This window comes from Eleutherodactylus coqui, chromosome 7, assembly GCF_035609145.1.
Source record: "Eleutherodactylus coqui strain aEleCoq1 chromosome 7, aEleCoq1.hap1, whole genome shotgun sequence".
NCBI lineage: Eukaryota > Metazoa > Chordata > Amphibia > Anura > Eleutherodactylidae > Eleutherodactylus > Eleutherodactylus coqui.
In genome coordinates, this window is record NC_089843.1 from 43,778,681 (window position 1) to 43,850,769 (window position 72,089).

A 72,089-nucleotide genomic window follows, 5' to 3' on the forward strand; every position below is an offset into this window, starting at 1 on the left:
TTCCTCTCTCACAGCTGTGACAGCTGTGGCAGGGAATTCTTTACTCCCCATGGGGATTCGCATTGTCACTGAACACTGTGACAGTGCTGTCAAAGTGCACAGTGATGAGGCAACTCATCGTGGGGAATATTTACACGGAGCATGGACCCATGATGCACGCATGTCCTATCTTTTACAGGTGCACACATTTGTACGCCTGTAAAAAATGGACATGTGAACACACCATAGGGAACCAATGGTTCTAATAGACATGCAGTTTTGTGTGCACATAGATGCACACAAAAAAAAAGCTTGTGTGAACTAGGCTTTACTGACATTCTGTCAGTATTACTACTTATTTCTATATCCAGATCTGTCATTTCAGCATTAGGGCGCCCACCCACTGGTGATTTTTTTCCGTGCAAAATTCGCAGCATTTTTTTCTCTGCAGGGGTCTATGGGACTTGTAATGTTAAAATCGCGATCGCGCAAAATCGCAATTTACCGCAAAATCGCGATTTTAACATTACAAGTCCCATAGACCCCAGCAGAGAAAAAAATGCTGCGAATTTCGCAGGGAAAAAAAATCGCCAGTGGGTGGGCGCCCTTAATGTGTCTTTTTAAAAAGTGCAAAAAAACCAAACACCGACACTGCAAGCTTTAAAAGCACACGTGAGAGGTGCTTTGTTTGAGATTTATTTTTTCAACACAGCTAAATTTTGTAATTTTCACCCTATATTCTCAACCTACTGCCAGAGTTCAGGTCAATGTTCAAAACCGTTCTTGATTACAGATGGAACATAGAGATGTTATGTATGAATTGGGGTAATGCCAACTTTCTTCAGGGCTTTCTGTAGTTCGACCAGAAATCTCATGATAATTTGGTGACCATCTTTTGATGTTGTGAGGTCAAAGGCAAAAAGCATCTCAAAGGAAGCTTTTTAGAGCGTAGAGCATCCACAAAGGATTTTAAAATGTGTCTTTTGGACAGTGTACTTCCAGTTATTTCCTGGAATAACATTTTGTTACCTTCAAAGACAATATCTTGGGTTTCTCTTGCTTTCTGCAAAATGGCTGTAGTGTCTACATAATTGAAGAGCCCACAAATAATGACACGTGAAGGAACAGAAGTTGTTGGCTTGGTTGTAGAGCTTTGTGAATGCACTCAATAATGATTGTTTCAGCTCTTGCATTGCCTAGAAGGAATTGAAAAATCTGTAAAACGGTGATGGCGCCATTGGCTATTGATTCTAAAAATTCCTGGAATCTGTTGTTTTCCTCCTACTTGTGTTCCTCCAGTCCTCTATGATGAGAAGGACTTGATTAATGTAGTCTTGTTGAGACAGCAAATTGCTCTGCACAGCTTCACTGTTTCATAGGATTTAGCAATGTTGTACTCTTTAATGCTTCTCTCCTATGGCCAATTTGTTTTATGTTGAATTTTATGTTAAAAATTCTTTCATCAGTCGGGAGAGTGACTGTATTAAAATCTCTTTAATAAAGGATCAAGAGATTGGGTTGTTATCCTGGTCTTTAGTATAATCAGAAGTATTAGACACATAGTCTGCGTCTAAGTCATCAAATTCTTGTCCAGAAAGGGTGGTACTTCACATGCTTGTGTTAAGGACCGCTACACATGACCGGTCACATTAACCCTTCAGGCCTTGGGTTCCAAATTAGTTCGTACCTGGATGCATCAAGGAGGCCAAAAACTATATAATTTATAGTTATCAGTTCCCACAGATACGTAGAGATGAGCCACGGCAAGTATACAGCCCACTCTCCTTAAGGCGCGTACACTGAAAGTTTATTCACTTTGGTATAGTTCTAATACAGGAAAGGAATACGTCATTAGTCACGGGGTTAATCTCATTGTGTTAGAAAAACATTAAGAATCATGCATTGTTCAGCAATCAGTGTAGTGAGAATATATCTGTTATGTTCTCAAGTGTCTGTTTCTCCCAGCGTTATCTTGGTCCTCCCTGGTCCTCCCTTGTATTCACTTTGTTATTCAGGTGGCTGTAGCACAGTCAGTTCCTTTGTCCAAGTCTCCGAATGCAGGTGTGGGAGGGCTTCTTCTGATAACAACTGTGTCCAGACTTGGTTCTCATGAAAAAGAACAGAGACACATCATTAGTCATTGCACCGAATCTCATGCTCTAAAGCTATTTCTGCTTGAATTATTGTTTCACTACACACAAGCTTATTTACATCTTATAATGCTCCATTTTGTATCTAGCGGCCATTTTGAGACAGATTCTTTATTTTTTATGGACCTGTACTTTCTCAACCCCCCCTAGAAACTATCTCAAAATAAATGATACTTTATAACTTCTACAGGACGGGGTAAGGTTTGCTTTCCCTATTTCTAGCTTATGATCTATGCCCTACCTATCATTGTTGGTCAGCTGTTCAAGGGCTAATCCCTTCCCCGACAACTAATCCTAACTAACTAAACGCGAAGACCTGATGGACACAGAAGGGATCTACAACACACATGCTATTCTATTCTAATGGCTGGGAAACTAGAGTGGTCACCCCTGCTTCTGCTGAGACAGATCCATAAGGGGACAAATTGCTCTGTTGTATCATAGGCATATAGCCTGGGGTCTCTACATTTACGTATACGGGGGCGACAGGTACCATCTGATCTGTAAGCTTAGCACAGGAGCGTTTTATGCAGGGTACAATACAGACAGAAAGTAGCAGGAGTATGATAAGAGTAACCAGAATCCCTATTCCTATCTGCATTAAGAATTGTTTCCATTGTCCGGTCCATGCAAACCACTCATCCCAGGGGTTAGTTATCCCAGAATTACGCTTCAGTTCTTCTGACAATGTGGCCAATTTCTTTATTGCGATAGTCACTTTACCTGTGGGCCCTGTGTTATCTGGAATATATGTACAGCAAGTTTCACCAATCATTTTACAAACACCACCTTTCTCGGCTAGTATCATATCCAGAGCCATTTTGTTCTGGAAAGTCATGGTGGCTGTGGGGCCTAATTGTTCAGCAAGCCCTTGAAGTGCATCTCTTGTATAGTTCACGAACCTTTGTTGGTTGTTATATGTATCAACATTCTTATTGATGGTTACTATTCCAAACAGGGACTCAAATCCGGCCTTAACTTGATCCCTGGCTTTAAACTCATCTGGCACCCCCCCTTGGCACTCCTGTTGCATCTATATATACAAGTGGATCAAACCTGCCACCTGGATCATCAATTTCTCTCTTAGCACGATGCGGTGTTGGATTCTCACCCTCAGTGTAGTCTTATTGATTGTATTAATTTGTTCTGGTCCCTGAAACAGGGGGCTAGTGTACAGTAGTTAAAGGTGTGTGTGGCTACTTGTGTGTGTTAGAGGAATTGTACCACAATGTCACTGTGACAGCCACTTCCGCCCAGGTCCCCAACCCTGCCCATAGCCTGTAAAGGATATGCAGGATCATGAGTTCTGTGCTCCGGGACCCAGGGCCTTTATGCAGTGCGAGGTGTGGATCCAAGTGGACTTTCTTTCGAGCTTGACTGCAGTTGGGGTGGTGAACAACATCTGGTAGGGACCTTCAAACCGGGCTTTTCTCTCAAACTTTTTCACATAGACCCCGTCACCTGATTTTTAGATTGTGACACTCGTCTGTATGACCTGAGAGAGAAGCAGAGACTACAGAATGTGTTATTGACAATTCCTTGGAGAGACCTATGACAAAATTAACAAGAGAATCATTTCCCAAACTCGGCTACTGTGGCATGTACCCTCCGGAGAAAAAGAAAAACTAATGGAAGACACTCAATTCAAAATTTGCCCGTCTCTTCCATTGCCTTTTGGATCTGCTTTCCCACTACTCTGTGGATGGTAGAGTGTGTGAAAAGCCTGGGATATACCCAAAGCAGACATGATGTGTTGCATTATTTCACCTGTGAAGTGTGTACCTTTGTTTGACTCAATCACTTCCGGTACCCTGTATCTGCGGATTACCTCATTCATGAGCTTCTGTGCGGTTACCTGCTTATTTACTTTGGTAACAGGGTAGGTCTCCAACCTGAAAAGAAATCAACAACAACAAGCACATATTCATACTTCCCAACAAGTGGGAGCTGAGTGTAGCCAATTTGCAATCCCTGAAATGGGTAGAGTGGTCTAGGCAAGTGTTATGTGGCAAATTTACTTCTGCCCTGCTGCTTACGGCAAAGATCATGCAAAATTGGACAAATGATGCAGCAGCTACAGAAAACCCAGGAGCCACCCGTCCTTGTTCAAGCGCCGACATCATTGCTGCTTTGAGAGGTGCGTCTTTCCGTGCATCAGCTGGGCCATCATGGGGCACAGGGACCGTGGTAGGCAAGTTCTGTTGACTGTTCGCCATACACCGTCTTGTTTCTGTTGCTCCCATATTTAGTCCATTTGTCTTTTTCTTCTTTGCTGGCTTGTAACTGTAAAGTCTTTAGCATATCAAAGTCCAAGTTTTTATCAATGTCCAAAGTTTAGTCAATGTACAAAGTTTTTGTCAAATTCTTCTTTTCTTCTTTTCTTCCACGGCTTAAGGGCCGCTGCCTTTGCTGTGTGGTCTGTGATGGCGCTGCTTCTTGCTTCTCCAGTGTAGGAATTGGTGTGAGCTTTCCACTTTGTTAGGTAGAAGTAGGGCCTCCGTGAGACTCTGCACCGCTGCACCATTCTTAATTGGCTGTCCTGCTGAGGTAAAAAACTGTCTGGCTTTCCATATTGGGCCGTAATCATGAGCTATGCCAAATGCATACCGGGAGTCAGTGTAAATGTTTGCTGTCTTACCTTCTGCCACTCTACACGCCTCAGTAAGGGCCTTCAGTTCCGCTTCTTGTGCTGAGACATGCGGAGGCATTCTGCTTTTAGGACATCTTGTTGTGTGACCACTGCATATCCAGTGTGGAGTCGTCCATCCTCACCCTGGGACCATCTATAAAAAAACAACTCAAAATATGCATTGTTAACAGGGTCTTCAGTAACCTCTTAAAACTTACATTTTCTTGTTGCATCACTGCTAGACAATCATGCTGATATTCTATTTCAAATAGATCAGAATCTTTGCTGGGGAAAAAATAAAATAAAAATAGCTGATCTGCAATACCTAGATCACCTATGCCTTCTCCTACCCCCTGTGAACCAGGATACTCAATTGAAAGAAGAGTAGCCAGGTTCAAAGTAGTAGCAACATTGGAAAGAATGAAAAGAGCACATTGTAGCCGGATCTGACAGGCCAGAGATAAGTGCTTGGGTTGCACTTGCGTGAGTATGCTCCGAATGACATGAGGGGTGAGGACCACTAAGGAATGGGGGGGTGTAGTCTAATACCACCTCAGAAGGTTTGTCAACCATTGCCTGTACTGTTGCCACCGCACAAACACATGAGGGAGCTCCTCGAGCCACTGGATCCAGTCTCATGGAGTAGTATCCAAGTGGCCGTGGTTGTCCTCCGTGCTTTTGTGTCAACACTGCCGTTACATGGCTAGAAAGTTCAGTACAGAAAAGGCTAGAAAGTTCAGTACAGAAAAGAGTAAAGGGTAAAGTGTAGTTGGGAATACCCAAGACTAGAGAGCTGCTTCAGAGGTGAGAGAGAAAAGAATAATTGAAAGACAGTCATAGAGTGATTGCATGAGAGAGGAAACCGAGTGGATCCATGGGCGGCAGTATGAAACAAGGCCCAGAAAGGTGCGGACTTTGGCAACGGATGTAGGTACAGGTATGGCCTGGACAGCAGCCTTTTGTTCCTCTGTCAGATGTCCAGTTCCTTGGGCTAAGCAATGACCCAGGAGAACAACCTTTGTTTTGCAGAACTGGAGTTTGTCTTTAGAGACTTTACAGACATTTTCTGCAAGAAAAATTAACAGTGAAATTGTGGCCTGTTGGCAGGCTTCCAGATCATCAGCACACAGCACCTACATGCGGTAGGTGGCTGACTGACACCTCATCAGCACACAGCACCTACATCACACAGCACCGACAGCACACAGCACCTACATGGGATAGGTGCCTGGCTGACCCTTTAGTGTCTTTTCTGGACTGGAAAAAAGAGGGGTGTTTGTTGGAGCAGTTAGTTTACAAAACTCTTCTGAACCGGCACCTGAGGTCTCAACCCGTACCGATCCATCTGGTGAGAATTTGATGGATGCAGATAAGGCCTGTAAGATATCAGTGCCAATAACAGATACATGAATTACAATAGGGCAGAATAATCTACAAACACCTATTAATATTTGGAATGTGACATTCTTCAAGCAAATTCATTATTAATCTGATCCTGCCTGCAATGTCTCATCAAATTTGAGGAAACAAAAAACTTTTACTAGCTGCTCAAGATTCTCAACCCCTCCCATTACGTACTTTTACATCATCTAGCTCCACCCCTTTGATACTGGCCGATTGCGTCTTTCTTCACACTTTCGTTCAAACTCCACAGTATGCCCATCCACATCACAAACAAGCAAAGTCTCATGCAGAAGGAGAAAAAACACTTTTATCCCCAGTCAATATCTGCATCACACATCTTACATTCATCAGAGTCCAAACACGGGGCATTAACTCTCATCCGTTCATGCGGTCAAATCTGGCTCTCTCAGTCAAATGCCTATGAATTACCACACACACAATGTTTGCGCTGTTACAGAGTTCAGGAAATTGTGGATACATTGCACTAGGATGCACACCGTTCACACCAGGAGATAACGCGTATGATGCAACTGTCCTCATCTTGCAAACAAATGCATTCAATCACTACCACCTCTCCCTGGAATCAGACAAACTTTAACTGTCTGTAATACTAGAGATATACAACAGATTCCACAGCAACCACTTCATCACTAATATTTCCCATAAAAGGAACACACATTTAGCAATTATGCACACGTCCAACCAGTCACAGAACTGACATTTACACAACAGCAAAAATATACCTTAGAATTACCTTTCCTATTTTTAAGACAGTAAGATTCACTGGATTCATTACGGGTTCTATTCTATTCAAGCAAACATAATTACTGTCCAGGGTTCTCTGCTCTAATCTTTGGCCTTGAGAAGCACACATTCCTTCTCTGCAAATCTCACTAAACTCTGTTCCTCCTCACTATACCCCCCCCCCACCCTTTTGGAGACAAGGGGGTGACTTGCAGCTGCGGCTTTTCACAAATCAAGCGTTAACCCTTTATCTATTCCTGTATGTATGTATATATATATATATATATATATATATATATATATATATAATCACGTATTGACCCTTTCCTTCCTTCTGTAAACTTTTCTACTGCCGTCCGCGATCCTAGCACCCATAGTGACCTTTCTTCTCAGCAGTATCTGACTTATGAGATATGGACAACACGTACAGCAATGACACAGTGTTAGAACATTAAGACATACAGGACAAACAGCACGGTGGTTAATTGCAAATAATTGTCTGCAGATTCTGCATGAACTTGCTTCATGTCATAGGGAGACACAGACTAGAGGATTCCCTTTCTCCTCCATTTTCCCCCTTGCAAAGTGGAAAAGATTTTTTTCAGCAACAACTACATTTGTGGGCAATTTTAAGCACAAACCTACTTGGGATGGGGGTACTAAACACAGACTGCAGACCGGGAGGAGGCTATTTGCAGGCGCGATGAGGGGACTTGAATGTTTCTATGCAAAATTCAGAAAAGGCACTCGTCATTGCAGTGCGTAGAATTGGTATGCCAGGTAAAAACATACATAGATGGGAGGTCAGAGGCCAGCTCATTTCTGCTGCGGAGCTTAGATGACACCTGAGCGGCAGCTGAAGGTATTGTTATAGCAGATGCTAAAATGGCCACTGGGCCATGGCTGGCACTGAAATGGCCACCGAAGGTGTGGCCTGACTGGGCGATGGTGACAGGAGGGTCCAGGAATACTACATACTAGACACGTATCAAGATTTACCGACTGGTATTGGCCCCAATAACAACACGGCCATCTAGGGGCAGGGCAAAGGGAGAAAAACATCATCCATTACACGGCCGGGGCGGTGCCCTCAGATGGTGAAGAAGGGCTGCCTTCCTTTGTCTTCAACTCAAAGCATATGAATAATCGCCATCTTGAAACTGCAACTTTCTTACTTCAACTTTGCGTCACTTACTGAAACATTTTTCTCTGCAAACTTGAGCAATCGTCTATCAACCAAAATTCCTTCATTATTAGCTAACACACTTTTCAAGCCTTCTCCGACAGCCCCCACCTTTGCAAAACAACTGTCAGCTCTCTGTGAATATGAACTATTCCCTGCATTTAGACTCATAAATAACACATATGCTGGGACCTTCTGATGACGCCACATGTTCTGCATTTTCAACTGCTCTCTACATACTACCAACTGGACAGGATCCAAAAGACCATCATCTACAGTCTTTTTCTTAACAATTTAAACATCGTATATTACGACGGCCTAATTATGAGTATCTATAACTGCCTGAGACCCTGGTATGTCTGTAGCCTTATGCTCAATCACGTAATGTAAGAACTCTAACGTCTGACGCCCTTTCACATAACTTCTTAACTTTCTTAACATACTCTTTGCCTGCTCTACATGACACCAAGTGGACAGGATCCAGGAGACCCTGATCAGTATCTTCTTCTTAAAGAACTTCAACATGTTATTACGTATGATACAACAAGACAAAGTGTTCAAAGACTTCCGCGCCAAATAACTTATACAACAAGACGTAGTGTTCAAAGACTTCCACGTCTAAATGCCCTGTCCTCGATGACGTAGTGTTCCCAGACTTCTACGTTCGATATAGTTAAACAGCCAAAATGCCCTGTACCGTTAAACAGCCAGTCCTAATGGACCCAAAAATGCCTGGTACAGTTAAACAGCCAAAATGCCCTGTACATTTAAACAGCCAGTCCTAATGGACCCACAATGAAAACACATATATATGTATATAGTCAAATTACAGATTCTGTCCCTCGGTGTCACTTAAGAGTACCCAAGACCTGAGGTAACAACATCTATTGATGACAGCTTAACAATTGAAATAACGACTGACCGCAGGACAGACTACAATCAAACGTGCCAAAACAGACCACGGTAGACATCATATATATGTATATATGCGACTTACCGCGCTGTATATAAGGGTGATCAGTCCTATGACTTTGGCACGGCTGATATCATCAGTCCAGGTCTGTGTCGTAGTCCAATGGTTATCATCAGCGTCAATCAATAAATCCTGCTGACTACGCCAGTTGTTAAGGACCGCTACACATGACCGGTCACATTAACCTTTCAGGCCTTGGGTTCCAAATTAGTTTGTACCTGGATGCATCAAGTAGACCAAAAACTATATAATTTATAGTTATCAGTTCCCACAGATACGTAGAGATGAGCCGCAGCAAGTATACAGCCCACTCTCTTTAAGGCACGTACACTGAAAGTTTATTCACTTTGGTATAGTTCTAATACAGGAAAGGAATACGTCATTAGTCATGGGGTTAATCTCATTGGGTTAGAAAAACATTAAGAATCATGCATTGTTCAGCAATCAGTGTAGTGAGAATATATCTGTTATGTTCTCAAGTGTCTGTTTCTCCCAGCGTTATCTTGGTCCTCCCTGGTCCTCCCTTGTATTCACTTTGTTATTCAGGTGGCTGTAGCACAGTCAGTTCCTTTGTCCAAGTCTCCGAATGGAGGTGTGGGAGGGCTTCTTCTGATAACAACTTTGTCCAGACATGGTTCTCATGAAAAAGAACAGAGACACATAATTAGACATTGCACCGAATCTCATGCTCTAAAGCTATTTCTGCTTGAATTATTGTTTCACTACTCACAAGCTTATTTACATCTTATAATGCTCCATTTTGTATCTAGCGGCCATTTTGAGACAGATTCTTTATTTTTTATGGACCTGTACTTTTTCACTTGTGCATCTAGAAAATTATGTTTTTTTTCTCAAATATTTATCCACTTCGGTCCGGCTTTTTTGAGGTTCCGAAGTTCCTGTTAAGTCATCATTTTTGTCTTTCTCCAGTTTTTCCATTGTGCTATGGATCTGTGGTTATTAATAAAACTCTTTTGTGGTTTTAAATGAAAAAATGTTTTTAAGTAATTTCATATAGATTAGGTCATCCATCCAAACCCAGGGAGGTCTACTTAAATGCAGTAGTGATAGGTTAGTATTTTGCGGTGTCTCTCAATACAAATCAGGGAAGTTTCACCCTTATTCTTTCTCCCACACCATTTCCATGTTCCTCTAAAGTGTTAAGTGGTGCAGTAAAACAATGAACAAAAGCTTAAAAGAACACGGTTTTTTTTAAGCTTCTAGAAACACTGTTCTCCTGTTCAAATGGGAGTTTGATAGGAGTTGCAGTTTAGGTCAGATTAAAGCTTTTTCTAACACTAGCAGCATCCTGCCTGATAGATTTATTGATAGCTAACAGGCCATGAGTCACATGAGGGTTCTATGCTTAGCAGGAACAAAAAGTCCAAGAAAACAAGCTTTCATATGACTTTGCTGACAGAAAAATAAAAAAAAAGTTAAATTTCTTGGAACACATGGATGAAAAAAACATTTGGTGGTGAAAGGGTTAAAATCTCTACATCAGGCAGGGTATAACACAAAATCTGAAGTCACATATTTATACATACAAGGCCATAGGAATAGTGTGGTAAATATAACATTGATGAAAAAGCAAAGCCATCAATATGAAGAGTAAGCAGTTGAAGCCGTAAATAGTTAGGGCAGCTCTTAGACAAGTACTGAAAGATTTTGTCCTAACTGAGATCTAGTCCATGGTTATGATGCCCTTAAATGATGTACAGTAGAATGATACAGTAGAATCCTGCTAAAGATTCATTCTCGATCGCAGTATGTGAGAGGGTTCTTAAGCTTGTACTGCAAGTCTACTGCATACCAATACTTTCATATAGTGTTTGCTGTTTGTTACTATACCTCACTCTGATATTTAAATTCTAACGTTCTCCTTGATGCCTATTTGCAGTCCAATACCAACATTCTATCGATATGTTCTGGCATTTATATTTGCCATTGACGAGATTAACAACAATCCATATATTTTACCCAATGTGACCCTTGGATACCATGTGACTGATTCCTGTAATAATGAAAATAAAGCCATGGAGGGTGCCTTACAGATTTTATCTGGTCCAGGGAATATAATCCCCAACTATTCTTATTTCAATAATGGAGTAATGGTGGGTGTAATTGGTGATCAGTCATCTAAGACATCATTGTGCATAATAGAACTTTTAAATATTTATGGATATACCCAGGCAAGTATCATGTATTACACAGTAAGTAATCAAAACCAAATCAATGGTCGGGTTTTTATTAGAAAATGTATTATTCGTGATGGCTAATTGCTTTTATGGTTGTAAATTGCCATTGTTTACTGAATAGAGTTTTCCTACTGATAAACTGGAATATAACACTTTTGCAAAGTTCACACTATCGTTTTTTCAACTGATCCAGTTTTATTAAAAGCACAAATGAAAAGCATCTATAATATTCCACTTGCATTCATTTTTCAGCATGTAAGATTGATGCCTCTTCAATGCATGTTTGGTGGTTAGCACTGCTGGGTTCAAAGGGCAACGTCAACTTTGATAAATTCCATCCAGCCATCACCTTTTGTCTGATTTGACCCTGCAACTCCAGCATGGCACGGCACCAGTGGTAACCACTGAGTCATCACACATGTTCTTTCTGTGCCAGAAAAAGAGAAGAAAAGAAGAATTCTTACTGACAACAGTGCTAAGTAATGAGCCACCATGCTTGTTTTTCCTTCTCTATCTCTGTTGGAGGAGGAAAAGAAACATAAAGAGACCATACAGAGTGCATGCGGATGTTGTATTTCACAAATCTGTAACTAGGACCCAAACTCAGAAAGGCAACAGCGGTGAAGATTATTCCTTCCTTTTTTTCCTTTTTCCTTCTCCTCCAGAGTAGAAGAAAAATGTGAAGAAGGGGAAGGAAGAGAAGGAAACTAAGAAGGTCTTCTCCTCCTCCGGAGAAGAAAGAAGCAACAAGGCTTGATGGCTCTGTAGCTTCTACCATTGCCTTGTAAAACTAGAGTTCTACATTTACATTTGACTATGAACAACATCTGCATAGAGATTGTGTGTTCTCATTGTGTTTGTTCTTCTCAAGCATGGTAGCTCAGTCATTAGTACTGCTGCCTTGCCATACTGAAATTGTAGGTTCAAAACTGAGCATGGGTGATAGCTGTATGGAGTTTTGCAAAGTTGTTGTTGCCATTGATGAGCTTTGAACCTAGAATCCCCGCATTGCAAAGCAACAGTTGTAACCATTGAGCCATGTTCATAGAAAATTCCATCTGCCTCCTCTTGCAAAAAAAGGGTCCATCTGTATTCCATTTCCGAAACTGGAAAGAAAAGTGCAGCAGTCTGTGCTTTCGTTTCTGTGAAAAAAAAGGAATGAAGATAGAAAATGCAGAAATACAGGTGGTGTCTGATGCTCACAATTAGTGCTCAAGGTAATTGCAGCTGTTAACCCTTCAAATCATGTCATTAATTGGGCAAATACCATTAAATACTTCCGATCAGAGTTCAGAGATCCCAAACAGCCTCGCTGCAATGAGATTGCGGGGTGCTGTTTGGTTACCATTGCAACCTGGGGCCTTCTGAAGTCTCCTAGTATTGCCATTGCAGATTGCCTATGATGCCATGTCTGTAGCATGGCAGCATAGACTGCCTATTAGATTGCAGTATGATATAATATAACCTTACATAATATTTCAAGAGAGATCAAACTATCGCAAGTTCAAATCCCCTACGACAACTAACAAAATATGAGTAAAATTTATTCTTTTAATTATTAGAAATTAAAGGCAATAAAAGTGTATCCCTTCCCCTATCCCATAGTTCTAATTAAAAAAAAAATTGCTGCATCAATAAAACTCTGATGTATCAAAATAATACATTATTTATTCCACATGATAAATGTCGTCAGAAAAAAATACACACCATCAGAAATTGTCCCATGATTATCACAATGCTTTAGCAGATAATATTGTACCATTACAAGAAACCCTAAGGTACAAGCTTAAGAAATGGGCTAAATTGCCACTATCGGTAGCCGGATGAATAAATCTGGTCAAAATGGCTATTCAGCCCAAATGCCTATATGTATCGCAACATATGGCCACTGAGTGTTCCAAAGCATTTTTTCCAATCCTTTAATTCCCTTATTATATAATTAATATGGAATTCTACTCATTCTAAACTAAGCCTTCCATCGCTACAAAGGTCCAAAGATCAGGCAGGAATGGCCCTCCCAGACCTCCAGTTATACTACTTAGCAGGGCAACTGCGGAACATTCAACCGTGGTTTTTGAATCAGGAGATGCCCACTGCAGATCAATATAAACAAGTAGCAGGCAACAATTTACCAAACTATTTAGAATTTCCAGAATGCACAAACTCCTCTGAAATATTACCATTACATAAATTGGCTCTTTGTGTGTTGAGGGAGGCTAAGTCCCTTCAAAAATATCGGGATGTGGTGTCAGAACTTTCCATCTGGGACAACCCCGGCCTAACAGCCCTACATTTGGTTCCAGATCCTCAATATTGGATCGGTTTGGGGATTATTTCATTGGGAGATGTATACACAGATGGCGTATTCCCTACATTTACTCATTTACATGAGACGCTCCAGTGCCCGCATCTTCAACTATTTAGGTTCTTTCAATTGCGACATGCATTGAATACCCATTTCCCCCCTGCCTTTACCCAGATCTCAAAGTACCCTACAATTGGTATTCTCAAATCCCAAGGTCCCAAAGGTTTGATTTCAATACTTTACACGCATTTACTCTCAGCAAGGATAAGTTTTAACCCACTTCCTGTTTTCGACAAGTGGAAACTCTGCATCCTGTCTTTAACACCTGAAGAATGGTCAGTATAGAAGAGTCCCACTTGTCAATCTTCCCTGCTGTAAACAACAAATTGATCCAACTTTATATTATCCATCAAGCATATCTCGCCCCTAGTCATTTATTTAAAATTGGGAACACTCATTCAAACTCCTTCCATAGATGTCGCCAACCAGATGCGAATTTTTGGCATCTGATGTGGGATTGCTCGTTTGTTAGAGATTTCTGGTCTAATATAGTTTCTTTCACAAACCCACTTCTAACACCCCCCCCCCCTCAATATAAATCTAGATCCCAAAAGCTAGAGCCCATTCAAAAGCTTTCAACCATTTTAGAAGTGATATGTTTCTTTTTAAATCATATTCCCAATGTAGTAGGTGTATTTTCTTTGAGTTGTTCATATTGCCGGAGGTGGAGCTGTAGAATATTCTAGTTTGAGAGTCATGGGAGCTTGTGCATTTAAAAATCCGGTGATCCAGTTCCCTCGGAAAAGAGAAGTTGCTTATACTGTATTAGAGTTGTTGAGGAGGGAAAGTATTTTGATGTGAGAGAAGGCCTCTGTGTCGGGTAAGTTAAACTTGTTTTTAACTAGCTGGAATGGGAGAGGTTTCCTCTTATCTATAAGATCCGAAATGTATTTTGCTCCTTTGCTAAAGCCATCGCTTGAGATTTAAATCTCGCATGAAATAGGAGAGAACCTCTAGGGGGAGCTTTGCTGGAGGGCCTTTGGGACTTGCTCTATATCTATGTGCTAGTTGATTCCAGCAGCGAAGAGTATATAGCATTAGAGGCGGAATATCGTGGAGTTGTAGAAGAGACAAAGTCTCTGGATATAAGACACCAAGAATTGTGGCTTTAATAAGGGAGCCAAGGGATCTGTTTTTGTTTCTAGCTTTTTCTATGTGGGACCAGGAGGGGAGTTGCTGATCCCTCAACCAGGTACCAGATTGGCTTAATAAGGTTGCATCACAATATGCTAGGAGGTTAGGTACCCCTAGACCGCCTTGTTTCCTATGGTGATATAGGATTGAAGCAGCTAGTCTGGGTTTTTTATTGTTCCAGTTGAAGTTTAGCAATTGTTTTTGAAATTTAGAGATTATGGATTGGGGGATTGGATAGGACAATGTGCGAAAAAAATATAAAATTTTTGGGAGTATTAACATTTTGTAAAGAGCTATGCTTCCAAACCAGAAGAGCTCTTTTTTGTCTAATTCCTCTAGCTCTTCTTTGAGAAAAAGTAGTAGTGGGTCTAGGTTTGTAGAGACCGTCTCTGATAAGTTTCGGCATAATTTGATACCCAGATATGGAATCTCTGATTTCCACTGGAAGGGAAACTCCTTTTGAATGACAGTTTTTAGTTCTGAATCTATGTTGAGACCTAAAATCTGTGATTTACCAGTATTTAGTTTATATAGGGAGGCTTTGCTGCACTGGGAGATGCAATCGCATACGCCTCTTAGAGAATTCAGGGGATCGGTTAAAGAAATAAGAATATCATCGGTGAAGAGGCCTATTTTGTGTTGCCTTAGGCCCACCGGAACGCCTCTGATTCCTGGAGACATTCTGATCAGTTCTGCTAAAGGTTCTATTAACATGACAAATAATAGTGGGGACAGAGGACAGCACTGTCGGGTACCACTGGAAATATAGAACGGTGAGGATAGTACTCCATCGACCAGGACCCTGGTAGAGGGCCTCGCATAGAGGGCCTGAACTGCACGGTGGAAGTTGTCACCCACACCAAACTTTCAAAGGACAGCGAAGGCAAAACCCCAATGAACTCTATCGAATGCCTTCTCTGCATCCAGGGAAAGGAAGAGAGAAGGCGTTCAACTCGAGCCCACCAGCTCCATCAGGTTCTGAGTTCTGCGTGTACCATCTGGAGCGTTTCTTCCCCTGGTAAATCCCACTTGGTCTTTATGAATGACCGTGGGTAGGACCTCCAGAAGTCTTGATGCCAGTATTTTTGAGTAAAGCTTTACATCGGAGTTTAGAAGAGAGATGGGTCTAAAATTTGCTGGTGTTGTGGGGGGCTTTCCTGGTTTAGGTAGTGTGATAATGGTGGCTTGGAGCATTTCCTCAGGCATTGTGCCCTGGTTCATTGAATCGTTAAATATAGAAGTTAAGTAAGGGGATATAGAGGGGGCGAAGAATTTGTAATATTCATTTGATAGACCATCTGGTCCGGGGGATTTATGGTTTTTTAAGCTATTCATGGCTTTGGATACCTCTGCGGTGGAGATCGGTTTGTTAAGAAAGTCTCTTTGTGAGTTTAGGGTGGGGAGAGACACGCCGTCCAGGAACTTATTTATAGATTCCGGTGTGGGTTGGAATAAGTTTGTATTATCTGCCAGATGCATCAGCATATTTAACGTGTAAAACATTAACTAAGGAACAGGCAGAAACAGTAATAGGCCTGTTAATAGAAAAAGGTAGATATAATAAGCTACTCATGTTGTAATAGAGAGCAAGAAATGTATGGAAACTTTTGTTACATAGATACACACGATTATGCTCTCTAGGATGGGAACCTGTAAATAGAAACATATAAACCGTAATAAGAAGCCAGGTATAAAAACCTGAAGCATGTTGAGGGTAAGAAAAGTTCGGCTAGCAGACAATCAGCCTTTTGCCTTTTGCAAGCCAGGTTTGGGCCCAGCAACCAATGTTAAGTAGGCGCCCAATGGAGTACGGTTGCATCTTTTAAGGAGGAGCAGCAGGAAGAGTGCGGCGATGTGGGGTCTTGAGGGGTCTTTGAGGCTTAGCTGGTTGGGAGTTTTCTGGAAGCAAAATGTTCCATTTTGATAGGATGTTGGTGCCCTCTTCTGGAGAAGATAGTGTGTGCACAGAGTTGTCTTTGTGGACAATTATTTTGACAGGGAAGCCCCACTTATATGGTATCTTGGCGGCTCTTAACGATGAAGTAATTTGCAAGAAGGCTTTTCTAGCCTGAATTGTATTCTGAGATAAGTCAGTAAAGAAGCTAATATTAGCATATGGAGGTTGGAGAGATTCGTGGTTTCTTGAAGATGACATCAGTGCATCTTTAACATGAAAAAAGTGAAGTCTTGCAATTACGTCACGTGGGACAGAGTCCGGTAGGAAACATGGTTTCATTAATCTATGGGCTCTGTCTATTGTGCAGTCCAGTTCTGTAGAGTTTGGGAGAAAACTTTTAATTAGCTTGGTGAGGAAATTTTTTAACTCTGGTTGAGAAACGCTCTCTGGGATGCCCCTGAATTTGATGTTATTTCTCCTGCTTCTGTCCTCCAAATCAGTGAGCTTGTTTTTGATGGATTCCACTTCATCTTCTAGGGAGTAATGTGTGTCAATTAGTTTGTTGTGGGACGTGGTAATTTCTCCCATTTTATTCTCTATATGGTCAGTCCGCGTTTCAAGTTCTTGTAGAGATGAATTAATTGAGTTTGATAGGGTTTTGATATCTTTTTGTAGGGATCCACGTAATGCTAAAATCATGTGTTTTATGAAGTCTTCAGTAGCAGGAAGGTTAGACGATGGAACATTGTTAATTGGGTCCTCCTCTATCTCAAGATCCCTTTCGGATGGGCTAGTAGGTGGGGAGAGACGGGGATGCTGCTTCTCGGGGCTCGCAGAGGGAGTGGAGGGAGCAGATGTGGAGTGAGGGCTTATCGGCACCATTTTGTGGCCGTCTGGAGTGACAGTGTCATGTTCCTCAGCTATATCACTCACCTAGCGCCGGGATGAAATCAGCGGTGACTCTCCTCTCGAAAGCTCCGGACTGACAGCGCGATCCGCTCCATTAGTAGAGAGGTTAGGAAATCCTCCGTGCTGGTATGAGAGCTCGTGGATATGGGGGAGCCATCTTTGTTTGGCGGTCCTGATCTTCTCGGGCCGCGGGTGACGAAGAAGTCGGAGACTTTGCTGAGCGGGGTCTTTGCACTTCTTCTTTTTGGCATTGGCTTCAGAGGGACTTCCGAGCCGCTGCTGGACATTTTTGTGAGGCTGGAATAGCTTTGAGTATCTAGGCAGGCTGAATACTAACGGAGCTCAGGACTATGCGACTGTCCCAGTCTGCATCTAAGCCACGCCCCCCACTCTGATATTTTTCACTCTATGCAAAAAAACTGCTATTTACTATATATGCCATAATTTAATAATTACCTTTTCTGGTCTTTTTTTATTTCTTTTATAAAAGAGACACTGTTGGGTGAACTTCAGAGTTTCAGCCTCCTCTTTGTATGGTCGCTTTCTCCCAAACCTCTCCACATTCTGCCTCTTGAGATTCTCACACTTCTCTTCTCCACGATACACCCTTTCTCTCTCCCCTCCCGACTATAACTACTACTCTAACTCCTCCCCTAAGTGTGACTCTCTCCTCACGTCATCCACAATACACATAACTGACGTAGGCTGACCTGACACACAGCACAGACATCAGTACACATGTAAAGACATGACTGTAAGAACACATAAGAACAAACACATGCAGAAATACACTAACTCTGGGCCATTACACATGGGTATCACACAACTCAAAGAAGTAGTGCAATACCAAAAAACATAGAGGAAGCTCGCATTAAGGCTGGTTTCACACAGGGTGGATTTGCCGCGGAAATTCCACGCGGAATTTCGCCGCCACAAATCCGCCCGCGGCCGCTAATCTCGGGATTAGCCAGCCATGTGGACGAGATTTCTCAGAAATCTCGTCCACACGGGAGGGCCAATCCACTGCGATAAGCCCGGCTGAAACCGCGGCTGCGGCCGCCGCAGCCTCGGTTTCAGAATATGCAGCATGTCCATTCTTTTTTTCTTTCCGCGCTCTCCTCTATGGGAGCGCCGGCCGCAGCGGAAGAGCGAGCGGCAGGGCCGCTTCAAAGCCGCGGCGGGTTTTTCCGCGGCGGTTCTCCTGATGGAAATCTCGCGGTTTCGGCTGCGGCCAAACCGCTGGATTTCCGGCGGGAATACGTCCCGTGTGAACCCAGGCTTAAGGTTGCCCAGGGTTGTGAACGACTAAATGGCTAACAACTACAACAAGGTTCTGGAAGATTTGTTTTTTCTTTAAAAAAGAAAAAAAAAGACACAATTTCAATTGCCAAGAAATAGACTGTTAGCAAAATGGACACACAACACTCTGCAGTTAAAACCTCTGAACAATTACTGTACACTGCAGAACAATTTGTCTCTGCCCCACAATAACAGACATGTCCTTGCACCTCTATTCCTGGCTGGAATGGCTTCTGAAGCTATGGTGCATAGCCTTTTATAGGGACTATGACATCACCCTTATTTTACCTCCTACTTGTCTTGGATAGCTGTTTGCTAGGCATTATGGGCTACACTGAGGTCATGTGATCCTTCCTCCTCCTTTCTGTCATGTGGCGGACACTATTTTAGTGGATGCAGCTATAATGAACAGTTCAAAGTTCAGGTTCATGCAGAAACAAATGTTTAGCATAATTCAATGTTTTTAGTTTGCCCAACACTCTGGATTACTAACTGAAATATTTGGCACCTAGCAGCCCTGGTGATCAGTTATAGTTTTAGACAGCAGCACATTTCTTCTACAGTAAAATTGTAGTATTAGCTATTAGTATTACTTGAACTATGTGGGCTGCCATGTAATATCTAGTTACACTGGGTCCCATAATGCAGAAGATGTCATTGTCCTCAGGATCTCTCTGGGCTGACTAATAAAGGGGAGTTGAAATTAGGAACATCCATATTCTCTTGTTAGAAAATAAATATAATGGGCGCTATTCTAGTGGGACAACCCCTTTAATTTTGTGAAGTGTTTTGTCCACGACAATTATGTTTTGGAATATTTACAATATTTACAGGAAATGCTAACATTAACCCCTTAGTGACGAAGCCTGTTTGCGCCTTAGTGACGGAGCCAAATTTTGGTAATGTGACATGTGTCACTTAACATATCATAACTCCGTGAAGGCTTTACATATCCAAGTGATTCTGACATTGTTTTTTCGCCACATGTTGTACTTCATTTAGGTGGTAAAAATAGACCCATAGAATTTGTGTATATTTATTAAAAACCCCAAAAATGGGAAAATTTTGAAAAAATTGTCATTTTTTCACATTTTCAACTGTAATATTTCAAATATGTGCAAACATACTGTACAAATTTTTGCTCAGATATATATTTCCATCTGTTCACTTTATTCTGGATGCACGTTTGAAAAACTTTAATTTTTTTTTAACCATTTTGGAGACGTACAAATTTAACATTACTTATCAACATTTTGAGGAACACTTTATTTTCTGGCACCAAGCCAAGATTGTAAATTCTCATAGGTGTCAGAATTATAGATAACCCCACAAATGACCCCATTTTAAAAACTACACCCCTTAGTGTCAGGAGTATTATGACCCCACAGTTTCTTTTCAGGAATTAATGCAATTTAGAGTAAAAAAAATAAAATTTCATATTTTTGCAAATACGTAATTTTTAACACAGAATTTTTTTCTATAGTGCACATGAAAACGAGGATTTACACCTCAAAATGCATACCCCCGTTTGTCCTGTGTTCAGAAACATACCCTTTGTGGCCCTAATCTTCTGTCCGTATGTACAACGGGGCCAAAACCGAAAGGAGCAGCCAGTGGCTTTCAGATCAGACATTTTGCTTGAAGGCGTTTTAGGCCCCATTGGTCACTTGTAGACCCCTCGAGTGGCCAAAACGATAGAGAACCCCCACAAATGACCTCATTTTGGAAACTTGACCTCTTAGCGCATTAATCTAGGGGTGTACTGCAAATTTTTACCCAACAGTTTTTGAATGAAGCAAAGCAAAGCAGAAGGAAAAAAATTACGATTTTTGTTTTTTTTATCAATTATGTGATTTTAAAAACACTTTTTTTTGGACAGCAGACATATAAATGGAGGCTTTCACCCAAAAATGGATATCCCTGTTTGTCCCGTGTTCAGAAACATACCCATTGTGGGCCTAATCTTTTGTCCGTATGCACAACCGGGCCCAAACTGGAAGGAGCAGCGGGTGGTTTTCTGGCCCCATTGCCCACTTATAGAACCCGTGAGCGACCAAAACGACAGAGGACCCCCACAAATGACCCCATTTTAAAAACTAGACCCCTTAACGCATTCATCTAGCGGTGTACTGCATATTTGACCCCACCGGTTTCAAATGAATTGAAGCAAAGCAGAAGGAAAAAATTATGATTTGTTTTTTTGGCAATTATGTAATTTTAAAAATAGTTTTTTTTGTACAGCATACATAGGAATGAAGACGCTCAGCCCAAAATGTATACCCCCATTTGTCCCGTGTTCAGAAACATATGCATTGTGGCCCTAATCTTCTGTCTGGATGCACAACGGAGCCCAAACTGAACGGAGCGTCAAACTTTAACTGTCTTTTGACTTTTACGTGACCGCCATTATCCATTGGATAATGGCGATCACGTGACCGAAGACCGCTCACCGCGGCCCCCCGTGACATCTCTAAGCTCTTGGCTACCTTTAGTAGCCAGGAGCAAGGAGATTTTAAATTTTCTCTTGCCCTCCCCAGTTTCTGTGCTTGCGTCCACCATTTTGGCGACGGGCGCATGCGCCAAAACTGGGGGAAGGTCCGCGGATAAGGATCCCGTCAGGGAACCTCGCTGGTGGCCTAATTTAAGTAATTTCACCTCCCCTCACGGATCCGATCTGTGATGGGAGGTGAAAATTGAGCTTTTTTTTACTTTTACGTGATCGCTGTTATCCATTGGATAACGGCGATCACGTGACTGGGAAACGCGTACCGCGGCCGCCCATGAAATCTCCAGGCTCTTGGCTACATTTAGTAGCCAGGTGCGGGGAGATTTTAAATTACCGCGCCAATCTGCGGCTTTTGCGCCTGCGTCCGCCATTTTGGCGACGAACGCGTGCGAAAAAGCCGGGCAACGTCCGCGGATAAATCTGGGGGCTTAAGGTACCTAATTTCATCTCCCCTCATGGATATGATCCATGAGGGGAGATGAAACAAAGTTTTTATCTTCTTTTTTTTACACTTTTTAAACTTTTTTTTTAACTTTTACATGAACACTGCTATCCATTGGATAGCAGCGATCATGTGACCGGGAACCGCATACAGTGGGTCCCGGTGACAGCTCCCTGCTCTCGGCTACTCATTCTAGCCAGGAGCAGGGAGTTTTTAAATTTCCCGGGCCTCCCGGCTCTCTGCGCATGCGCGTGACGTAATTCGTCTGGCGCGCATGTGCAGACGCCGGCGGCAGTGCCGGGGAGAAGACCGAAGCATCCGGACGCTGCGGAGGACCGGGGGTGAGTACTCTCAGCTCCCCTCACGGATCCGATCCGTAAGGGGAGCTGAAACTTTAATTGTTTTTAACTGTGCATGGACTTTATCCGGTCGATACTGGCGATCGCATTACCAGGGGTGGGGTCCCGCAGCCCGGGATGACAGCTCCATGCTGTCGGCTACCTCCGGTAACCGGCAGCATGGAGCTATCACGTCCTGAGCCTGCAGGGCTGTCATTCTTAGAGGATGCATAAAACTACGTCCTCTAGGAATAAAGCCCAGTCGGCCAGGACGTAGAATCCCGATGGGGCGGTCGTTAAGGGGCTAAAGAGTGCCTCTCAAACCATGAGACAGGATTGAGCTGTGATCCTCCCCACACCCCCCAATTGTTGGTGACAGTTTTGTTAGATGTGTTTATATGTGGCTCCAATATACCAATTTCTGTTTTAACGTCATATTGGACTCATTTTGTACTTAACCTCACATTTGCATTTATTATGACTCTGGATTAGCTGAAGACCGTTTAGATTATTGAAGGAGCTCTTCACTGCATGTGAGGAATTCAATGTGGTACGTAACCATACGAATATTAGAACAGTCTGGTAAAGGGAGTTCCTTGGGGCATGAGAATAGAGCTAGATATAACAGCTTAGTCCCAATGCTCAAACAAGGTTAAAGCTTTCTATGACAACTGAAGTAGAACCAAATAGGAAACGAGGGGGGATATTTATAAACCCCTTTTCACAAGTGTCTTATGTAAAAAAAAAGGTGCACATTGTTGTGCAAGCCGGGACTTGTGCAAGATTTGCAGGTTTTGGCTTTGTATGTCGGCTCACCACTTTTGCCAAAAGTGGACAGGGCTTTCGGAAGAAGACGTCGATGCCCTGGACCAACAAATTCATATAATTTTTACCTTAGAAACTGGCATAACTTACTCCAGAAATGTTTGCCAGGTCGTACCTGGCGTATATTTCTGAGAGGGTGCATAGAGGTGTCCAGATGTACCTAATACATGAAGAGGCTTGTTCCTCTTCATGTATTAGGTACATTGTGCATAGTGTTAAATTCTACTAGGATCAACGTTGAAAATGACTGCTATAGTACATTTCCCCCAAGGTCTCCTCTGAACGATGCAGTATTAGCCATCTTGTTTAAGGGCAAATTAAAGGAAAACCAGCAGCCTCCAGTGTCAAGGAGTAAAAGGGCAGAACAATAGGTAAAAGTGTGAAACTGTGACCACTACTGGTTAATTCCTGGAAAGACAAGAGAATCCTGGCAGCTTTATACCATCCCTGGTGTACCAGGGGCTGAAGGGCCTCACAAGTTAAGACCTAGTGTGCGAAGATCTGGACACCTCAGTGGCCACTCCACTATACAACAGTAACCAATACAGGAATCTCAAAAGTTTGAGGACTAACAATTATTCTAAGCACATTATTTGAAAACTTTTTTTGAGGATCACCCTGTGTACATTCAATTGAATGCCAGTGTTTTTTTTATTATTATTCCTCTTTTTTTCTGTAGATCAGCTATGGTGCCACAGATCCTCTTTTATTCAATAGGCAAATGTATCCGTCCTTCTTCCAAACTCTTCCTAGTGATCAAACACAATATCAAGCAATTGTTAAGCTTCTCAGATATTTTGATTGGACATGGATTGGTATTATTGTATCTGATGATGAAGGAGGAAACACCCAAAGTCAGTACTTAATGAAAGAGATGGAAGTTCATGATATCTGCTCTGAGTTCATCCTTAAGCTACCAAGTGATCATATTGTAATTGAAGAAATTAAATATGAAAAGAACAAAGAGATATTTAAAAAGTCTATCTCAAAAATTGTTGTACTTTGTGGGACAATTTCAATTTTAACTAGTATGTTTCTTGAAGAACAAAGTATTGCAGGATATGGGAAGACTTTAATTATTCCGGCTGGGTCAAATACCCATATTTTATCATCAATGAAAAAGCAAACATCATACCATGGGAGTCTGATATTCTCATCACCTGAAATGATGATCCCACAACTAAAGAAATTCTTAGAAGATGTGAGTCTTGAAAATCGCCCAAATGACCCTATACTTGAACATATCTTTTTTGTACACTTGAGCTGTATGCCTTCAGACCCCAACCTAAAAATAATAGCTGAAGAAGATTATCAGACCAAACTTACTCACTGCAACAAGACTATGAAATTACAAGAAATTGGCGCAAATCATTACTACACTAAAACATTTACAACCACTTACCATGTATATCAAGCTGTTTATGCTATGGCTCACGCTCTCCATGAAGCTCACCTTCATATGTCCCGAAATTTCAATTGGAAACAAATGTTAAAGGTAATTAAATGGAGTGTTTAGTAGATAACAACACATATCTCTAGTACAGCACCATGAAGGTTTAGGATTAAGGGCTATGAACAGTTCACAAACAACTTTTTTATTGCCTCGATTCACCTGAACTTTAAAAATATATATGCAGTTTTGCTAATAGACTTAATTAAAATGTTAGAATATTTAAATAAAGATTATTTGTAATGATGTTTCAATTTTCATTCTAAATGCATTATTGCAAAAGAAAAAAATAATTGTGAAGAAAAACACAGCTGTTATTGAGAACCTGTCAGCACTAAGTCTGTCAGCAAAGTTTAATGTAGTATTACAAAAGCATTCTACACATGCTTACATCCCATAAAAATTCTGCACAATTTAGCAATAACTGGAATTCTTACTTAATGTTTTTTTTATGCCCTGTATGTAAATGTGCTGTCTCAAGTCCAGGAGGCAGCACCATCAGCCCTGCAAGTAATTGCATCATAGATGAAGCCTGACCTCTGTGTGCTGAAGTCTCAGGAACACGCTGTGCACATCTATTGTACAAGCTATTAGAGCTAGGATTGCTGATGTTCTCATAAAGGGGCAAGAGAGAATGAGATGGGCTTCATCTAAGACTTGCTGATTCAGAGGGCTGATGGCGCATTAGTTCTGTATACCAGCTACAGTTTACATACCGAAACATACAGAAGGGTAAAACATTTCTAATAAGGTTAATTTGCAAAATTGTGCATATAAAAGTTTAGGTGCATCAGTACGCAGTGCACTGGTGAGATCAAAGTCTATGCACTCTGCTTCAGGGCAAATGTGGGGGAGAGGGATGCCCTGTGGGTGCGCGAGACTTTAGCACAAGGACTACTACCATTCTCACACAGGAAGTAGCATTGAGAGGAAGTAGAAGTCGGGCTTCTTCTATGATGCAATGACTCGAGGCAGCGCATTGCATACAAGGGAATGAAACATATAAAGTAAGAATTGTAATTCTTTTGGGTGCAAACATGTGTGGAATGCTTTTACAATGGTACAGTACTATGTACTGGTGGCTTTTGTGGTAACCCTTTATATTTCCCTTTAACACTTTCACTGTCAGGGGCTTTTGGAGACTGGGCACTTTTAGTAGACAGGACAATTTCTAAACTTCTGATCACTTTTGATGAAAGAAAAACAAAAAAGAAACACCCCTCGCCCCATCTATTTTCTGTCAATAGGCATCTGATATTTTGTCAAATAGCCACTCAGCACTGTCTATGCACTGGCCTTTTCAGGTAATTCTGCATCAAAGTGAAAATGTTCTAAAAAATCCATTAAAAATGTTTGTGGCCAAATGTCCTACCATATTAAAGACTTCCAAAGAAAAAAAGTTCAGGATCTACACCCTTCATACAAGCTACTTAAAGGGGTGGTCTCGCGAAACCAAGTGGGGTTATACACTTCCGTATGGCCATATTAATGCACTTTGTAATGTACATCGTGCATTAAATATGAGCCATACAGAAGTTATTCCACTTACCTGCTCCGTTGCTAGCGTCCTCGTCTCCATGGTTCCGTCTAAATTCGCTGGCAGCTTGCTTTTTTAGACGCGCTTGCGCAGTCTGGTCTTCTGCTCAGCGCGAGCCGCTTCAGTGTGTTAGACGCTACAGCTCTTCTGCGCATGCGCAGACGAGCTGTAACCTCTCGGGAGCACGCTGGAGCGGCCATTCTGTACCTTCCTCTGTTACAGAAAGGTGCAGAAAGTTCAGCAGCCCAGCCGAGCGGAGACGAGAAGCCCAGCCGAGAAGCCGCCCATGTAAGTCGCCTGGCCCCGGAGCCCACCGCCTGCCCCCGGAGCCCACCGCCTGTCCCCCGAGCTCACCGCCTGTTCCCGGAGCTCACCGCCTGCCACCGGAGCCCACCGCCATGCCCCCGAGCCCGCCGCCGTGCTGCCCGAGCCTGCCGCCGTGCTGCCCGAGCCTGCTGCCGTGCCCCCGAGCCTGCCGCCATGCCCCCGATGCTGCCCCCGATGCTGCCCGAGCCTCCCGCCGCCGTGCCCCCGATGCTGCCCGAGCCTCCCGCCGCCGTGCCCCCGATGCTGCCCGAGCCTCCCGCCGCCATGCCCCCGATGCTGCTCCCGATGCTGCCCGAGCCTCCCGCCGCCGTGCCCCCGATGCTGCCCGAGCCTCCCGCCGCCGTGCCCCCGATGCTGCCCGAGCCTCCCGCCGCCATGCCCCCGATGCTGCTCCCGATGCTGCTCGAGCCTCCCGCCACCATGCCCCCCGCCGCCGTGCCCCCGATGCTGCCCGAGCCTCCCGCCGCCGGGACACACAGACAGACATATATATAGACAGACAGACACACACACACACATATATATATACACATATATACACACACACACACACACACACACACATATATATATAATATATACACACACACACATATATATATATATATATATATATATATGTGTGTGTGTGTATATATATATATATATATATATATATATATATATATATATATATATACACACACATATACAAACACGTGTGGGTATATATATATATATATATATATATATATATATATATATATATATATATATATGTGTGTATATATATATATATATAATGTGTGTGTATATATACACTCACGAATACGCGTATGCGTATACTCGTACACACGTATACTATATATATATCTCTCTATATATCTATATATAGATATATAGAGATATATATATATATAAAAGATGTGTACACGCATATATACACACACACATTATATATATATATATATATATATATATATATATATATATATATATATATATATATATATATATACACATACACATATATACACACGCATATAAAAAAAACACGTGTGTGTATGTGTGTGTATGTGTATCTATCTATCTATCTATGTGTGTGTGTATATACACTCACGAATACGCGTATGCGTATACTCATACACACGTATACTATATATATCTATCTATATATAGATAGATATATATATAAAATGTGTACACGCATATATACACACACACACATATATATATATATATATATATATATATATATATATATATATATATATATATACACATACACATATATACACACGCATATAAAAAACACGTGTGGGTATGTGTATATATATATATATATATATATATATATATATATATATATATATATATATATATATATATATAGTGTGTGTGTATATACACTCACGAATACGCATATGCGTATACTCATACACACGTATACTATATATATCTATCTAGATATATATATAAAATGTGTACACGCATATATACACACACATATATATTTAGGTGAAAAAACTATTTCATCTAAAACAGTGGAAAGTGAATTGCAGGGAGGCATTACAGTACCTTCTGCTGAGAATTCAGCACTGGACAGCTCCCTGCTATTACGAAGCCTGGGTTACTTGTGCAGGGGGAAAGGATCAGCACTGGACAGCTCCCTGCTAATACGAAGCGTGACCGGCGTCTCGGGAGCGAGCACGTCGGGCTGAAGCGGCGGCCATCTTTGGGAAACTTTTTATAAGTTCATGAAACGCCAGAACTGTAAGTAGGAACCGGCTTTAAAAGCCATTTACATTGGTACTTAGTAATGTATGCTGAAGAAGGGGGACTGGGCAAAAAAAATATTTCACTGCTGCCTCGAGACATCTCCTTTAAGCATATTTTTTTAAAATAAAATCATTAGTTTCTAGCCAGTTAAATTTCCTTTCGGGAGGCAAAATTGGCCCTTAAATGGTGGCAAATAGAAGAATCATCAGGTAGTTGTGTATGATGAGCAAAATTGTTATAATTTAGGAAATGTAGTGAACTGAGATTTTTGACTGATGTATCATCAAAAGGGTTGTACCAAGATTGAAAGGCTTTACTGCAACCTCTGCAGTGATGAGACTAGAGTGCTAGTTGTCCCAGTGCATTAGTGCTCCATTCACTTTCAATGAAACTTCGTAGAATGTGCGACCCTCATCCAATTAAATGAATGGAGCGCTGATCGCACATGTTCAGCCAGCGCTCCTATCATACTGACATCACTAGGAGGGAAGACGCAGCCTCTGCAGTGACAATCCGAACCAGACATGGGAGTACCTTTCAGCAGAATGGCAGGAGTCTGACCTCCAAGTTATCTCCTATTCGATGGATAAATACAACCCCTTTAAGTGTCTGTTCACATCAGGTGGTATATTCCACTCAGGACCCTTTTCATTGATTTCCACTCAACATCATTGTATGCATTTTATGTTATTCTGTTAAATCCTGTAAAATGCCGGATTGAAGGACAAAAAAAACCCAGGCCCCACTATAGTCAATGCATATGTTCAGTACCTTTCAGTTCCATCATATGACAGTTATATTCGGCAACTTTGTGCATTTTTATAAGGGAGAATGAAAATAACACCCCAAAGAATGATGTGAATGAGCCCTAAGCTGCATCCAGGTATGGGGTGGTGGTATGCTTCCATTCTCTAAGAAAGAAAGCAAATGGCTTGTTTGCATTATATTATAACTACTGAGCAAGGATTCCTGTGTAGAGATGAGCGAACCTACTCGTTTCGAGTAATTACTCGATCGAGCACCGCGATTTTCGAGTATTTTAGTACTCGGGTGAAAAGATTCGGGGGGCGCCGGGGGGTGGGGGGAGGCGTGGCGGTGCGGGGGGTAGCAGCGGGGACCAGAGAGAGCCCTGTCTCTCTCCCCCCCACTCCCCGCTGCAACCCCCTACTCACCCACGGTGCCCCCGAATCTTTTCGCCCGAGTACGGAAGTACTCGGAAATCGTGGTACTCAGGCGAAAAAGGCGATTGACTAATGTAGCACTGTAGGCCATTTTCCTGTAACTGTCAATCCAGAAAAATCAGCTTTACACCAACATTACTGAATGGTCTTTTTGCTGCAAATGTCAAAAGTGAGAATACTCTAATGGTATTCACTAAGTTTGTGTTCTTTTCATGCGTTTCCTTTTTGCAGTTCTTTTTAAGAAGACTACATTTCCAAGATCCCATGGGAGAAGACATTTATTTTAATGAGAAAGGAGAAATGACTTCAAACTATCAGATTATTAACTTTGTATTAATGTTTCCTACTGTATTTATCTTAAAGAATGTTGGAACATTCAATAGCTCTTTGCATGAAGATCATCTTTTAATAGATACTAGTAAAATAGTTTGGAAAAATGGCAAAGTGAGTATTAATACTTTTCCTAGACAACACATGTGAATGTATCTAGTCACATGATATTGGGCATAATCACTGAACAATGTTAGAAAGTAATTAACTTACAAAGGCTCTAAAGACCCATATACATGGGACGACTGTCAAGCAAACAATGCCTGACACTCATCCCTCTGTGTACTCGGTCCTGTGCTGCTGCAGAGGAGCGAGTATCATTTGCTCGCTCATCAGCAGGGGGGCGGGGCAACTGGAGCAGATTTCTGTCCTCGCTCTCCCCCATCCGTCTCCATTCAGTACTGAATGGCTGCTATTTACACTGAACAATCATTATTCAAGATTTTAAGCTGCATAAAATCCTGAATGATGATCATTTAGTGTAAACAGCAGTCATTCAGTACTGAACAGCAGCTGCTAAAATGAATGGAGAGGGACAAGAGATTGCGAGAAGAGAAATCTCCTCCAGCCGCCGCTTGCAGTTTTGTGTCTGTGGAAGGTGCTATGTAACTTTTTGGTGCTCTGAGGCTTCCGAATGGAACTCGAATAACCCAAGTGATTGCAATTTTACAATTAATTTAGAATTGAAATTTTACTGAATGCCATATCATTTCATGTTATTCAACACAACAACAAACAATGATGATAATGATTATCCTTCAGTCGCATCCGATCGGTCACTCCATGAATCTATGTTCTCCATGCATGCCAGTCTTTCAACAAACAATACAGGTGCAGAACGTACTTTCCTAGAAAAACAACCGAACAGAAATCTTGTATGTTTTGAATTTTTTGACATCATATACAGTATAATAGTTGAACTCATTGATGAGGCCTACAAGTGAGCCAAGCATCCACATTTTCAAAAGATTTGCTATTTTTTGGAGTCAACCTAAAGGGGATTTCTTGGCAAAAACTATGGATAGTTAATTGCTGGAGACCTGCAGCTCATAAGTGCTGATTTTAACACTCGCTCTAGGAAAGAGAGACATAAGAGTGGTAGAACCATACTTTTACATGTTTTGAAATCAAGATAGCAAGTTATCACCTATCCACATTGTCTCCCCAAGCAGTGATGTCAGAATGAATGGAGTGCTGCGCGAGCATGCGTGGTCAACGCTCCATTGATTTCAATGTGGTGAACGGAAATAGCACAAATCTCCACAATCCCATTGAAAGGGAATAAGGAGTCAGCATGCTTGTGTGACCAGTGCTGCATTCAGTGAGAGGAGTAGGGACACAGGACCCCCATTCTTGGGATTAGTGGGGATTACAGATGATATCTCCCTCATTCAACTAGTTATCCGGTAGGTAGGAGAGAACTTGCAATTCTGGATCAACTCCTTTAGATTTACTTTACAAAAATAGAATTCCTTACAATTATACAAAAATGTTCTTCTTAATATTTTAATTCGATGACTTATGTTTTAGATTCCAGTCTCTAAATGTTCTGAGGACTGCCCACCTGGTTATCGAAGAATCCTAATGAGAGGAAGACATAAGTGTTGTTTTGAATGTCTAAAATGTTTAGATGGAAAAATATCTAATGACACAGGTAATGGGTTTTATTTCATAGTCTATAAGATATCTTGATTACATTAGTAGTGCATTTTTCCAGAACAGAGGCGTTGTTACTGCCTAACACTGGGGACATATTTACATGGTCTTTTGATGGTGCCCTGGGTCTTTTATTTCCAGCAATCAAAACATTCAATTGGATTCTGTCTGCCAGTGACTCAGGTATCTTCATTCCATACCAGTCTTCTATATTTATTCATTTATTATTTATTGGGCTGTGTCTATCCTGTTAGTACAAGAGTCAAAGGGCTTTACTTACTAATAACATTAATCCCCTATCCACAGGAAATGGAATACATGACTGATTGCTGGGGATCTGACTGCTGGGACCCTCAGTAATCCCGACATCCTTACACCTCATGTTCTCAATGTTGATGGATTGGCAGACTCATGCGTGATCACCACTCAATTCACTCTTTGGGCTAGAAGTGAATGGAGTGGTGGTCATTATTGCTCACCAGTAGAGATGAGCGAACGTACTCGTCCGAGCTTGATACTCGTTCGAGTATTAGCGTGTTCGAGATGCTCGTTACTCGTGACGAGTACCACGCGATGTTCGAGTTACTTTCACTTTCATCTCTGAGACGTTAGCGCGCTTTTCTGGCCAATAGAAAGACAGGGAAGGCATTACAACTTCCCCCTGCGACGTTCAAGCCCTATACCACCCCCCTGCAGTGAGTGGCTGGCGAGATCAGGTGTCACCCGAATATATAAATCGGCCCCTCCCGCGGCTCGCCACAGATGCATTCTGACATAGCTCAGGGAAAGTGCTGCTGCTGGTGCTGCTGCTATAGGGAGAGCGTTAGGAGTTATTTTAGGCTTGAAGAACCCCAACGGTCCTTCTTAGGGCCACATCTAACCGTGTGCAGTAGTGTGGAGGCTGCTTTTTGCAGTGTTGCACATTTGTTTTGTTTTTTTGTATATCGGCCGTGCAGAGCATTGTGTCCTGCAGTAATTTTACATTGTCCAGGGCCAGTAGTGGTGAGGCAGGGACAGAATACATATTTAGTGTATATAGGCAGTGGGCCTTTTAAAAAACATTTGGGAAAAAAAAATCTATTTGGGCTGCCTGTGACCATCCTCAGTGTACTGGGTCTCTGCTGGGGGTAGTTGTCCTAATTCATACGCAGCCAGCTAAGTGTTACAGCAGGCTTGCGCAAAATTCTTGCCTGCCTCTGTGTTGCCTCTTACATCACCGCTGTATTCCTGTCCACAAGTGTACTGGGTCTCTGCTGGGGGTAGTTGTCCTAATTCATACGCAGCTAGCTAAGTGTTACAGCAGGCTTGCGCAAAATTCTTTCCTGCCTCTGTGTTGCCTTTTACATCACCGCTGTATTCCTGTCCACAAGTGTACTGGGTCTCTGCTGGGGGTAGTTGTTCTAATTCATACGCAGCCAGCTAAGTGTTACAGCAGGCTTGCGCAAAATTCTTTCCTGCCTCTGCTGTGCGTTCCGTAAGCGAAGTCAGCCTCCAACCACAGGCCAATAAGTGGCACATTTAATTACAGCGTTCTGTTTCTGCACTACTGGTAATACACCATGCTGAGGGGTAGGGGTAGGCCTAGAGGACGTGGACGCGGCTGAGGACGCGGAGGCCCAAGTCAGGGTGTGGGCACAGGCCGAGCTCCTGATCCAGGTGTATCGCAGCCGACTGCTGCGGGATTAGGAGAGAGGCACGTTTCTGGCGTCCCCACATACATCTCACAATTAATGGGTCCACGCGGTAGACCTTTATTAGAAAATGAGCAGTGTGAGCAGGTCCTGTCGTGGATGGCAGAAAGTGCATCCAGCAATCTATCGACCACCCAGAGTTCTGCGCCGTCAACTGCTGCAACTCTGAATCCTCTGGCTGCTGCTCCTCCTTCCTCCCAGCCTCCTCACTCCATTACAATGACACATTCTGAGGAGCAGGCAGACTCCCAGGAACTGTTCCCGGGCCCCTGCCCAGAATGGCCAGCAATGGTTCCTCTCCCACCGGAGGAGTTTGTCGTGACCAATGCCCAACCTTTGGAAAGTTCCCGGGGTCCGGGGGATGAGGCTGGAGACTTCCGGCAACTGTCTCAAGAGCTTTCAGTGGGTGAGGAGGATGATGACGATGAGACACAGTTGTCTATCACTCAGGTAGTAAGAATTGGAGTAAGTCCGAGGGAGGAGCGCACAGAGGATTCGGAGGAAGAGCAGCAGGACCATGAGGTGACTGACCCCACCTGGTTTGCTACGCCTACTGAGGACAGGTCTTCAGAGGGGGAAGCAAGTGCAGCAGCAGGGCAGGTTGGAAGAGGCAGTGCGGTGGCTAGGGGTAGAGGCAGGGCCAGACCGAATAATCCACCAACTGTTTCCCAAAGCGCCCCCTCGCGCCACGCCACCCTGCAGAGGCCGAGGTGCTCAAAGGTCTGGCAGTTTTTCACTGAGAGTGCAGACGACCGACGAACAGTGGTGTGCAATCTTTGTCGCACCAAGATCAGCCGGGGAGCCACCACCACCAGCCTCACCACCACCAGCATGCGCAGACATATGATGGCCAAGCACCCCACAAGGTGGGATGAAGGCCGTTCGCCGCCTGCCACTGAGATCCAACCCCCCTCTCAGGACACAGGCACTACCGTCTCCTGGCCTGCACCCACACCCTCACCTCCGCTGTGCTCGGCCCCATCCACCAATGTCTGTCAGCGCACCGTCCAGCCGTCGCTAGCGCAAGTGTTGGAGCGCAAGCGCAAGTACGCCGCCAGGCACCCGCACGCTCAAGCGTTAAACGTGCACATCGCCAAATTTATCAGCCTGGAGATGCTGCCGTATAGGGTTGTGGAAAGGGAGGCTTTCAAAGGTATGATGGTGGCGGCGGCCCCGCGCTACTCAGTTCCCAGTCGCCACTACTTTTCCCGATGTGCCGTCCCAGCCCTGCACGACCATTGTACGCGCCCTCACCAACGCGGTTACTGCCAACGTCCACTTAACAACGGACACGTGGACAAGCACAGGCGGGCAGGGCCACTATATCTCCCTGACGGCACATTGGGTGAATTTAGTGGAGGCTGGGACAGAGTCAGAGCCTGGGACCGCTCACGTCCTACCCACCCCCAGAATTGCGGGCCCCAGCTCGGTGGTGGTATCTGCGGCGGTGTATGCTTCCTCCACTAAACCACCCTCCTCCTCCTACGCAACCTCTGTCTCGCAATCAAGATGTGTCAGCAGCAGCACGTCGCCAGCAGTCGGTGTCGCGCGGCGTGGCAGCACAGCAGTGGGCAAGCGTCAGCAGGCCGTGCTGAAACTACTCAGCTTAGGAGAGAAGAGGCACACGGCCCACGAACTGCTGCAGGGTCTGACACAGCAGACCGACCGCTGGCTTTCGCCGCTGAGCCTCCAACCGGGCATGGTCGTGTGTGACAACGGCCGTAACCTGGTGGCGGCTCTGCAGCTCGGCAGCCTCACGCACGTGCCATGCCTGGCCCATGTCTTTAATTTGGTGGTTCAGCGCTTTCTGAAAAGCTACCCACACTTGTCAGACCTGCTCAGAAAGGTGCGCCGGGTCAGCGCACATTTCCGCAAGTCCAAGACGGACGCTGCCACCCTGCGGACCCTGCAACATCGGTTTAATCTGCCAGTGCACCGACTGCTGTGCGACGTGCCCACACGGTGGAACTCTACGCTCCACATGTTGGCCAGACTCTTCGAGCAGTGTAGAGCTATAGTGGAATACCAACTCCAACATGGGCGGCGTAGTGGGAGTCAGACTCCTCAATTCTTTACAGAAGAGTGGGCCTGGTTGGCAGCCATCTGCCAGGTCCTTGGAAACTTTGAGGAGTCTACCCAGATGGTGAGTGGGGATGCTGCAATCATTAGTGTCACCATTCCTCTGCTATGCCTCTTGAGAAGTTCCCTGCAAAGCATAAAGGCAGATGCTTTGCGCTCGGAAACGGAAGCGGGGGAAGACAGTATGTCGCTGGATAGTCAGAGCACCCTCATGTCTATATCTCAGCGCGTTGAGGAGGAGGAGGAGGATCCTGAAAGTGATCTTCCTAGTGAGGACAGCCATGTGTTGCGTACAGGTACCCTGGCACACATGGCTGACTTCATGTTAGGATGCCTTTCTCGTGACCCTCGCGTTACACGCATTCTGGCCACTACGGATTACTGGGTGTACACACTGCTCGACCCACGGTATAAGGAGAACCTTTCCACTCTCATACCCGAAGAGGAAAGGCGTTCGAGAGTGATGCTATACCACAGGACCCTGGTGGACAAACTGATGGTAACATTCCCATCCGACAGCGCTAGTGGCAGAAGGCGCAGTTCCGAGGGCCAGGTAGTAGGGGAGGCGCGGAGATCAGGCAGCATGTACAGCACAGGCAGGGGAACACTCTCCAAGGCCTTTGCCAGCTTTATGGCTCCCCAGCAAGACTGTGTCACCGCTCCCCAGTCAAGGCTGAGTTGGCGGGAGCACTGTAAAAGGATGGTGAGGGAGCACGTAGCCGATCGCACGACCGTCCTCGGTGACGCCTCTGCCCCCTACAACTACTGGGTGTTGAAGCTGGACACGTGGCCTGAACTCGCGATGTATGCCCTGGAGGTGCTTGCTTGTCCTGCGGCTAGCGTCTTGTCAGAGAGGGTGTTTAGTGCGGCTGGGGGAATCATCACGGATAAGCGTACCCGCCTGTCAACCGACAGTGCCGACAGGCTTACACTCATCAAGATGAACACAGCCTGGATTTCCCCAGACTTCTCTTCTCCACCAGCGGACAGCAGCGATACCTAAGCAATATGTAGGCTGCACCCGCCGATGGAGGCATCGTTCTCTATCACCATCAAAAACGGGGACCTTTTAGCTTCATCAATCTGTGTATTCTATTCATCCTCCTCCTCCTGCTCCTCCTCCTGAAACCTGACGTAATCACGCCGAATGGGCAATGTTTCTTAGGCCCACAAGGCTCAGTCATATAATTTTTGTAAACAATTTTTATACGTTTCAATGCTCATTAAAGCGTTAAAACTTGCACCTGAACAAATTTTTATTTTAACTGGGCTGCCTCCAGGCCTAGTTACAAATTAAGCCACATTAACCAAGGCGATTAATGGGTTTCACCTGCCCTCTTGATTGGGCTTGGGCAATTTTTCTGAGGTACATTAGTACTGTTGGTACACCAATTTTTTGGGGCCCTCGCCTACAGTGTAATCCAATTAATTTTTTGCCCACCTGCATTAAAGCTGACGTTACATCAGCTGTGCTGAGCACTGCAATGGGATATATTTATGTACCGCCGGTGGCTTCCTGGCACCCACCCATGCTGTCGGTCCACACGGAGTTGTAACTGCATGTGTCCACTTCTAAAGAACCCCAGTCTGACTGGGGCATGCAGTGTGGGCCGAAGCCCACCTGCATTAAACCTGACATTAGCTTTGCTGTCCAGGGCACTGCAATGGGATATATTTATGTACCGCCGGTGGGTTCCAGGGAGCCACCCATGCTGTTCGTCCACACGGACTTCACAATAGGGAGTTGTACCTGCCTGTGTCTACTTATAAAAAACCCCAGTCTGACTGGGGCATGCAGTGTGGGCCGAAGCCCACCTGCATTTAATCTGACGTTAGCTCTGCTGTCCAGGGCACTGCAATGGGATACATTTATGTACAGCTGGTGGGTTCCAGGGAGCCACCCATGCTGTGGGTGCACACGGAATTCCCATTGCGGAGTTGTACCTGCCTGTGACTATTTATAAAAAAACGCGGTCTGACTGGGGCATGCAGACACCTTGACAGAATGAATAGTGTGTGGCACATAGGTTCCCCATTGCTATGCCCACGTGTGCAGCTCCTGATGGCAGTGGCACAGGATTATATTTCTCACGGCTTCTGTACAGCATTGTGGGCTATCGTCCTGCCCCTTTTAAAGAGGGTCGCTGCCTAGCCGACACTTTGGTGTGTGCTGTGGACACTGGGTCGTGCGGGGGGGGGGGGGGGGCAGCATGTAACCCAGGAGAAGTGGCAGCGGAGTGTCATGCAGGCAGTGATTGTGCTTTGTTGGAGGTAGTGTGGTGCTTAGCTAAGGTATGCATTGCTAATGAGGGCTTTTCAGAAGTAAAAATTGTTGGGAGGGGGGGGGCCCACTCTTGCCGCTATTGTGGCTTAATAGTGGGACCTGGGAACTTGAGATTCAGCCCAACATGTAGCCCCTCGCCTGCCCTATCCGTTGCTGTGTCGTTCCCATCACTTTCTTGAATTGCCCAGATTTTCACAAATGGAAACCTTAGCGAGCATCGGCGATATACAAAAATGCTCGGGTCGCCCATTGACTTCAATGGGGTTCGTTATTTGAAACGAACCCTCGAGCATCACGAAAATTTCGTCACAAGTAACGAGCACCCGAGCATTTTGGTGCTCGCTCATCTCTACTCACCACCAGTCCTTTCACATGAATATCTCAGGATGTGCAGATGTTGAGATCACTGGAGGTCCAAATGTTAAATCTCCAGTACTGTGAACAGGCCTTTTCGCCTATCCTATAACAGTGGATTCAGTTCATTATTGAGAAAATCCCAATAAGTATTTACTCCAATCACTAATATTATTACAGTTTCATTGTAAATTTAAATCAATGAAAACATAATATTCTTTCATGGACAAAAAATTTCAAACTGGAGACACCAACTTAATTTCAATAAGAGAAATTAAGCCACTATACAGGGGTTTCTGCTCAAACCTCTGTGAATATTGGCACTGACAACATGCACACACTCTGGATGCAGGACAACAGACCCAGGCTGATCCGCTATTGAAGGCCGGGTGTCTTTATCATTTTTGTTCTATTCTACTTATTTTGATCTTACATTTGTGCCCCTGATGAGGTAGCGAGGGCTAGGGCTGCTTAAGCATGTAGGGAAATTTCCAAAAAGATAGCTTTACAGCTTTAAATACAGTTACTGGAATAGGGACTATTATTGCATGGTATGTGAGTCAACACACCCTTTATTCATCCTGTGATGAGAATGAATAGAGGATGAGGGCTACACAGGCTATGAAAGGGTGATCAGATCTATCTAATGGGAGATCCACATTATGACTAGCTTTTCATATATAGTTCATTGCTTTTTCTCTTGTAGGGGTAATAGTGCCCCTATTTAAAGGTAGCTGGTTGTTACTAATTAACAGGTCAAAAGGGGTGTTATCTCTCCTTAAGGAGAGCACCCAAAAAGTGTGTGGAGACATTAAGTGGGGGGAGGGGGTCACGGGGGAAGCCTTCATCTCTTCCGGAGGAGAACATGCATAAGGCATGTGAGAATACACCTGAGAGGTGACTGAGTAGACTTATAAGGCCATGCATGCTCCTTTGGGTAATTTATGCAAATAAGGAAGATGAAACAATACCTCTGTAGTGCCAGCTATTGGATGATAGCATACCTTCAAACAATGATTGGGAATAAGAATCTAGATCAGAAAATTTTACATAGACAGCTGTCTTGAGGTGTTTTCCCCTCATCAGTGTGTAGTAGGTATCTGGCTTGGCTAGTGAGAGGCCTATGATGTTTTACAGACTTGTTAAAGAGTTGTACATTGATTTAATGGAATGGTACCATCCAATAGATGGGGCTGCAGAGGTACTGTTCCATCTTTAAAATTTGGATAATTAACGGGGGTCATCTCATTCTACATTTGAGGGTATAATTGATATTTTTGTGTTATAATTAATAGTGTTATCAGATCTTTTTAATATGTCAATTAAAGTTACATTTCTATCAATAAAAATTACATTTTAGTTAACTCATTGATGTTACAAAATGGTAGTTGAGGATTTGGGACCTTTTTTCAGTGATATTAAACTTTGTGGACTGATTGAATTTGGGTTAACTAATCACTTTTTCAATTTTGCATTTGTTATAATAAAGTGTTCAAATAAAAAGGTGTTGTTTTATTATTTTATGTTTATACAAAATATATATTCTTCCTTTATAGACAAGAGCTCATGCTACAGATGTCCCAGAGACCAGTGGCCAAATAATGAGAAGCAATGTGTATCAAAGGAAACAGAATTTTTATCATACACTAAAGACTCAATATCTCTTACTATAACTATTGTTACTGTACTTCTTTTTCTTAAATCTTCAGCTATCTTGGGCATCTTTATTTTACTTAGAGATACACCAGTAGTCAAGGCCAATAATCAAAGCTTGAGCTTCATTCTACTTGTCTCCATTATGTTGAGCTTCCTCTGTGTATTTCTGTTTTTGGGCCGCCCTATACGTATAACCTGTATGCTTCGTCAGACTTTATTTGGAATCATCTTCTCAGTAACTATCTCTTCTATCCTGGCTAAAACCATCACAGTCTACATGGCCTTCAAAGCCACCAAACCTGGAAGTTCCTGGAGGAAATTTATTGGAGTAAAGATCACAAACTGTCTGGTGTTTATTTGTTCATTTGTCCAAGTGGTAATCAGCATTATCTGGTTATCGTTTTCACCCCCATTCCCAGAAAGCAACTTTGACTTGTATGTTGATAAAATTATTCTTCAGTGTAATGAGGGTTCAGTGGTAGCATTTTCCATTGTCCTGGGTTACATGGGTTTTCTTGCTGCAGTCAGCTTCTTGGTTGCTTTCCTGGTAAGAAATTTACCAGGTAGTTTTAATGAAGCTAAAAACATCACATTCAGCATGCTGGTTGTCTGCAGTGTCTGGATGGCTTTTATCCCAGCCTATATGAGTATTACTGGGAAAAATACTGTCATTGTGGAAATATTTGCTATAATATCTTCAAATGTTGGCATTTTGGGCTGCTTATTCTTTCCTAAGTGTTATATTATACTGGTGAGAGCAGATTTAAACTCAAAAGAAATATTGTTACATCATAAATAAAGGTACATAATGTTTTTTTCAGCAAATCAATGGATTCAAACTATTTCAGAAAGTGCATTTTGCTGATTTTGATATAATCACACATTAATCTGTTTTATCAATGTGCAATTTTAATTATTTTTTTTCCAAACATTAGATTTTTATTGGCATTTCCAAATATACAACATTTTAGAATGATATGCAGAAGTTTCATTATTAATTGTAGACATTGCATATTACATCTTATGCAGGGAGGAAAGATAGGGAGGGGGAGGAGGGAGGGGGAACGGAAAGGGACAATGGAAAGGTTATAACTTTAATTTCAAAGGAATCAGAACATTTGCAATTGCATTTGAGCGGTAATGTCCAAGTTCTTTTTTGTCCTATTCTTTGCTTCAAAAATTCCTGAAACGGGGTTGCATTCAGAAAAAGCGATATCATAGGCCATTGAAGCCTGTGTTGTCACATATCAGTACAGGCCACCACCCATAAGCATAGTATACAACGCTAATCTCATCTCACTGGTGGGGAGGGCGAGTCGGAGGAAGGGGGCGGGGAACCAGAAAAGAGAGAGTCTACGTTGATTAGTCGAATCCTGTCGGCATTTTTGTAATTTGGAGCCATACTTCCCAGTCTTTCCTAAATCGGGCCAGAGTGTTTTTTTGGAGAGCCATTGATTTCTCATAGATACAGTTTAGATTGACAGTTTCTTGTATTTCTTCAATAGAGGGGATATACTTAGATCTCCATTTCCTCGCTATTAATGTACGTGCCGAATGGAGTATGTGAGATACAATTACCCTGTGGCTTCTGGGAATGTTTCCTATCCCTATAAGAAGAAGGGCTAGTTCTGGTTCAATTTTCTTCAAAGGCGGTAGAAAGTTAAATATATATTGTGCGATCTCTCTCCAGAAACCTGATACCTGGGGGCATGACCAAAATATATGTAGCAAGGATCCAATTCCGCCGCATCCTCTCCAACACAGAGGAGACACGTCCCCTTTCATCTGTGACAGCCTTAGTGGAGAGCAGTACCACCTTGTTAGGAGTTTCTGATATTGTTCCCAGTGTGAGGCGCAAGAAGTGGACCTATGGGCCCATGCCAAGGCCTCGCACCATATCCTGGGGGAAAATTTTTTGTTTAAGTCTTTTTCCCAATTTAGGAAATTGACCGTTTTTTTAAAGTTTTGAATGCCAGAGAGGCTGGTGTAGATCGTTTTTGAGAGTTTTTTCTGTGGTGCCAGGTTCCCGTCCAGTAGGTCGTTTAACGGGCATTGAAGTGTTACATGAAGGTTTTTATAGCCTCCTAAAAAGTTACGGATACGTAAATACGTATAGTATTCTGATTGTGGGATTGCATATTTTGTTTGTATCTGGGAGAAAGACAGAATGGAGTCTCCACTGTATAAGTCGGAGATTTTCATAGTTGTCCTGTGTGGCCAGTTGCTCAGAGATAGGTCAGAAATGAGATATTTTAGGCTAAGTAGAGGGAGTGGGATTTTTGTTGAGGAAGTTATTTCTGGGTTTGGTCTGGAACACAGTGACTTCCACCCCTGTATAGTAGCCCGGACCGTTGGAGAGTGATGGGTGTCCCCTTGGGGTTGGGCCACGGATGCCAGGAGGTATGATTTCCATTCGGTTATACCTGATAGTGTCGACTCCAATGGGGCCCATGTTTTGTCCGTGTCCGCTCTGCACCAGTGTCTGCTTTGATCAATCAAAAACGCTTTATGGTAGTTACGGAGGTTGGGGAAACCCACCCCTCCGAACCTTAGTGGTCTATTTAGGATGGAAAATGCCACTCTGGGTTTAGCTCCTCCCCAGATGAATCTGTTCATCTGTTGATGGAGAGACATAAAGATAGGTTCAGGAATAGTTACGGGGAGAGTTCTGAAGAGGTATAATATGCGGGGAAGGATAAGCATTTTGTATAGAATTGCTCTGCCCATCCAACTAGGTTCAAACCTGGCCAGGCGATTTAGTTCTTTTTGAATCGCGGCCTCCAGCCGTGGGAAGTTAGCTGATGGAAGTTCTTTGACTGAAGGGGTCAGCATTATACCCAGATAGGGTAGAGACGAGGGGCACCACTGAAATGAGAATGTGGACCTCAAATTTTTCTCATCTGTTTTTGTTAGGTGGATCCCCATCATTTGTGATTTTGTGGGGTTCATTTTATAGTAGGAGACAGCTCCAAATTGTAGTAGAGAGGAGATCGCTTGTGGGAGGGAGGTCCCCGGGCTAGTTAAGGTTAGTATGACGTCGTCGGCAAATAAATTAATTTTGTGCTCCTTTAGTCCTATAGGAATGCCGTGGATAAGTGGGTTGGATCTTATCGTCTCTGCCAGTGGTTCCATTACCATTGAAAAGATTAGAGGGGATAATGGGCATCCCTGACGCGTACCATTGGTAATTTGAAACGGTTTGGATAGAATGCCGTTGGATAAAACCGATGCAGACGGAGTAGTGTAGAGCGCCGTTATGGCCGAGAGAATTGGCCCCGAGAGTCCAAAGCCCTCCAGCGTCCGACGCATAAATCCCCAATGCACTCTATCGAACGCCTTCTCCGCATCCAAGGCAAGGAGCAGAGAAGGCGTTCGTGATGAGTCTGTTTTAGCTAACAAGTTTATCAGACGTCTTGTTCCATCCGGGGCCTGGCGCCCTCTTGTGAAACCTACTTGGTCGTTTTTAATTAATTGGGGTAAGATAGGGAATAGTCGGTTTGCTATAATTTTTGCGTATAGTTTAATGTCTGAGTTAAGAAGGGATATTGGTCGGAAATTGCCTGGAACCTCAGGGGCCTTGCCTTCCTTAGGTATTGTGACTATTGTTGCTTTTAGGTTTTCTGGGGGGGCGTTGCCCGTTGTCATAATATAATTGAAAAAGTTGCATATGTGGGGGAGCAGAGTTGTCGTGAATGTTTTAAGGTACTCGTTTGCGAAGCCGTCCGGGCCGGGAGATTTGCCTGTTTTTAGTGATCGGATGGTTTGTTCTACCTCCTGTGTTGTAATAGGAAGGCTCAGTTCCTGGTTTTGTTTCTGAGATAGGCGTGGCAGGGAAAGAGTTGATAGGAATGCATTGATTGTCTCTTCATTAGGTTGAGGGGTATCTTTATCTTGTTTTAGGTTGTAAAGCGAATTGTAATATTTACTAAATTCGTCAGCGATTTCCTGTGGGGCGTAGATTTTGTGTTTTGAGGTCTGCGATATTAGGTAGGGGATCTTGGCATTTGCTCTTTCTGCTTTAACTCTGTTAGCCATTAATTTGCTTGCCTTATTATGTGAATGGTAATGAAGCATTCTAAGTCTTTTTAGATATCTCTCGTGGTCTATTGCGAGGTGCGCTTGTAGTTCTGTTCTTGCTCTTTTCAACAAAAGCAAGTTCGCTAAAGAAGAGTCTGCCTTGTGGGCTGCGGCTAAAGCCGACACTTTATCTAGGAGGTCTGTTAAGATTGCGTTACGTTGTTTTTTATAGTTTGCTGTTTGCTGGATAAGAAGGCCTCTTATAAATGCTTTATGTGCATTCCACAATATAGCAGGATTAGTGGCTGAAAGAGCGTTGAAGGTGAAATATTCTTTAAGCATTTTTTCAGTATTCGCGATATTATTTTTTAGGGACATTACATGCGTGTTGTTCCTCCAGATAAAGGTAGACGGGGGCGCATGTGACAGCTGGAGGGAGAGAGTTATCGGGGCATGGTCTGACCAGGTAATGTCACCTATTTCACATTTTATTGTCATCGGTAGGAGCCATTTAGTTGTTAAGAACATGTCGATGCGGGAATAGGTGTTATGTCTATGTGAGTAAAATGTGTAGTCTCTTTCAGAGGCGTGTTTACATCGCCACACATCATATAGGTCCTCCTTTTGAGTCCACTCAGAAAGATGAGGGGGAGGTCTGTTGCTTCTCGATGTGGAGTCTAGTTCTGGTTTTTGAATGATATTAAAGTCCCCGCAGAGTATGAGTTTCCCTTTTACCAGGTTAGTAATTTTTTTGAGGACGCCGTTTAGGAAGGTGCGTTGACCGGTATTTGGGGCATAGACATTTACTATAGTAAATGTCACGTTGTTAATCTTACACGATAAGGCAATAAATCTCCCTTTATCATCTCGTAGTTCTTGTATTAGCTGGAAGGCTATCGTTTTTTTTATTGCGATAAGGACTCCCGCTTTTTTCTTAGGGCCGTTAGCGTAGAAGATTTGGGGGAACTCTTTGTTTAACAGTCTAGTGGGGTCCGACCTCTGGAAATGTGACTCCTGGACACAGACTACTTCAGCTTTGGCCCTTTTGATTTCCCTCCAAAGGAGAGATCTTTTGTAAGGGCTATTCAGGCCTTTTACATTAAGGGACATTACCTTCAATGCCATTTAAAGTATTATAGTGATGCTTTAGTAATACTATAAATTGACCGCAGAGACGCCTATAATGCAGTTTAGAGTGGTATAGAAACGGATTGTGAGATACCTTTGAGAAAACATAAAACTGAAGTAAAATTAGAAAAGAACACACAATTGTGCAGTGGGTCATACTGCGCAAACTTGGGGGAAAGTCTGCGAAAAAACAAATGTGGCAAACCTGTAGCTGTCAAGCGGGAATCAGAGGTAGAGTCTCTTTAGCTTGTATCTCTCCATTCTTGTGGGATCTTGGGTGGGGATTTGTTCTCTGGGGTCTTGTTTTGGACCGCTTGTGTTGGGCTAGGAATGTTCCATTTTCGTAGGATCTCCATACCTTCTTCGGGTGTAACGATTATATGAGTTTTTCCGTTCTTTGTAATGATGATTTTTGTTGGGAAGCCCCATTTGTATCTTATATCGTGGTTTCGTAGGGCCGATGTTATAGGTGCTAATTTTTTCCTGGCTGTTATAGTGGCTTGAGAGAGGTCGGCGAAGAGTTTGATGTTCTGGAAAGGAGCTGGGAGCGCCGGTTGTTGTCTCGAGGCCCGCATCAGTTGTTCTTTGATGTGGAAGAAATGGATTCGGGCAATTGTGTCTCGTGGGTAGGAGGTCGGGATGTTCTGGGCTCTTGGAAGTCTATGAGCTCGGTCAATGGTGAGATCCAGAGGAGAACATTGCGGAATAACCGCTCGTATCAGTCCTTTAAGAAACTCAGCAAGCTCAGCAGGTGGGATGGATTCTGAAATGCCTCTGAATTTGATGTTATTTCGACGATTTCTATCTTCGATATCTGCCAATTTATTTCGTAGGCTTTCAACTTCGTCCTCCAAATTGTTATGTGATTCCACCAATGAGTTGTGGGCTGATGCGAATTCTCCCATTTTACGCTCTGTATGGTCTACTCGTTCTCCTAGTTCCTCCACTGACGCATTTATACCCGCCAAGCTTTTGGCTATATCTTTTTGTATTGAGGTCTGTAATGCTAGCATAGCTTCTTTCATAAAAAGCTCAGAAGCTGCTTGATTGATGGCTGGGATATCTTGTAATGTCATTTCTAGCGGGTGATCCGGATTAGCGGAGTAGCGGGTTCTCTGTTTTAACGGGCTAGACGAATTTGATTTGTTATTCTTTGTTGTTGCTGAGTTAGGGGACGAAGATTGTGATCCCCTCTTGTTGTTTGTCCCCGTGTGAGGAGTGAGTGTGAAATCAGAGGAGTTTGTGCATGCCCAGTCTGCAGAAGAGTTATTGATTTTAGGTGACTGTTCGTTCAGGGCTCTCTCAAGTTGTGTTGCATTGGTGAGGTCTTGTGACTCTGTAAGAGTGTAGACGCTACATTCTGTGTTGCTTTGGTTTTCCAGGAATGTGCGCGTTTTTGGAGGTAGCACGCATGAGTTAGATCCTGTATTAGGATCTGCGTTGGTTAGGTCTTTAGTTGGATGTTTATTACAGTTGTGGGTGATTGCCTCTGAGTATACAAATTGAGGCTTACTGTATGGCGCTTTTTCACTGGGTGTTACTACATCCCTCATAGACTTCAAGTCAGAGCCATAATGTTTGTGGAAGTCTTTGTCTATAGTAATTCTCTGGGGCCTTGGACCCACAGGAGCCTCTAGTTGGACTACTTTGTCATTTTGTGCAGCCTGTCCCCGTTCTGGTGGATTTACAGCGGTCCCAGTAGACAACAGGGTCCGGGGATCCATATTACTATCAGAGCGGGCAGGGGATGCCTCTCGCGCTGTGTTTGAACTTCTGCCGTCTGCTGTGGCAGGAACCCCCGCTGGGAGTCTTCCGGGAGAGCTGTGTGCGGCAGGCGAAGCCCCGCTGCTATGGTCCAGGCGGGCCCCGTCAGCACCGGTAGATAATGCGACCGGGGAACGAACGGGGACGCCGGCTGTGTCGGCCACAGGGCTCTGGCGCGCACGGCCGCCCGACAAGCCGCTGGCACTTGAGATCAGCGGAGGGTCTCCAGGGTGAGCAGGAAGAGAGTTCACTCTCTGTGTGGCCGGGGAAGCTCCGCTGTTGTGTTGCGGTCGAGCTCCGTTCGCCCTAGCCGGGGATGCAGCGGGAGAGCAAGCGGGGATGTCAGCTGTGTCGGCTGCAGGGAGGACTCTCGGGTTTTGGCACGTACGGGCGCCCGACAAGCCGCCGGCGCTTGAAATCAGCGGAGGGTCCCCATGGTAAGCAGGGAGAGGGTTTATGCTGTGTGCGGCGGGGGAGGCTCCGCTGCTGTGTTGCAGTCGAGCTCCGTTATTCTTAGCCGGGGGTGCAGCTGGCGAGCAAGCGGGGGTGTCAGCTGTGTCGGCTGCCGGGAGGGCTCCCGGATTTTGGCGCGCACGGCCGCCTGGCAAGCCGCCGGCGCTTAGGGTCAGCGGAGAGTCCCCGGAGGAGACAGGTAGAGAGTCTGCCCCACCTTGAGGGAGTTTAGGAAGGCTTCTCCCTCCGCGACAGTTTGTGTCCTCTCCGGCAGGGCTTGGATTGTCGTTCAGCTGCTCCTCCTCTCTCCTGAAGCGCGGGAGTCCTTGGCCGCCATCTTCTTTCTCCTCACCTCGGCTCCGAGAGGCATAAAAGTCCGTGAGTTTTTTTGGAGTATGCTTTTTCACTCTTTTAGGCATTCTGGAGGTGTTGAGGAAGGTATCCAGAGAAGAGTGGGAGAGTTTTTAGCTTATTTCCCCGTCGCTTGGCAGTCGCTTTGTAGGTTAGAGGGAGAGCTGTATTAGAACACGTCCATCCAAGTCTCCTTCCAGGCCACGCCCCCATTTTAATTATTTTTGTTAACACCTTGCTATGCGTTATCTATGGCTTGCTATTAGAGATGAGCGAGCGTATTCATTAAAGATAGATACTCGAGCGAGTATCATCCTTTTCAAGTACCTGCCTGCTCGCCCGCAAAGATTCAGGTGCTGGCGGGTGGCAATGGGGGAGAGTGGGGAATCTCTCTTTTTCTTCCCCCCCCCCCCCCCCTCGCTCACTCCAGCAACCCACCGCTCACCCCTGCTGGCACCTTAACCTTTGCAGGCGAGCAGGCAGGTACTCGAAAAGGACAATAATTGCTCAAGTATCTGCCCTTAACGAGTAAGCTCCCTCATCTCTACTTGCTATTCAAAAATCACTGATAGTGGCGACAATCAAAAAATATATCTTCACTGAGGAAAAATGTAGATAAAACCAAACTTTATTAGAGACATCTAAAAATAGAGTGCATAAGTCCAATATATATATATAATATTATGACATACAATAGTGAAAGGAACACAAGGATGTTCCACCGCTATCACCCCAGTACAGACTGCGGGAAGAAAGGGTACTGTTAGTATGTTTGAGACCTATTACACCTACAAGATGAATAAATAGTGGGTAAAGAAACATGCAGAACTCAAGTTTCTTATGGATAGACCCAACGCTTTTCTACTCTGCTGTGTTTCATCACGGGTCTCAAAAACTTGTAATGACCTATACGAGCTGCAGACCGTGAATAATGCTCACAGGACTGGTAATGACCTACATCAGCGGTAACCAGCTAGTATTGCTCAAACAATAGGGAACAAATTACAGCATAAAGAACAAGATTTGCCAAGATGTACACCTGAAAAACGAATAATAATCGAGGGTACAATTAGAGAATGAGCTTTCATAAAAAGCACCAACCCCTATATAACAGTATAGTGTAAGACCGAAGAGATGAAGGAGTTTGTATCCCTGTCTATATAAAATACTAGCTGATATGCCCAGCTTTGCCCGACTTAATTTGGTAGAGGTGTTTACCTCTTGTTCGCCTTGTTCGTGTTTCTGTCAGAGGAACTGAGGAATATAATATGTATACATATAGTGAAGCATTAAATTCTCCTCAGACTGCATGTACTGATGTCCCTCTGCAGAATGTGCCACCCCTCGCACTCTCCTCACTTTTTATCCTTAAAGGTAACCCACCTTTTTATTTGAATTTATCCCCAGACTGGAGGTTGCAGCCCTTTCTTAACTTTAAAGGCATTCTCCATCCCTGCAGTCCATGGCCGCTTCCTTATGTACTTTACAGCCTTTCAGTATATGCACACAGAGGTCAGTTATATTCAGCTTAGTATATAAACATAGAGGTGAGGTAGAATCTCCTCAGTAAATACACATAGAGGTGAGGTAGATTCCCTTCAGTATAAAAACACATAGAGGGGAGATAGATTCTCCTCAGTATATACACATAGAGATGAGGTAGATTCTCCTTAGTATATACACACAGAGGTCAGTTATATTCTCCTCAGTATATACACATAGAGGTGAAGCAGATTCTCCTCAGTATATACACATAGTAGGGAGGTAGATTCTCCTCAGTATACAAATCATTTCTATAGGGTTCATGGTTTCTGAGAGAAGAACTCACTCATGTAATGCAGATTTTTGCGGGTTTTCATGCTTAAAATTGAATGTTGAAGTATATATTTTTTATTTTTAACACATTCTATGGATGATTTTCAGGGAATGGCTTATATTTAAAGCCATGCAGTGCTTGCCAGCAGCCCATTGCTTTCAATGGGACTGCAGAAGCACCAGTCCCATTAAAGCAATGGGAGAACATCGTGATCCTCTGCCACAGCAGTCACAGCTGTAACATCTGTGGCAGGGTAGTCTTTACTCCCCGCGGAAAATCCCATTGTCACTAAACACTGTGACAGTGCTGTCACAGTGTTCAGTAGTATATGCAAAGAGGATGACAGTATTCCAGTCGTATCAAATCAACATGCAATTTATTCCTCCATAAAAAGCAACGTTTCGACCCGCTCTGGGTCTTTGTCAAGCAGAGTACAGTTTGATCAAATACATCCAATTATATAAATCCTTTACACAAACCCACCACCAATCATCAACGCAGACCTGCAGGTGTAACACAGTCCTAATCACCATAGCCAATCCTCCTCCATGTCTGGTAACTTTCTATTACGTTTAAATAACAACTACATACCTCAAGCTCCCTCCATGTTCCATATGATCCTAGCATACATACGGCGTCACCTTCTCTTTACTGCGCATACGCGGAATATCAAGCGCATCGTGGTGTCTCCCTCCTGACGTCAGCGTACTGGAATACCCTTGCTCTACTGCGCATGCGCAGGGTTTACAGGAAGTCTCGCACTATTCTCTGGCTTGCAGTCGGGACATGGAGGAGGATTGGCTATGGTGATTAGGACTGTTACACCAGCAGATCTGCGTTGATGATTCGTGGTAGGTTTGTGTAAAGGATTTATATATTTGGATGTATGTGATCAAACTGTACGCTGCTTGACAAAGACCCCGAGCGGGTCGAAACGTCGCGTTTTATGGAGGAATAAATTGCATGTTGATTTGATACACCTGGAATGCTGTCATCCTCTTTGCATATACTAGATGATCCATAGAAGTCCTGGGCTCAGACTCCCAACTTTGACGTGCATTCATAGACCCGCAGGTCTGAACATATGATTTATATTCCCTAAAGTGTGCTGCGAATTATTTGTGTTTTGTCACAGTGTTCAGTGACAAGAGGACTCCCCGCTGGGGAATATTGATGTGCACCACAGACCTATGGTGCACGCATGTCCTAAGTTTTGCAGGTGCATGCGTTTGCACACCTGGAAAACACGGGCATGTGAGCACGCCTTAGGGATCCAATGGTTCCAATAGGGCACATTTTTGTGCGTACAATTGTACGCACATAAACACGCTCGTCTGAATTCACCCTCAATAGGAAAAGTAAAGGGGTCGCAACTTCAATATTCAATTCTAAGCATGAAAAACTGGTAAATCCACAATACATTTTTCAGAAACTATAGAGCCTAGGGTAATGATTTATATACTGAGGAGAATCTACCTCACCTGTATGTGTATATACTGATGCTAATATAATCCGACAATTAGCTAAACTAACTCTCATATATATTGTCAGATTATATTAGCCTTTTAGGAATTCATTTAGGAATAACAATTTTCCTTTATACTTTTTTTATATATTTATCAATATTTTTTAGAGGATGAATCAAGCTCTATGAATTAGGATCCGGACTTCGTATGTGTGGATGTGAGTACGAGAACCACGTAGTTTTCGTACCCCTTTACGTAGATGCATTATTTGCGTACACATGCGCAGACCATCCAACTTTGAGACTAGGTCTCTTGGCGCTAGCTGATTACGTCAGTGCGGTCCCGACCGGCGTCCCACGCTGTGAACTCCGGATCCCAAGCTACGTAGGGTAAGTAATGCTATATGAGAATGATTGTGTTATATGTGTACTATGCTTGAAAAAGGCATTAATAAGAACGCCGAAACGCGTTGCAAAACCGTATTTTATTTTCTGTGGAATATAATTTTATTAAATATATTATGGTATAAATTGCCGTGCATGACAGTTTACTTATCCAGATTGTAAGACGCTAGAAAGAGCGTGGAAGGAGTTTTTTATTTTACTATTTGCACTTCCCCCATTTCGGTTGCTTGAAACCTCTGGGGTTTTTCTTCCTGCTGCATCTCCTGGACATTCAGGATATTCAGGGATCTTCATATTATACAACGTTAACCCGGATTATTGGTGCAGGCGGGTGCATCCCTTATCGTTAAGGGCCCCGCTTTGCACCAGGTGAGTAACACTTCATCTTGGCTTTACCCGGAACATTGTGTGGTGGCGCGGATCTCTATCTATCTACTTAATCTGTACAGGAGCTACTGTTACCGACGGGATATCCTTAATCAGAACAGGATCTACTGTTACCAATTTGGCAGGTTGGATGATAAATTGTGTAACCTCCTCAGTGTCATTACAGTCAAATGCTCTGGATAGTGCGTCAGGTTTAATATTCTGGTCGGCAGGCCGAAATACAAAATACAATTGAACCATGCAAAAAACAAGGCCCATTGAGCTTGGAGGGGGTTAAGCCACTGTGCAGCCTGAAGATAGATAAGAAGCTCCATCCAGCAGATACCGCCAAAATTACAGGGCCATCTTGATAGCCAGTAACTCACGATCCCCAATAGAGTATTTCTGCTATGCTGTGGAAAATGACTTTGAAAAAAAAACGCATGTCACCCTCTAGCCAAATGCACCTTTTTGCAGTAAGGCTGGGTTCACACAGGGTGGATTCCCGTCGGAAATCTCGCGGTTTGGCTGCAGCAAAAACCGCGAGATTTCCGCCGAGAGAACCGCCGCGGTTCAAGCCGTGGCGGCTTTGAAGCGGCTCAGCCGCATGCTTTTCCGTTGCGGCCGGCGCTCCCATAGAGGCCGCGACGTAAATAAACAATAAAAAAAAGTAAATAGACATGCTGCTTCCTTTGAAACCGCGGCTGCGGCGGCCGCGGTTTCAGCCGGATTTACCGCAGCGGATTAGCCGTCCCATGTGGACGAGGTTTCTGAGAAATTTCGTCCAGATGACTGGCTAATCCGAGATTAGCGGCCGCGGGCGGTTTTGCCGCGGGCGAATCTGCTGCGGGAAAACCGCAGCAAATCCTCCCTGTGTGAACCCAGCCTAAGAACTGCCCCTAAACCTGAGGAGGAAGCATCGACCTCCAGAAAGAACTGCTTTGTATCCTCTGGTCGGTGCAGCACGGATGCAGATGAGAAAGCTACCTTTAGTGCTTGAAAAGCAGATTCTGCCTCTGGCGGCCATTGCTTAGCATCAGCTCTCTTTAGTGTGAGAGCAGAGATAGGAGAGGTTAGGGAGGAGAAGTGCAGAATAAAATGTAGTTAATGGTTCGCAAAGCCCAGGAATCGTTAGATTGCCCGAAGGCCGGAGGGACGAGGCCAATTTAGCACAGCAGAGACTTTTTCAGGGTCCATCTCCAAACCCTGACTGGAGACAATATATCCCAAAAAGGGAAGTGACTCACATTCAAGGTACATTTTTCCAATTTAGCAAACAGATGATTCTCCCCTAATAGCCGGAGCACAGTGCGAACCTGTCTCAGGTGCGAGTGTATATCCAGGAAAAAAATCATTAAATTGTCCAAGTACATGACAGCAAATTGCTGAAGGAGATCTCTGAAAATGTTAACAAATTCTTAAAAGACGACGGGAGCGTTAACCAAATCAAATGGTATCACCAAGTATTCATAGTGTCCATCTTAGGTATTGAAGGCCATCTTCCACTCATTTCCCTCGCGAATGCGGATCAAATTACAATCACCACGCAGGTCAAGCTTGGTGAAAATCCAAGCGCCACACAGGCAACCGAAAAGCTCTGGGATCAAGGGTAATGGAAATTTATTAGAGATGAGCGAGCACCAAAATGCTCGGGTGCTCGTTGCTCGAGTCGAACTTTCCGCGATGCTTGAGAGTTCGTTTCGAGTAACGAACCCCATTGAAGTCAATGGGCGACTCGAGCATTTTTGCATATGACCGATGTTCCGCTTAGGTTTTCACTTGTGAAACTCTGGAAAACATCCGAAAGTCATGGACGCACCACAGAAACGGATAGGGAAGGGCAGGGGCAGTATGCATGGCTGCATCTCAGGCTCCCAGGTCCCACTATTAACCACAGCGGGGGCAAGAGCCTGCCCCTCCCCCCCAACAATTTTTACTTCGGACAAACCCTCATTAGCAAGGCACACCTTAGCTAAGCACCACGCTACTTCCAACCAAGCACAAGCACTGCCTGTGGGTCACACCGCTGCCTCTTCTCCTGGGCTACATGCTGCCCAACCCCCCGCATGACCCAGCGTCCAGAGCACACACAAAAGTGTCCCTGCGCAGCCTTCAGCTGCCCTCATGCCACACGCTCGCTTCATAGCCACACCGCCCTCATGTCTATTTTTAAGTGCGTCTGCCATGGGGAGGAACCGGAGGCACACACTGCAGAGGGTTGGCAGGGCCAGGTAGTGAACCTCTTTAAAGGGGGGGGGGGCGATAGCCCACAATGCAGTTGAGAATCAATGAGAAATTGACGTTCGATCTTCATTTCAATAATGTGCCAACCTCCGTCAGGAGCTGCAAACGTGGGCATGAGTTACATAGCCATGGAGAATCTATGTGCCCACACAGTATTCATTCTGTCTAGGTGTTGAATAGCTCAATCGACACCGCAAGGGGAAAGCCATCTGCACTCTGCGCTCTACCCAAGTCAGTTAGTGTCTTTGTGTCGGACAGGTCAAACACCGCGATGGGAAGTCTGTGTGTACCCACAGCATAGGCGAGCAGAAGGAACCAAAAGAAAGTAATAAACATGAAGAAATTACAGTGCCCAAACATGGCAGACTTACACTGTGCTGAGGAAATAGGCCTCAGCCAACAGCTTCAGCAATCGTAGGCATGAAGCTGACTTCGATGCTAGTTCATCTGCGACAGACTCATTAAATCAGTTATGTTTTCTTTCACCGCTCCAATGACTGAATTAGCAGGAAAAGTTCCATAGGCCCAACCTGGCGTAGTTGCAGTTCCACCGAGACATAGGCCTCGGCCAACAGCTTCAGCAATCGTAGGCAGGAAGCGGACTTTGATGCTAGCTCATCTGCAACGGGCTCATTAAATCAGTGGTGTTTTCTTTCACCGCCCCAAAGACTGGATTAGCCAGGAAAAAGTTCCACAGGCCCAACCTGGCGTACTTGCAGTTCCCCCGGGACATAGTCCTCAGCCAACAGCTTCAGCAATCATAGGCATGAAGCGACTTCGATGCTAGCACAGCATTGAACGTCTCATTAATGCAGTAACGCTCCTCTTCTTTTGCCCAAACCAGTGTATCAGATAACTGTGGTAACACGAGAGCAAATACATGATGCCCAGTGCTGATTGCCTGATCCCAAGCAGGAGGAGGAGTTGGCCTTACAAGGCCAAGAGACCATGACCAGGACCCACTGTAGCCTGTGTGGGAAGTATGTGAGCGGGCCCTTGGTCAGGCTCGGTCCCAGCAAAACACTGTGTGACCCAAGGTGCCGCGAGTTACATAGCAATGGGCATTCCGGGTCCCCTCACACTATTCATTCTGTGTTGGTGTCGGATAGCTCAATCGACACCGCAAGGGGAAAGCCATCTGCACTCTGCACCCTACCCAAGTCAGTCAGTGACTTTGCGCCCGACAGGTAAAACATCGCAATTGGAAGTCTTTGTGCACCCACAGCATAGGCGAGCAGAAGGAACCCAAAAAAAGTAATAAACATGAAGAAATTACAGTGCCCAAACATGGCAGACTTTCACTTTGCTGTGGACATTGCACACACCCTCAGCAAACGCGGGCATAGAGCGGACTCCGATGCTAGTACAGCTGTGAAAGTCTCATTAAGCCAGTAATGTTCCTCTTCAGTGGCCCAAACGAGATTCAGAGATATCTGTGGTAACACGAGACAAAATACAAATTGGCCTTGGCCCACAATTCATGCCCTAGTCAGTGAGTATTTTTGGGCCACATAGGTAAAACACCGTGATGGGAAGTCTGTGTGCACCCATAGTATAAGCAGACCCCTGTAGCATTCCAGTAGAAAAGGTATAAGCAGACCCCTGTGGCATTTACGTGGCAGAAGTATAGGCAGACTCCTAAAACATTTGAGTGGCAGCAGTATAGGCATACCCCAGTAACATACTTGTAGCAGAAGTATAGGCAGACCCCTGTAACATTTACATGGCAAGAGTATAGGCAGACCTCTGTAACATTTAAGTGGCTGCAGTATAGGCAGACCCCAGTAACATTCTCGTAGCACCAGTATGGGCAGACCCCTGTAACATTTAAATGGCAGAAGTATAGGCAGACCCCTGAAACATTTATGTAGCAGCAGTATAGGCAGACCCCAGCACCATTTCTGTAGTAGAAGTATAGGCAGACCCCTGTAACATTTACGTGGCAGAAGTGTAGGCAGACCCCTGTAACACTTAAGTGGCAGCAGTATATGCAGAGCCCAGTAACATTCTTGTAGCAGCAGTATAGGCAGACCCCTGAACATTTAAGTTGCAGCAGTATAGGCAGACCCCTATAACATTCTTGTAGCAGAAGTATAGGCAGACCCCTGTAACATTTAGGTGGCAGCAGTATAGGCAGACCCCAGTAACATTCTTGTAGCAGCAGTATAGGCAGACCACTGTAACATTTACGTGGCACAAGTATAGGCAGACCCCTGTAACATTTAAGTGGCAGTAGTATAGGCAGACCCCAGTAACATTCTTGTAGCAGCAGTATAGTCAGACCCCTGTAACAATGACATGGCAGAAGTATAGGCAGACCCCAGTAACATTCTTGTAGCAGACGTATAGGCTGACGCCTGTAACATTTACGTGGCAGTAGTATAGGCAGACGCCCAAAAAATTCTTGCAGCAGCAGTATAGGCAGACCCCTGTAACATTTAAGTGGCAGCAATATAGGCAGACCCCTGTAACATTCTTGTAGCAGCAGTATAGGCAGACCACTGTAGCATTTACGTGGCACAAGTATAGGCAGACCCCTGTAACATTTAAGTGGCAGCAGTATAGGCAGACCCCAGTAACATTCGTGTAGCAGCAGTATAGGCAGACCCCTGTAACAGTTACATGGCAGAAGTATAGGCAAACCCCAGTAACACTTAAGTGGCAGCAGTATAGGCAGATCGCAGTAACATTCTTGTAGCAGAAGTATCGGCAGACCCCTGTAGCATTTACGTGGCAGTCGTATAGGCAGACGCCCAAAAAATTCTTGTAGCAGCAGTATAGGCAGACGCCTGTAACATTTAAGTGCAGCAGCATAGGCAGACCCCTGTAACATTTAAGTGGCAGCAGTATAGGCAGACCCCTGTAACATTATTGTAGCAGAAGTGTAGTCAGGCAGACCCCAGTAAAATTTCTGTAGTAATAGTATAGGCCAACCTCTGAAACATTGGTGTACCATGAGCGTAGGCGAAGGCCGGAAAAATTAGTTGGATAAGAGTGTAGGCGTGGGCCCGTAAAATAAGTGTACCAAGAGTACAAGTGTACCTCTAAAAAATTTATCAACTGAGAGGGCAGGTGAAACCCATAAATATCTTTTCAAAGATACAGCTCGCTGTCGCTTAATTTGTAACAGAGCCTGTAGGCAGCCCTGTTGAAAAAATTGGTTCATGTTAAAATATCAATACTTTTGAAACTTTGAAAAATTGTAAGAACATTGCTAGATGAGCCTTTTGGGCCGAAGAAAAATTGGCCATTCAGCGTGAGATGTTGTTTCTGCAGGAGGAGTAGCAGGAGGAGGACTAATGTCAGAGACAGATTGACAAAGCTAAATGCCCCGTTTTTCCGGTAATAGAGAAGAGTGCTTTTATCAGCGGTTGCAGCGAAAAGAATCTTTAGGTAGAGAAAAGAAGTCTGGGGAAATCCAGGCTTTGTTCATCTTTATGAGTGTAAGCATGTCAGCACTGGCAGTTGACAGGTGGGTACGCTTGTCCGTGATGATTACCCCAGCTGCACTAAACACCCTCTCTGACAAGACGCTAGCTGCAGGGCAAGCCAGCACCTGCAGGGCATACAGCGCAAGTTCGGGCCACGTGTCCAGCTTTGACACCCAATAGTTGTATGGAGCAGAGGCATCACGGAGGACGGTGGTACGATCGGCTACGTACTCCCTCACCATCTTTTTACAGTGCTCCCTTCGACTCAGCCTTGACTGGGGAGTGGTGATGCAGTCTTGCTCGGGAGCCATAAAGCTGGCAAAGGCCTTGGAGAGTGTTCCCCTGCCTGCGCTGAACATGCGCCTCCCCTGCTACTTGGCCTTTGGAACTGCGCCTTCTGCCGCTAGCGCTGTCAGATGGGAAGTTTACCATCAGTTTGTCCACCAGGGCCCTGTGGTATTGCATCACTCTCGTACCCCTTTTCTCGTCAGGAATGAGAGTGGAAAGGTTCTCCTTGTACCGTGGGTCGAGCAGGGTGTACACCCAGTAATCCGTGTTGGTCAGAATGCGTCTAACGCGAGGGTCACGAGAAAGGCAGCCTAACATGAAGTCAGCCATGTGACAGGGTGCCAGTATGCAAGACATGGCTGTCCTCACTAGGAAGATGACTTTCAGGATCCTCCTCCTCCTCCTCCACAGGCCATACACACTGAACAGATGAGAGGCAAGCAGCATGGGTACCCTCTGCAGTGGGCCCAGCTGTCTCTTCCCCCTCCTCCTCCTCCTAATCCTCCCCCTCCTCCTCCTCCTCCTCCAAATCGTGCTGAGATATAGACATGAGGGTGGTCTGGCTATCAAGTGACATACTGTCATCCCCTTTATGCCTTGCAGCGAACTCCTCAGCAGGTATAACAGCGGGATGGTTACGCTAATGATTGCAGCGTCGCCGCTCACCATCTGGGTAGACTCCTCAAAGTTTCCGCGGACCTGGCAGATTTCTGCCATCCAGGCCCACTCCTCGGTAAAAAATGGAGGAGGCTGACTACCACTACGCCACCCATGTTGGAGTTGGTATTCCACTATTGCTCTACGCTGCTCATAGAGCGTGGCCAACATGTGCAGCGTAGAATTTCACCGTTTGGGCACGTTGCACAGGAGTCGGTGCTTTGGCAGATTAAACCGATGTTGCAGGGTCCTCAGGGTGGCAGCGTTCGTGTTGGACTTGCGGAAATGTGCGCAGACGCGGCGCACCTTGCCAAGCAGGTCTTACAAGTGCGGGTAGTTTTTCAGAAACCACTGAACCACCAGATTGAAGACGTGGGCCAGGCATGGCACGTGTGTGAGGCTGCCGAGCTGCAGAGCCGCCACCAGGTTACGGCGGTTGTCACATGCGACCATGCCTGGTTGGAGGCTCAGCGGCGAAAGCCAGAGGTCAGTCTGCTCTGTCAGACCCTGCAACAGTTCGGGGGCCGTGTGCCTCTTGTCACCTAGGTTGAGTAGTTTCAGCATGGGCTGCTGACGATTGCCCACCGCTGTGCTGCCGCGCCGCGCGATACCGACTGCTGGCAACATGCTGCTCACATTTCTTAATTGAGAGGTAGAGGTTGCGTAGGAGGAGGAGGGGGAGGGTTTAGAGGAGGTGGCATAGACCGCCGCAGATACCAGCACTGAGGTAGGACACGCTATTCTGGGTGTGGGTAGGATGTGTGCGGTCCCAGGCTCTGACTCAGTCCCAGCCTCCACTAAATTCACCCAATGTGCCATCAGGGAGATATAGTGGCCCTGCCCGCCAGTAGTTGTCCGTGGTTAAGAGGACCTTCCCAGTAACCACATTGGTGAGGGCACGATTGATGTTGTGGGAGACGTGCTGGTGTAGGGCTGGGACGGCACACCGGGAAAAATAGTGTTGACTGGGGACCGAGTAGCGCGGGACCGCCGCCGCCATCATGTTTTTGAAAGCCTCCGTTTCCACAAGCCTGTATGGAAGCATCTCCAGGCTGATCAATTTGGCAATGAGCACGTTTAAAGCTTGAGCGTGCGGGTGCGTGGCGGCGTATTTGTGCTTTTGCTCCAATGCTTGCGCTAGCGACAGCTGGACGCTGCGCTGAGAGACATTGCTGGATGGGGTCGAGGACAGTGGAGGTGAGGGTGTGGGTGCAGGCTGGAAGGCGCTCAAGCCTGTGTCCTGAGAGGGGTGTTGGATCTGAGTGGCAGGTTGGGGCACAGGGAGAGAGGTAGTGGTGTGACCCGGAGGCGGTGAACGGCCTTCGTCCCACCTTGTGGGGTGCTTGGCCATCATATGCCTGCGCATGCTGGTGGTGGTGAGGCTGGTGGTGGTGGCTCCCCTGCTGCTCTTGGCGCGACACAGGTTGCACACCACTGTTCGTCGGTCGTCCGCGCTCTCACTGAAAAACATCCACACCTTTGAACACCTAGCCCTCTGCACGGTGGCTTGGTGCGAGGGGGTGCTTTGGGAAACAGTTGGAGGAGTTTTCACTCTGGCCCTGCCTCTACCCCTGGCCACCCCACTGCCTCTTCCAACCTGTCCTGCTGCTGCACTTGCCTCGCCCTCTGAAGACCTGTCCTCAGTTGGCTTAGCAAACCAGGTCGGGTCAGTCACCTCATCGTCCAGCGGCTCTTCCTCCGAATCCTCTGTGCGCTCCTCCCTCGGACTTACTGCCCTTACTACTACCTCACTGATAGACAACTGTGTCTCATCATCATCGTCCTCCTCACCCACTGAAAGCTCTTAAGACAGTTGCCATAAGTCCCCAGCCTCATCACTTGAATCCCTGGAACTTTCCAAAGTTAGGCATCGGTCACGACAAACTCCTCCGGTGAGAATGTATATGAAAAATTACGAACAGACCCTACAATTCGATTCCAACTTCAACTAAGAAATATGTTTAATGATGCATTATTAGCAGGACTTATCGATAACAAACTGCTTAAATTTCTGGACATCCAACACCCAATTGTCCCCACTCTGTATACCCTACCAAAGATTCACAAGGGTCTGCAGAACCCGCCAGGCAGGTCAATTGTTTCGGGTAGAAACTCACTCTTCTGTAACATCGCACGGTTCTTAGACAAAATCTTGAGACGTTTTGCAGAGGAGGCGGACTCGCACATCAGGGATACATCCGACTTTTTGAATAAAATTGCATCACTTGAGGTGACCAATGACATTATCTTGGTCACCTTTGATGTGACTGCTCTATATACTTCTATCAGTCACAACAAAGGAGTGGATGCTGTCAGACATTTTCTGATGGCCTCTGAAATGTCCTCTCGGTGCATGCAGTTTGCCCTGTCGCTGCTGGAGTACATCCTCCAGAACAATTATTTTTTGTTTGGGGGGGTGTACTACAGACAGCGACAGGGCACTGCTATGGGCTCAAATATGGCGCCCACATACGCCAACATTTGTGTGCGCCAATTTGAGGAAAACCACATCTACTCCTCCGTATACGGATCGTCGTTGGTGTACTGGGGTCGGTACATCGACGACGTGTTTGCTATATGGAAGGGTTCATTGCTAGCCTTACACGAATTTCAAGCCTTCTTAAACTCCATTTATCCGGAGCTTCACTTTACTATGGTGTGCTCCACTGTAGAAATTCAATTTCTCGACGTATTGATCAAAAAACAAGGGACAAGACTACAAACAGATCTGTATACAAAACAAACTGATCGCAACAGTTTATTGCTCTACAGTAGCAATCATCCTGTTGCCATGAAAGATTCGCTCCCATGGAGCCAACTTCTACGCGTAAGAAGGATAGCACACGATCAAACCATTGATCAAAGGTTGGACGAGATGTGCGGGAGGTTCCTATGCAGGGGATATCCTGCACATATCGTCAAGAAAGCGGCGGTACAGGTTAGGACAATATCACAACAGGACCTGTTGGTTCCAAAACAAAAGAGAAAAACGATGGACAGAATTCCGTTTGTAACAACATATAACAACCTTAGTGGTACAGTTGGCAATATCATCAAGAAACATTGGCCACTGTTGACATTAGATGGCTCTTTGATACCTGAATTTAACAACAAACCTTTAATGGCATATAGAAGAGGAAAGAACATAGGCGATCGTTTGGTCCATTCACATTTTGTCGCAAAAAAACCTAGTGCCCAGCGTACCCTAAAACCCCCCAAGAGGGGTAATTTTCCATGCCTTGCCTGTTGTTGTTGCAACAACTTAGTTAAGGGTGATGAATTTCGTCATCCCCTTAGGGGCAATAGGTACAAAATTCGAGAGAGGTATACTTGTGCTTCATCATACGTGATCTACCTCATCACCTGCCCTTGTGGCATGGGGTATGTTGGTGAAACCACCATGGAGGTGAGATCACGTATGGTGAAGCACAAGAGCACTATCCGGACAAGGAATGTGCAATTACCGGTATCGCGACATTTTGTGGAGGCGAAACACAGTATCAGCCAATTCAAATATAGGGTCATTGACCATGTTCCCCTGCTCCCTAGGGGAGGGGACAGAGAGTCATTACTCAAAAAATGTGAGTTAAAGTGGATATACGAGCTTGACACTATGTCCCCTAAGGGACTTAATCAAGAGTATGTTTTTTAGCCATTTCTTTGAATATCTTGGGTAACACATCAGTATATGCATTGTGCATACAATTTTTAAATATGTATATTTATAGCTTTTGTTTTTATTCTGGGGTATATGTGTAATTGTATTTTTGTTTGTCTTCACAGGATTACTCTATCGCTGGTTCCCTCGCCCCACGTCGGCTGTGGTCATATTTTTTATTCTGCTTTGAAAAGTCTATATGTATTACCAATAAAGACATTAGTTAGCATGTTAGACATCTTCTCTGTCCTTATTTGTTGTCTATGGTACAATTAATGCAGTACATGTGTGATATATTGTATCTCGTAAATAATGGAAATCATTGATTCTCCAAATTTTAGGTAATTACAGGGCTATGAGGTAGACATGACCGTTTGGTTGTCCTCTTTCCCCCTTTTTTGGAGATAGAGATCGCTATTATTATCTGTCCTGTGTTAGGTTGTATGTAAATAAATAGCAGGATTGATTTCAAAATTGTGCATGTGTGTGTTACACTGTGCCAATTGCGATTGTAACTTACCTGCTTCAATATACCGCATATTAGGATATGATGTACATTTCCCCCATATATGTAGGTGGGATACAAATGTATAGTTGGAGGTATATAATAACATGACATGATTAGGGGACATGAGTTTTTTCATCTCCGTTATGATAGGGGAGAATTACTGGAGATGTGACTTTCGCTCCGCTGTATGTATACAGCGGGGGACCATGGTAGCCATGGATGCTGAGTTAAACAGTCTATTCTGCTACATGGCGCATGCGCTGGGAGAACACAAAGCTCTTCTGCGTTCCAACAGGACTGAGTGCTTGTTCACGCGATGATTGAGATCCCGCACATGCGCAGACGCAGGGACGGCGCGGAACGGCGCGGATACATGTATTTACACAGACTGAGTCGACTGGGATATGATGTCATCTCCCATGCGCCGGACACCAGCCTAGACGTGGCGAACGGGGTAATCAGCGATCTATGAGGTACATCTGTGTATTGCATGATGTTATTGGTTTGTTTGTTTCACATTGCCTATATATAGTATGCACTTTAATGAATTTGTATTAGCTCGAGGAAGGTCTTCCAGACCGAAACGTCGCTACATTTTGCTGTAATGGGGTAAATAAACGTTTTTGCATCTTTCAACATTCCTGTCTGCTGCCGGTTACTACTACTTTTGTCTGGACTTCATTTGTCGAGCCCGTCTGGTTTGGGCTCCTTTACTGGCGTTTGCAGCTTTATTGCCTAACTCTATTGGAGGATCGTTGCAGTGCTGCTGGGAATTCATTCCTATTTCTCGACAAACTCCTCCGGTGAGAGAGGAGCCATTTTTTCCCAATCAAGGCAGAGGCCCGAGAACAGTTCCTGGGAGTTTGCCTGCTCATCAGAATGTGTCATTTTAATGGAGTGAGGAGGTTGCAAGGAAGGAGGAGCAGCAGCGAGAGGATTCAGAGTTTCAGCAGTGGACGGCGTAGAAGACTGAGCGGTCGATACATTGCTGGATGCATTTTCTGCCATACACGACAGGACCTGCTAAATTGTGGACCCATAAATTGTGATATGAAGCTGGGGACCCCAGAAACTTGCCTCTCTCCTAATCCCGCAGCAGCCGGCTGCGATTCACCTGGACCAGGAACTCGGCCTGTGCCCACACACTCACTTGTACCTCCGCGTCCCCTCCCACGTCCACGTCCTCTAGCCCTACCCCTACCCCTCAGCATGGTGGATTAGGAATAGTGCAGACACAGAGTGGTGTAAATAATTATGGAATTATTTGCGTACACTTTCACGCTGACAGCGGTTATGTAACGCTAACTCCAGGCAGAAACAAAGAATACGAAAAGCTGCAAACAGGCCTAGCTGTGCAATACTGATGCACTGCAACTCCCACCAGACACCCAGTAAATTTCAGACGGTGAGAGGTAGCCCAACAATGGAGTTTTTTTTTTCCTTTTTGAAAAAGAATACAGGCTATATAGCGTGTATATGACTTTCCCCCTATAAGTGGCTGTGGCCGTACGCTGTGCGTGAAGTTAACGGCAGACACAGACCGGTGTAAGAAATTATGGAATTATTGGTGGACAGTTTGAAGCTGAGAGCCGTATTGTAACGCTAACTCCAGGCAGAAACAAAGAATACGGAAGGCTGCAAACAGGCCTAGCTGTGCAATAGTGATGCACTACAACTCCCACCAGACAACTTGTAAAATGCAGACGGTCAGAGGTAGCCCAACGAAGGACCTTTTATTTAATTTTTTTGGAAAAAGAAGACAGGCTATATAGCGTGTATATGACTTTCCCTATATCAGTGACTGTGGCCGTACGCTGTGCGTGAAGTTCACGGCAGACACAGACCGGTGTAAAAAATTATGGAATTATTGGCGTACAGTTGGAGGCTGACAGCGGTATTGTAACGCAAACTGTAGCCAGAAAAAAATTAAATGTGAGGTTGCAAAAAGGCCTAGCTGAGTAATACTGAAGCACTACAACTCCCACCAGACAACCTGTAAAATGCACACGGTCAGAGGTAGCCCTAAGAAGGACCGTTGGGGTTCTTGTAGACAGGATCCTACACTACCACTGTCCCTGTTTCAGCACCACTTTCCCTATAGTCTGTATTACAGACTGCAGACTTAGAACGCTATAGCTGTAATAGCCTGAACAGGCCGAGATGGAAAAAAAAATTTGGTGCAAAACTGCTCCCAGCAGCCACAACAGTAAGGCACATGGTCAGATGTGGCCCTAAGAAGGACCATTGGGGTTCTTGTAGACAGGATCCTACACTAACACTCTCCCTATAGCAGCAGCACTCTCCCCAATCTCTCCCAGTGTGTGTCTGAGGCGAGCCGTGGGCGGGACCGCTTTAAGTACTCGGCGGTCACTTGATCTCGCCAGCCACTCACTGCAGGGGGGTGGGATAGGGCTGGCACATCACAAGAGGAAGTGGTAATGCCTTCCCTGCATGTCTATTGGCTAAAAAATGGTGCTAAACATGCAGGGAAGGAAATGGAATTGACTCGAGTACCGCGTGGTGCTCGTCTCGAGTAACGAGCATCTCGAACACCCTAATGCTCAAACGAGCATCAAGCTCGGACGAGTGTGCTCGCTCATCTCTAAAATTTATTCTTGATAGTGATCGCATTAAGCCCACGATGGTCAATACAGGGCAGTAGCAACCCGTCATCCAAGGGCTTATGGATGAACCCTTTGACCAGGTTCTCCTTAACATATTCAGCTGTAGACTGGGTCTCAGGTGGAGAAAGAGGCACAAGTTCAATAGAACAATCGTAGGGCTGATGCAGTAGCAGACATTCAGCCTCTTTCTCATCAAAGACGTCTGATAAACCCTGATAAGGCTCTGGTAGGCCCTGGAGGTTAGATGGCAAGGTAACCCGATGAACAGAACGCACAGAATGCAAGCACTTGGTATAGCAAGTGGTGCTTCAACTTAATACCTCGCCCATGCTACAGTCCATGGTGGGTAATCAGAGCCACAACAAACCTAAAAGTAGAGAGCCGGTCACCGCAGGCAGCACCAGCAGGAAGATCTTTTCAGAATAGAGAGCGCCAATTCTCAACTCCAGTGGCTCCATAACAAACCAGATCATCTCAAAAAGGATACTACCATTAATTGTGGTTACCACGAGTGGTCTCTCAGGATGCCGAGCAGGAATCCGGTAATGGGCCACCAAAGCTAGTTGGAGGAAGTTGCCGGCAGAGCCAGAATCCAGGAAGGCCGCAACTGAAACTGGGATACCAGACAGAACATGGATACAGGTAAGTTAAGCCTGGGAGAGGGGCAATCCTTACCTAGGGTAGCCTCTCCAACTGGCCCTAGGTGGAGGAGTTTCCCGGTTTGAGGGGACAAGCGTGAACTAGGTGACCTGGAGAACCACACAAGATGCAAAGATTCTTAGTGTGGCTATGTGTGCGCTCCTCCTCGGATAGCGTTCACCAATCCCCCTGCATTAGCTCTATATAGCCAGACTGAGTAACGGTCGGCGGGGGAACAAGTGGTCTCTAAAACCGAGGTGCCAGGTGGATTAATCTCCTCTCTTGCATAACCTCCATAGATCTTTCTTGGAACGTAGATCAATCCTCGCAGCCAGAGAAATCAGAGCGTCCAAACCAGCATCACAACCTGCAAACTTTGCCTTGATGAGCCCTGCTAGTCCCTCTCAAAATGCTGCTACCAGAGCTTCGTTGTTCCACCCTAGCTCTGATGCCAATGTTCAGAAATGAATAGCATATTGGCCAACAGTGAGGTCATTTTGATGGAGATGTAACAGGGTGGAGGCAACAGAAGAAGATCGAGTAAGCTCATCAAAAACCTTCCAAAAAGGCTCTAAGAATAGAGATGAGTGAGCATCAAAGTGCTCGTTTGCTTGTTACTCAATTCGAAATTTCATAATGCTCGAGAGCTTGTTTCGAATAACAAACCCCATTGAAGTCAATGGAAGACTCGAGCATTTTTCAAGGTAACCTATGCTCTGCATAGGGGAGGGTGTGTCATTTACCTGAAAAGATCAGAAAGTGCTGGAAACACCACAGAAATGGATAGGAAACAGCAAGGGCAGCATGCATGGATGGATCTGAGGCTCCCAGGTCGCACTATTAAGCCAAATTGTGTGCAAGAGCCTGGTGGTTACCCCCCTAACAATTTTATTGGGCCAGACCATAATCAGCAAGGCACACGCGCTGGCACATCTTAGCTAAGCACCACACTAGGTGAAACGAAGGCCAATCACCACCTGCGAGTGACTCCACTGCCTCTTCTCCTGTGTTACATGCTGGCATTGCTGTCCAATCCCCCCCCCAGGACGCAGGCATGAGCCTGCATCCACAGCGTACTGAATTTTTTCCCAGCGCAGCGTTCAGCTGTCCCCATCCCAGACGGGATAAGGCACACACCTTCGCCTACTCAGTAGTCCACAGCATACTGAAATTTTTCCCAGTGCAGCATTCAGCTGTCTTCATGCCATACGGTCGCTTGATAGCCACACCACCCTCATGTCTATTTATAAGTGCTTATTTGATGAGGAGGAACAGGAGACACAGACCGCAGAGGGTTGGCAGGGCCTGGCAGCCACCCTCTTTGAAATTGTGGGTGATAGCCCACAACGCTGATGAGAATTTCTGATAAATTAACGTATGATCATAATTCCATTCCCATGCCACCTCCATCACAAAATTTAATGAGCCACAAACGTGGGCATAAAGGTAACTCAGATGTCAGTACTTCTACACATCTCCACAATTCAACAACCCAATCTAAAACAAAAGATTTTTTTACGCAGAGTGCAGGTGAACCCCTGAAATATTTGTTTACCAAGAATATAGGTGAACCCTTGAAAGATTTGTTTATTAAGAGAGTAGTTGAACCCGTGAAAGATTTGTTTACCAAGGGTGCAGGTGAAACCCTGAAAGATTTGTTTACCAAGAGTATAGGTAAACCCCCTAAAAGGATTTGTTTACCAAGAGTATAGGTGCACCCTTGCAAGATTTGTTCACCGAGAGTGCAGGCAAATACCTGAATGATTTTTTGAGCGACAGCTCAAACTGGCTTAATGGGAATCAGGTGTCGGTCCACCGACAGGCAAGCTACTGCCTAACTAAGCTCCTACCTCTCCCCGTGGGGCTTGTTAACCAGTGCCCCAGGGAAAGACAGCATGTACTGTAAAGAAATTAGAGTGGCCAAACCAGGACAATTCATTCTGTCTTGGTGTCAGATAGCTGGACCCTGTGTGGGGATTACATTTGTGGACTCTGTGGGCGTATGAAGCTAGCACCAGCATATTTACTGAACTCTAGTGGAGAACCTCTTCAAAATTGAGGGCAAGAAACTGGAGGCGGCCGTGAGAAAAATTGTTTTGACAAATTATTTTGACCTTCTGAAGAATTGGCTGTTCAGCATGCTGACATGCTGTTTAGGAGGAGGGGGAGGAGGAGGAGGAAGATCAGAGAAGGATAGACCAAGCTACTTCTATGCTTTTTTGGGGTGATAGATGGTGCATGGTTCTCCATTTCCAGCTTAAAAATACTTTATGTTATGCTGCTTTCCACCGGTGGAGAAGAGAAGTCTGGGAAAATCTAGGCTTTGTTCATCCTAATAAGTGTAAGCCTGTCGGCGCTGTCAGTTGACAGGCGGGTACGCTTATCCATGATAATCCCCCCAGCAGCACTAAACACCCTCTATGATAGCACGCTAGCGGCAGGGAAGGCCAGCACCTCCAAGGCGTACAGTGCAAGTTCGTGCCACGTGTCCAGCTTTGACACCCAATAGTGGTATGCAGCAGAGGGATCACGGAGGATGTTAGTACGGTCGGCTATGTACTCCCTCACCATCTTTTTACAGTGTTTCCACCTACTCAGCCTAGACTGGGGAGTGGTGACACAGTCTGGCTGGGGTGCCATAAAACTGGCAAAGACCTTGGAGAGTGTTCCCCTGCCTGCACTGGACATGTTGCCTGTTCCCCTCGTCTCCCCTGCTAGTTGGCCAACTAAACTATGTCCTCTACCACTAGCGTTGTCAGATGGAAAGTTTAGTATCAGCTTTTCCACCAGGGCCTTGTGGTATTGCATCACTCTCGTACTCCTTTCCTCTTCAGGAATAAGAGTGGAAATGTTCTCCTTACACTGTGGGTCGAGAAGGGTGAAAACCCAGTAATCCGTTTTGGCCAGAATGCATCTAACGCGAGGGTCACGGGAAAGGCAGCTTAACATGAAGTCAGCCATGTGTGCCAGAGTCCCAGTATGCAACACATCGCGGTGCTCACTAGGAGGATGACTCTCAGTCTCCTCCTCCTCTTCAGCCCATGCAGGCTGAACTGATGTGAAGGAAGTACCATAAGTACCCTCTGAAGTGTGGGCAGCAGTCTCTTCCCCCTCCTCCTCCAATACGCGGTGAGAAACAGACGTGAGGGTGGTTTTAATAATGGTTTACCACACGGACCGGCAAGCTGTGAGAGGAAGCTAGGGAGCGTAGATACACGGCGTTCTCCCTCAGCAGCAGGCACTGTTTCACCCCACCCAGGACCTTGGCATCTGCCCACACCCTCATTTGGACGCCCACATCCATGTCCTCATCCTCGACCCTTACCCCCAGTTCTTGATCATGTTGTGCAATGCACTGCGTCAAAATGCTACGCAAACTGCTAGGTATTTTGCATACACTATAGCAAAAAAAAAAACCACTGTGAGAAATGCGTACAGTCTGCTTATATAGTGTGGATGGACAGGATACACACTGGGGTGTTTTGCGTACACTATAGCAAAAAAAGACCCTGAGAAATGCGTACAGTCTGCTTATATAGTATGGATTGACAGGACACACACTGGGGTATTTTGCGTGCACTATAGCAGAAAAAAGACCCTGAGAAATGTGTACAGTCTGCTTATATAGTGTGGTTCGACAGGACACACACTGGGGTATTTTGCGTGCAATATAGCAAAAAAAAGTCCATGACAAATGCGTACAGTCTGCTTATATAGTATGGATCGACAGGATACACACTGGGGTATTTTGTGTACACTATAGCGAGAAAAAAAAGACAGTGAAAAATGTGTACAGTCTTGTACAAAAACAAATTAAGAAAGGAAAGATGAGAGGAGCTTTGTTAGTTCCTAAGTAGTCTGTGTACACCAGTAGCAGTATACTGTATAGAACCAGTAACAGTGTGCAGTATACAGCCGGGATGCTTGTGAATGCTTTGAGTGTACTACTGGTCCCAGGCAGCCAAACTGCTGATGCACAAAAGTGGAGTTGTAGTTCTAAAAAGGACTGTTGGGTTCTTTGAAAATGGATCCCGGCCTAAACGCTCCTTTTAACCCACACTATCATTCTATCTCATTCATAGCAGCTCTGTCCCTCAGCAAATCCAGCCTCTGTGTGAGGCAAACATCAAGTGATCTGAGTTTTTATGATCCCAGGTCACCTGTTCCAGCCAGCCAATCACTGCCATAGATGTGCACAGGGTTAAAAAAGCCGCTAAACATGTGGGGAGGAGAGGATGAAATTTACTCGAGCATCGCATACTGCTCGATCGAGTAACGAGTACTCTCGAGTATGCTGATGCTCGAACAAGCATCAAGCTCGGACGAACATGCTCGCTCATCTCTATCTAAGAACAAACCGAGGTTATTAACTAGTGGATTGATCCATGCCAAAGCCTGGCCAGAAAGGTAAGACATTATGAATGTAATTTTGGTGCGGTCTGATGGGAAAAAATTTGGCAAAAGCTCAAAGTGCAAGTTACATCGGTTAACAAAACCGCAACATTGTCCGGCGTTTGCATTACAGCGAGGTGGTGCCGCCAGGCGAGGACCGGAGCCAGAAACAGAGGCTGCCAGTGAGGACGGTGCAGTATTTGCCACAACAGCAGAGAGCTGCGTTACCGCTATGACAGTGGAAATATTTTTAAGACGGATACTCCCATTGTGAAGATATTGCAGGATTTGCTCTTGCCTCTCAACTTTTATGCATCATCTCCTGGAATAATTCAGGAAGACCTCTGTGGTTGGATCCTTGGCTGTAGTGTACTGTAACGACTGTGGATGTGGAACCACTGTGTCAACCTACCAGGTAGGTGAGGATCCAGTCCAGTACAGTTGACATCCAACCCCAGTGTGGGAGGTAAGATACCAGATGTACGAACCCTGTTAGCAGATGGAATCTAGGAAAAGTGTCTTGCCCTGAACTAATAACCTGCAGAGGGACCAATTAATCCTAGGAGTGCTGGAAGAGAATAAATATAAGTTCAGTGTACAGGGGGAGCAGGACGACACCCTCGCCTGCCATACGCAGAGGATTGTGTTTGAACGGTGCACCTAATACTGGGCTATACTTCAGGCTTTTGGGATATGAAATGGTAGAGCCACCATGATACTCTGCCATCTTGTACCTCGCTGTCTCCCTGGCTGAAGGCTTGGTTCTCGGTTGATACACTAACAATGAGATTACAGAGGTATATGTCTCAGAGAGTTGTTGGAACCCCTCTGAAGTGGAATACTGACTGGTGGTATCCAAAGTGGCTGGAGCAGTAGAGGATGGAGGCATATGGTGATTGCATCCCCTTTTGTAGTCAAAAGTGGTGTGCGTGGAGATGGGGCCGTAGTTGTGATACTGAAAGCACAATATGTAATTTCTCTCTTGGCTTCCCTGAAGCACTTTGGAAAAGGGAAGAAACCTATAGGATTCGATGGCAGATAGGGGGCACATATGCTACCTCTAGGACCTCAGATAAAGCCATACTATGGACTTGGAAGACCTGCTACGAGACAGAAAATACATCATGCCAATGAAGGAGCCACCAATTATGGTGAGGCTGGTGGGAATTTCCTCAGAAAATGATTCAATGTACTCAAGGTTGCTGGTTATATTGTTGTGACACCATATTTTCTCATTTAAAGGGGTTGTCCCGCGACGAAACGGGTTGTTTTTTTTTCAACAGCCCCCCCCCCGTTCGGCGCGAGACAAACCCGATGCAGGGACCTAAAAAAAAATCCGCACAGCGCTTACCTGAATCCCCGCGCTCTGGTGACTTCTTACTTACCGGTTGAAGATGGCCGCCGGGATCTTCTCCCTCGGTGGACCGCAGGGCTTCTGTGCGGTCCATTGCCAATTCCAGCCTCCTGATTGGCTGGAATCGGCACATGACGGGGCGGAGCTACACGGAGCCGCTCTCCGGCACGAGCGGCCCCATTGAGAAAAGAAGAAGACCGGACTGCGCAAGCGCGTCTAATCCGGCGATTAGACGCTGAAAATTAGACGGCACCATGGAGACGAGGACGCTAGCAACGGAACAGGTAAGTGAATCATTTCTGATAACTTCTGTATGGCTCATAATTAATGCACAATGTACATTACAAAGTGCATTAATATGGCCATACAGAAGTATATAGACCCACTTGCTTTCGCGGGACAACCCCTTTAAGACCTTTTCTCCATTTGGCAGCCAGTGTGCGAGCTTTGTGCCCCCTTTTTTAAAAGCAGGTCTCAGGAGCAAGAAAATTATTGTGCCATCTTCTGAAACATGACACACAGTACTTCACATTCAACACATCACATGCCACTGAAAATCTCAAATTAAAGTTTGCTAGATCTTTCCACTAATTAATATTTCTTGGAATCTGGATTCTTGGGCCTCCAGAATATCAGAAAAATAAAAGAAAATTTACTGAATTGCCAGATTATCAGAGTACAGAATTAAGAACTTTTATTCTTTTATTTTATTTGTGACACCATATGGTCTCATTTAAGACCTTTTCCCCAATTTGGTAACCAGTGTGTGAGATTTGTACCCCCTTTTTTAAAAGCAGGTCTGAGGAGCAACAAAATTATTGTTCCAGCTTCTGAAGTGACCAAACATGATACACAATACTTCATATTCAACACATCACATACCACTGAAAATCTCAAGTTAAAGTTTGCTAGGTCTTTCCAATAATTAATATTTATTGGAATCTGGATTCCTGGGCCTTCAGAATATCAGAAAAATAAAAAGATGTAAATGTACTGAATTGGCAGTCTGTCAGAGAACAGAATTAAGAACTTCTATTCTTTCATTTTAATATGTTTAGCAGATATTGATAAAAACGTCTCAGCTGGGTATACTGTGTTCTTTTTCAATTATTTGCAGATCTTAAGTTGGATTAATTTGCTTGAATTCCCCCATGACTGTATATAGCACAAGATGATTTTATATCCTTCAAATATCACGTATAAAATTATGATAATGCTCCCTTACCATCTCTCACATACACCAGCTACAGT

At 44.8% G+C, this 72,089-nt stretch overlaps 1 protein-coding gene across 1 annotated transcript; it reads left to right on the plus strand.

Annotated features, from left to right (window-relative positions):
* The first annotated feature begins 17,709 nt into the window (after window positions 1–17,709).
* LOC136573487 (vomeronasal type-2 receptor 26-like) lies at window positions 17,710–40,077 on the plus strand. Its single transcript, XM_066574775.1, has 5 exons — window positions 17,710–17,856; window positions 23,655–24,470; window positions 29,460–29,672; window positions 31,089–31,212; window positions 39,332–40,077. Exons 1-5 carry the CDS (start codon window positions 17,710–17,712, stop codon window positions 40,075–40,077), a joined length of 2,046 nt encoding a protein of 681 aa, XP_066430872.1.
* The last annotated feature ends 32,012 nt before the right edge of the window (window positions 40,078–72,089 follow it).

Coding starts and splice junctions, on each gene's coding strand:
- LOC136573487 (XM_066574775.1), top strand. CDS start 17,710: ATGGGGGAGCCATCTTTGTTTGGCGGTCCTGATCTTCTCGGGCCGCGG. Junction 24,471..29,459: donor ATTGGAAACAAATGTTAAAG/GTAATTAAATGG, acceptor TCCTTTTTGCAG/TTCTTTTTAAGAAGACTACA. Junction 29,673..31,088: donor TAGTTTGGAAAAATGGCAAA/GTGAGTATTAAT, acceptor CTTATGTTTTAG/ATTCCAGTCTCTAAATGTTC.